General features: G+C 43.0%; 1 protein-coding gene across 1 annotated transcript; it reads left to right on the top strand.

The window, feature by feature from the left end:
* Positions 1-14,204: 14,204 nt before the first annotated feature.
* On the top strand, positions 14,205-38,840 carry zfpm1 (zinc finger protein, FOG family member 1). Its single transcript, XM_068723248.1, has 6 exons — positions 14,205-14,819; positions 32,751-32,853; positions 33,725-33,976; positions 35,098-35,331; positions 35,490-35,732; positions 35,876-38,840. The coding sequence occupies exons 1-6, from the start codon at positions 14,649-14,651 to the stop codon at positions 38,485-38,487; spliced, it is 3,615 nt and encodes a 1,204-aa protein (XP_068579349.1). The 5' UTR covers positions 14,205-14,648; the 3' UTR covers positions 38,488-38,840.
* The last annotated feature ends 33,249 nt before the right edge of the window (positions 38,841-72,089 follow it).

The following is a 72,089-nucleotide window of genomic DNA, read 5'->3' on the forward strand; positions in this document are numbered from 1 at the left end:
GAAGTGGGAAGGTTGAGAAATAGAAGGATGAGGGAGATAGACTATGAAGAAATGACAGTCGGGCTAAAGTCCTCAAAGCAGGACTGTGTCTGGTCTGTGCTATATAAATACATTAACAATTCTATCAGCCTCTAATTCAAACTGCAAACGTCAATTCAGGATGTCAACATATTTATAAAGTGTAATTTATATCTGTTTTTTTTTTTTCAGCAGACTAATGTCACGTGACTCTCACGACAGGTCTGGACCAAGCAGCAATGCTTCATGTCTTAAAGCTGCATTCTCTCTAATGACCATCAGGGGGCGACTCCTCTGGTTGTATAGAAGTCTATGAGAAAATGACTCCACTTCTCTTTTGATTTATTCCCTCAGTAAACATTGTAAACGTGAGTTTATGGTCTCAATCTCTAGTTTACAGTCTTCTTCAATACAGCGTGATGTTCAGGGTCGCTTTAGGGCGGGGCTACAGTGATTGATGGGTCTCTTTACCAGTAACGTATACAGTCCAAACATGGTCAACTTTCTGTTCGTTGGTTATAAAAAGTCATGGTGGTGACGGCTAAAGTGCCGAACTATAGAGGCTTCAAAACGGGTGACGTCACAACAACTACGTCCACTTCTATACAGTCTATGGTCTGGACCACTACAATTGGACCACCAATACGAGGAAATGTGTAAATGCAGAGGCAAGTTCCCCTAAATCATTCAAACAGGCCACTTAAGAACCAATCTGTACCAATGAACGTTGAGAGCAACGAAAAACCGGAGTCAACTTCCTTGTATGCGTACGCAGACATGGCCAATACAGCTGATTCTTAGGTTTATAAGGTTAATGTACTAATTTGCAACAGCCAGTATATTTCTGACAATTTTGGAATGATGACCAAAACTACAGAATGAAGTGGATAAACAGGGGCAGGGTGAGTGAAAAGGGGTTGATATGGTGTCGGGTTAGGGTTACGATATGGCACGGTTAACAACATGAGAAGAATTCTAAATTTAAATTTGGTGACGCCGATTGTTCATCGGCCTCATCAAGCCCCTCATTTTCTAAATATATTGTTCCACGTCAACTGTGAGCCGCTTTAGAGCCGGGCTGACACACATCCACCCGTCGCTCACACACTTACACATGCTGTACTCACGCTCTTCTCTGTAACTTTCCTCCATATCTCCAGCCAGCAGACCGCCATGTCTCTCAGGAGGAGGGTGTCCCTGCAAGCACCCTGTCAATTCCACCCGTCAATCAAAGCGCTTTGGGATGATGATTGGTTGGCATGTGTCCAGAGGGCTTGTCATGTCAGCGAGGCTGTGATACCTCAGAGTCTGCGGTTTGAAATGAGCTCGGTGGAGGCTTGTTTTTGTCCCATGAGCATGCAGTGGAAGGAAGAAAACTTTTGTATGTGGGTCAGCAGCTGGAATGCATGTTAGACTTAATGGATCGATCGGCAACTTCTGGTGCTGAGGAATGAAGCCAACGCAGAAGTTCCAAAAACTGCAGTTCAAGTGAGCCACCTGAGGCCCCAAAAGCCAGTCAATTCCCACTAGCCCCTCATGTTAAAATGACCAACTTTACAGCAGGTCTCTATATATAATATATCCCCGTTCATGAAATCTTTACATAACTCACCCGTTTCACTTACAGTCAGGCATAATTTAGGGCGTGGCCTCTCTTTTCAACTCCATTTTTAGAGTCAGGCCATGTCGTCAATGCTAAGTTGGCGACAGCCGGAGCTTCACAACGGCTCTTTTAGAAACCCTATGGGTGACATCACAGAGAATATGTCCATATTTTGCACAGCCAATGGTTAGTACCCAATCCCATCAATCACAATTCTCCCAGTAATCACACTGCTGACATCATACAGGTCCAGTGTAGAGTATATATATATATATGCATGCATATATTAGTGCTGGGCAACGATTACAATTTTTAATTGCGAATAATCTCATTGTTATGCGCTAAATTCAATAACGAATTCAAAACTAGTGTATTGCGCGCTTTTATTTTAGGAACAAAAATGCAATAACATTTGGTTTACAAACACTTTAAACAAATATGGTTCTTAACAGCAGTATTCCCTTTACAAAATGTCTGTCTTCTGTTTTCATGACAGTCAGAGCATGTGAATGCAGCTCCCACTGTTCATCAATATAATGCACTGTAACTCCGAGGTGATTCTGGTTACCCAGCGATGTCCAGTAGTCTCCAGTGAGAGCAACAGTTGGTGCTCGTTGTAACGCCGTCGCTTTTGTAGTCCTCTCCTTTTCATACAACTTGTGTATTCTTGTGACGGTGCGTCTTGAGAGAGGCTCATACGCGCCGTCATTCGTTGCGATCCTAAGAACGTTCCTCAGACCGACATCTTCCACAATACTAATGGTCATACCACTGTTGTAAGTAAAATCATTTTAAAGTATACTGTACCACAGAAACACATCTCTTTTCACCCTGCAGAGGTTGTGTTGCTCCCTTAATGTGCAATTCAAATTGCTAGCTTAATGCTTCGTTAGTTAGCGAAGTAGCCAGAGTGGCGAAGTAATCGTTGTTACAGATTAGAGCTGCAACTAACAATTCTTTTCCCTTGATTTCTTCTTTTTTTTTTAAATGAATTGATTAATCATTTGGTCTATGAAATGTTAGTAAATGTTACCACAGCCCAAGGTGCTTGTTTGTTTAATAGCTTTTTTCGAGTTCACAAACCAAAGATATTCATTTTAAAACTCTTGGAATAAGAATAAGACTATTTCACATTTCTGCTTGATTATGAACTTAAACAATTATTAGAAATTGAATAGTGATTTCAGCACTATTACAGATCAAATACAACTACTACCCTGTACCAGTTTCTTCTTTAACTGGTGTGAAGCTCAGTAGTAGTGGTAGCTAAACAGCGTGTAAATACATCCATTTGTTATTATGGAGTGCTTTATAGACATCTGGTTATATTTTAAAGCCCACTCATACCAGACTGTAAGTGCAATTCTACCTTTTGGAGCAAGAGTAGTGTTTAGCTGGTGTGGGGTCAGTTTTTCCAGTACTGTAATTGAGTCTTTGTAGTTGTAGTAAAACATCCAAGATTTTGTCTCATGAATAAATCAGTTTGGGTAATCAGCCTCGTTTACCGCAGCACAAAGTTGCTCATATAGTTTGTTGACAGCAACCTAAAAACAGTGAAAAGTTGTTACTTGAGTCCAGAAGCTGATGGAGGAGCACTCTGAGCCAGCATCGCCCTCTTCCTCCATCACCCACTCCTGATCTACTCCACATATTCTGACTGACACACACACACACACACACACACACACACACAATCTCCCCTTCCTCTACCATCTCCTCTCTCCAGCCTCTCTGATGTGTCACTCCCCTCCTCCATCCCCTGATGATTGATAGGCGCGAGGCCCTAATCTAAAGGAACATTTCTCGGTGCTGTCCGGCTGCTATCGGCACCAGCAGCTCCCTTAAACCCAACGAGTGAGCCCTTGGCAGGCCTGGCGCTGGTGGCGGGGACTGGACATTGCCACGCTGATTACCCAGCCTATCAGATTCTGCTCCACACACCCTTGCATACCTTCCTCTCACACAGTGATACACTTGAGCATGTGTGTATTTAACTTGTCGGTGTGCTCCATTGCCTACATCCATACACCAGCCCTTACCATGAGGGCAAACATGCACATGCATAGTCCGCCTGCTCTCTGGACAGGACAAAATGATGACGTGAGGACATTTTGGACAGACATGGATGCAGACTGCAGTTTCATTTGAAGATAAATGTTGGTTTGTCTGATGGTTCTGTTAAACCGTGATGAGCTCCATTAACCAGTAGCTGAGGTTGTTGGTAGAGGGACAACCGTCACAGCTTATTGTTATCGGTTAGGGCTGGGCCATGTGGGAGAAAATCAAATATCACCGGGGTTTTTTTTGGACTACCTACCTCAACGTTGATTTTGTGACGATATTGTAGAGTTGACTATTGGTGCTTTTACCAAATATTTACACAGTAATTGGGATATAACGACCAAGTGGGTCGTTATATATCCCAATTAGAACAGTCTAATAAGTTCATAAAATGACATCACTTTAAAACCAGAGCAAAACCACACTCGTGCTATATTACGTTATCCAAAATGTAAGACACTAGTCTCATAATACAACATCGATATAATATCGATATGTGATATGATGTCCTTTTCCTGCCAGCTGTGCACATTTTGGGGCTGTTCTTTGGATTGGTAAACATGTGCATACATGTGGGTTTTTTTTGCATCATCTACAACAATTTAAAGGTATTAAAGTTAAATATTAAAACCAGCCTTTGTACTATAAATTGTAGTGTTGGCATTAAAAAACGGCTTACTTTTGCTTTAACTAAACACTTAACTAAACATGTAATGATAATCCATTTAATCTAAGTGATAAATTCAAGACCTAACCCCAGACTGATCCATTGTAGCTGTTTGAACTTCTCACCGTTTTCTCATTTTTCTCTCCGACAGAACTCGGAAGAAGACATAACTAGCACATGAACACACTCATGTCTCCTACTTTCTGCTCATTTTCCCCCATCTTCATATCTCTCTCTCTTATCTCTCTCTCTCTCTTTCTCTCTCTCTCTCTCTCTTTCTCTGTGTCCTCTACAGTATCTCTCACTCACCAGTTTCCTTCCTCTAGTAGACAACAATCTCTTGTTTTCCCAAGTCTGAAGGGAGTGTGTGTGTGTGTGTGTGTGTGTGTGTGTGTGTGTCTGTCTCTACAGCAGCACTAGATGTCATTTTGGCTATAAAGTCAACTGTTAACAGCGTGCTCTATAGTAATACACACGTTTGTTTGTTTTTTTCAGCATTACAAACTGACTAGAAGTACTTAGATGGACAATAAGTAGAAACTAGTGGGTGACAGCAGGCGTGTAGGAAAAAAAGAAGCACAACTTATTTAAGCTATATTGCTTTTAGACGACTAATATATGCAATGTTTGGGAAAATGATTCAGAACAGCTCGGTACCATTTGGTCTACTTTCTAGAATTCGGCAGCGGGGAATATAAACGCTGCGTCTACTGGAATAGAAATGAAAGAAGCTAAATCCTAAAATCAGTTCCCTCATCAACGCTTTCTTCTGTTTCCCCTGTCAGTTGGTACCATCAAACAGATATTTCCCGGGAAGATGCTTCGGTGAACAGTATTTGTGTACTCGTTGTAGATATGGACACAGAAGAAGAATCTGTGCTGTACAGCCCCTCTCATGTTCCCTCTGTCTGCTCGCTGCTCTCTTCTTGCTCTTGTCTTTTTTTTTTAATTGATGAACCTCTAAATGACCCTGAGTGTGTGGAGCAAACCCTATCACTCTTTAACTTTTCTGTGTCTCCCTCCGCGGCCCAGCGCTGCCGATACCGGTCTGATTGAAATGTCCTTTTTTTTTTTTTTTTTTTTTCTTCTCCCCGCGGAAGCCAGAAGGAGTTGTTAAAGCAGACATGAATTAATGATTGAATTAATTATCGAAGTCACATACCGTACAATTAATTTTGTGGCTTTGCCTCAGTCTTTTTTCCCCTCTCCCCGTCTGTGCGTAGAGAATGTCAAGAAACATTTTCTAATTAATTTATGTGTGATTATCAGGGATAGTTTCTGGAAGGTCTCCACTTTCAATTTGTGACAGGCTACAGCAGAGGAGGGGGGGGGGGGGGGGTGCGCCCTCTCACACACATGCACTTAGATTTTCTTTTCCCTCAGACATACAGCTTCACATTGGGTCTCGCAAAGATAAGTTCAGACTTTTTCCAAGTCTACATTATGTGGCAACCCATGAGGCAAGATTCACATACAAACAGGAGACTCTGAAACAGAAAGTGTGCTTTAATTAAGAAGAGTTCAGGAAGAAAGGGTGCGGGTCAGACCGACCCTGGTCCACTGTCCTGTGGGGGAGAGCAGTTGGAGACCACTCTTGACCCCGGTGGTGAGGGACGGCCTTCTGTTCAGCCTCCTGGTGGACGTCTGAGTGGTGTTTCCTACAGTCTCTCTCTCACCTCCCCACCCCTGAGCATGGGGATCTCCCTCATGTCCTTGCTCCTTACCCTGGTTTGCCTCCCTTTAATGTAATACTCTTGCTATAGAGTCTGTTGAAAGTGTTATTAGTTGCTGCGATTGTTCTAGAAGTACGTTCTGCCCGCTGACAATTCGGCATGTTGCGTGTAGTTCATTGTGTATGTGCGAGCATCCGCCCCCAGGGCCCAATACCAAGCCGGGTCCCCGACGTCTGAATCTCCAGCCGCATCTTACCGTCGACGGTTGTTCGGCAATGCGAAAACGTCTGGAAGTTGAGCCGATCGATGGCTTTTTTTCCAACGGGTTGGTTGAACGGCCGATCGATCGGAGCTTTGTATGGGGACGCCGTCTTCCTACACGGTTATCTAGCTACAGTTCATGAATGGAAAAAGAAGCACGTCGTCGTTCTGGACGAAGTAACAAACTCTTATTTCAGCGTCTTTCTTGGATCATTGGGAAAAACATTGAATTAAATGCTCCAAGTAACCTTTACCATGTCTTCTCTTCCAAGTACAAATGGCATTGGTGATTTATCAGATATGTACTGATTGGTATGATTAGCTTATATAACGTTTTTGGGACTGTGCACAACCAAAGCACGATATCAACTCTTATGATAAAGGTCTGAAGGTGGGTTCTGCTTCTTTACCTAGTATTCTTGAGGTCAACATTTTGTTTTAAGATTTACATTTTTTGTGCTTAATGCTTAACATTTACACAATGTGTATTCAGATCATGACATTACAAATTTGTTAGCAACTATGTTAGCATTCAATAGAGTAGACTGATACCAGTGTCAGAAACATCTCTGATCCAGCCTAACATGCTCCATCGGGTATCAGCCAGTGTGTGAGTCTATTCACCGATCTGATATTACGTTATCATACCTATATATCTATATAAAAATATATGTTTTATCCTAAATAACAGAGCTGACGGTTAACGTTAGCAGAGGTTCCATTGAGTTTCGTTATAACGTCTTCATGCTCTATTCAGTAAAAACAAGCTAACTATCTTGATGTGTTCAAATGTCATTTTTTTAAACTTAGTTTTTGGTGAGAAACTTAATGAATGAATGAATTAATAAATACAGTTGTTTGAAGAAGGTGTTTTCACAGCAATATTAGAGAGGGAATTATGACCTGTTGGACCTGTTTTTTGTTTTTAAAGCACTGGATCGATACTCGAGCTCAGGTATCAGAATGGATATATTGAGGAATAGAAAACGGTATTGGAACATCTCTAACACTCACAAACAGTTTACATTACACACAGGGTGGGACTAATGGGGAGTTAACAGGGGCTCAGTAGCTCATTGGGCCCTCTGGGGGACCCCCGTGGGTAATCACACTACCAGCCATTCAGGGCTATGCTTGGGGGTCATTAAACATGAAATGGGTGTATCCTCTTGGGACAATGCTCAACACGTTTCATAAGCCTGTGCCCTACTGTGTTAGACCGTGAGATACTGTGTGTGTGTGTGTGTGTGAAGTGAACATTCTGACCTGAGGGGTGGCACATTTAGAACCACCTCTTAACACTGACTGGTGGATCTGGTTCACAGCGTTTTAAAGCAGTGTGTTGGATGCACGCACTTTCCCTCCATCTGTCTTGTGACTGGCTGGATAACGCTGGACTCGCATTTTCACACGCATGCATACAGAGGCACATTTTTTTTTTTTATCAGCAATAAATAAAACTCCCCACCAGCAGTCAGGTGATTGAACTGCAAAATGAAGATTTTGCATGTGAATGTCAGCATTCTTTGCATTTGTTTGTCTTCAGTGAGGAGGAGGAGGAGGAGGGTGGGGAGAGGTGGGGGGTGGGGGGAGCTCATCTCATCAACAGTAGCCCTGTCGCTTGTTCTGTTTTCACCCCCTTGGTCCTCTGAGCAGAAAAAAAAAATGCTTTTAGTTTTCTCCCCCTCATTTTTATCTTTCTTCGCATATTTGTGAATTTGCATGTTTGCTTCTTGCTCTTTTCTGGTGGTGTATGTATTTTGTAGATAAAAGTTCAGCAGTGCAGTTAAGAGAAATTAGTTGGGTAAACAGTGGTAAATGTCAATGATAAAGTTCTGTTGGAAGCTCATCTGATTAGCAGGGCTACGCAGGTGTCTTATCTTGCCTGTGCAACAGAGGGTAAAATGGAAATGATTGCGTGGTCCTGAGCAGAAGATGCCTATCCCAGAAATGTCTATCTGCCGCTGAACCGAGCCTGCCGGACTCCAGGGACCCATGGGTGCTGCGTGGAAGATCATGGAGAGAGAGAGAGAGAGAGAGAGAGAGCGAGAGAGAGAGAGAGAGAGAGAGAGAGGAGACGCAATCAGGTCTCGGCTGTTGTTAGATTGAGGCCTTTTATCAGCCTGCATTACAAACGAAGTGAATTAATGGGAAAAGCTGGCTAGGATTCCTAAATGCAAATTTTTGACTTTTACCAAAATGACAAAAAATAGGTGGTAGATTAATACATTTCTGATTGAACATTAATAATCAAGGTTGTTTCACGATACAATTAGCAGGATAACAAGGACAGCGCCAAATTAACTGTTTTGGGTAATGAGGTCTTAAGTAACTCTCAAATTCATAAATGAGTCTTTGCAGACTTTTCAATGATTTGCAGAAACTTGATAAACAAAACGCAGTGTCCGTCTTAACAGAGTCACATTGACAAACCAACCCCACCTTCTTCCAGTTGAGCTCCGCCCACTTCCAACCAGTGAGATGAGCACAGAAGGAAAGAAAAGAAATATAGAAATCAGTGACAACCAAACGAGCTTCGGTAGAAGATGTGTTCATGTAGAATCCCATCACTCACGGCAGGAAGCTGACGGAATAGGTTTCCATGGCTTTTAAAGGCACAGATCAATTTAAGGAAACGACAGAGAAGTCTGTGTACACAGATGATCCAAAATGTTACCTTTGCTACCTGTAATATTGAGTATATAAGTGTATATATAGTATACACTAGTAGTTTTACATTACAGAAGCAATTAAGACTAAATAGAAAACTGTCAGTCTTTCCCATACGTACTCTGTATATTTGGCAGATATAATTGGATTTGAACACAGATCCCTATGTTTCCTAACACTGAAAGAACTACAGTATTTGTCCTGTGTTTCCCATGAGGACCAGAGAGAGAACTGCAACTGGAGGATTTGTCATTCAGCAGAGGTTAAACCCCACCTATTAGTGTGGGGTCGGAGTAGCACGCAGATAAAGATTTCCTGTTGTGTGGTGTCAAAAAATCAATAGCTCCGCCGCGATGTGCTCATTTGATATCAACAATAGTCTTTTTAAAAATCAATTAGGCCGGATAGAGGAGAACATCAGTGTTGGGTTACACCTTTCTTTTTTCCCCCTTTATTCCTCACTGATATCCTTTGTTGAGGCAGCTTGTTCCTATTGGATGACCAGGTACGTTGCACTTATGCGTGGTTCCTGCATATGTGACCCCTTCCACACCAAGACCAGTTGGCCTTCACACGGTTGGACTTCAGTTCTAAGAATGACACACACAAAAAGTTAACAGACTCCAAAAATGAAAATGTGATCAATAAGAATATACTTCTAAATGGGGTACTTCTGTAGACAAACCAGATGTCCATCTGTAACACTTAAATAACTTAAGCCTGATTATTTATACTGTCGATGTCTTCCAATGATGTCAATTTGACAGTAAGACTCTCAGAGTAGATCACCCTTCATCTGTTGTGTAATATAGAACATAAAATGAAAGTGGACCCAAGCTACTACCATGTGGGACTCCACATGCTGTACCATATTTTCAAAAAAGTAATACCTGCGGTTCCTTTTTATACAATCAATATCTAATGCTGATAAACTTTTTCACACAGAGGGAGAGCGATGAGAGGGAGGGAGGCAAGGGAAACAGAAATGTTTCCTAAAATTAGAAAGAAATTGATTGGAAACAAACTTCTTGATAAGCACTGCCAATTTCATAACAAGCCCACAGTTACAGCCAGAAAGAAATCAGCTCCTCCATCTTTAGGTAAGGGTATCGTTTTGGATTCTTCCCAAAAGTTGTGGACAGTTTCCACCAAGTAAGCATTTATTAATAATATGACATATCAGTTAAGATAACGGCTCACCTGCAGGTTTAATTAGTTTCCCTTCCAAGTGAATATACCTGAACGCAAAAATGAATCTACCTGATTAAGTATAGAACAACACTTTAGGCCTTCATATTATTTCCAGTAGGGCTACATGTTAAGTAGACCTCTTAAATCATTGTTTTTTGTTGGTAAAATGTCCACATTTTGTTGGACATTTATGTGACTGTGTGAAATGTAACCATGTTTCATAACTTAAGAGTGGAGGTATCTTTCTGGTCGTCTGCTCGTTTGCAAAAGATGATCCTGTCCTTGTTATATTTAGGTTTTTATTCACACACACATTAACAAAGTAAGCCTCCGATAATGGATTTAAACTTCCATTGACGGGACTCATTAAACAAGAACATTTAATAAAGTGTCAAAACAAACGACTCAATGAAATGGTACCGAGCTAAAAGTCCTAGAACAATATCACCAGCGCTTGTCTGTCCCCCCCCCCCCCCCCTCTCTGTTACACACACACTCATCAGTTAATTGCGTTAGTCATTCCATTAATGGCGGACTGATTGTTTTATTGTGTTGGCTCGTCAAAGAGGCCTGGACGCCCCAGTGGCTGCTGAAGCGTCTGTATTGATAAGCCTTTGTGTGTGTATGTTTGTGTGTGTGTGTGTGTGTGTAGCTGGTGACAGGGGGTGTATATTGGTGTGATAGTGTGTACAGGGTGGATGTGTGTGGGCACAGTGTATATTTGGCTGCTCAGTGTCAACGTGTCACCTTGTGGACCTATATGTGTGTGTGTGTGTGTGTGTGTGTGTGTGTGTGTATTACTTATGCTGTGGACATAAATCTTTTTACGCACATTGTGCCTTCCTTTTGAGGACAAAATCCAAGTCCCCGTAACGTAAATAATCCCATTTTAGGGTGAGGACGTGGTTTAAGGTTTCTGGTACACTCAGGTTTAGGTTATGGTTATGGTTATGGTTCGGATAGATCTCCAGGAAATGACTGTGAGTCAATGTTACGTCGTCTAAAGTGCTGGAAACAGGACTGTATGTGTGTGTTGAGAGAGACACTGTGTGTGTTAGAGTTTGTGTTTTTGGGAATAGGTCTTCTAGCACTGACATGAAGACTGATGTGTGTGTGTGTGTGTGTGTGTGTAGCACAGTGATGGGTGTAGTATCATACAGAGCAGTGAGGATAGCAGCAGCCAGTGCAGCCATATCGATAAGGACGCGCTGGGTTATTATGCAGGTCTGCGGTTGGCGGGAGGTAATTAACAGGGATTAGGATTGCTGGAGGCCTCATGTGACCCCGGTGAACACCGCTAACCTGCTGGGATTAGCACGCAGCGTTCATTAGTGGAGGTGCAGACTCCCTGACATACTTGATCTTCAGTCATTGACGCTGCATATAATTAACTAGTTAAGCTCCATCTTTTGCATTTACATATATGTACATTTACACCAAATGATCAATAATAAATATGTGCTCATGATAACATGGACAAAATTGTATAATGTAGCCAGTAGGGCTGGCACGTTAATAACAGGAACACGACTAAGAGTCTACAGCCACGCTAGAGGCTGGGCAGCATGCTAACCGCAGCTTGCTAACCGCAGCGTAACCTCAGCGTGCTAACCGCAGCGTGCTAACCGCAGCGTGGTAACCGCAGCGTGGTAACCGCAGCGTAACCTCAGCGTGCTAACCGCAGCGTGCTAACCACAGCGTAACCTCAGCGTGCTAACCGCAGCGTGCTAACCGCAGCGTAACCTCAGCGTGCTAACCGCAGCGTGCTAACCACAGCGTAACCTCAGCGTGCTAACCGCAGCGTGCTAACCGCAGCGTAACCTCAGCGTGCTAACCGCAGCGTGCTAACATGCCAACAATGTTCACGATGTTAGTTAAATACAAAGTGCAGTTGAGGATGATCCAAATCATAAATATATGAATATTTGAATTGACACAGTTCCTTTCATATGTGGTGTCTGTACCGACGGGTGACTTCAGATTTGTTTGTGTGGTTTATGTTCAGTTGGCTTAGAGGCACATGTTACAGCCTCACCTTTACCCACGATGTTCCTGTCTACGGGGCTGAATCCAAAATCTCAGATGATTATCTGTTCAGCATTGCTCAATAATTTCCTCTGTTGGCATAAGCAAACAGCTGCCCAGTCATCAATAGATCACAGGGCAAGCACTGTGGAGCAGAGTGGCATTTTTACAAACATTTTCATTTCACCAACATTTCAAAAATGCACTTCAACTTGTGAAATAGAAATGTTTATCTTTAATCTAGAGGTCAGCTTCTCCTGCAGCAGAGGGTTTTAGTGTTGAGCCGGTCCATGTGTCCCTCAGAGGACTCATTTCGAGACATTTGGATATTGAGGTTGGCATCAACCCACAACAACAAGTGACCTGGATACGATGCAACAGGTCATGAAAGGAATATGATAAGCCTTAATATGTGACAAACTAATGCTCATGCTGGGCTTGTTTATAAGTTAATATCTATGTCGGCTCACTGAGGTCAAATCCTTGCTCCGTTTCAAAATGAGGGTCAATTGAGCTGGTCAGGCTGATAAGAGCACCATGTGGTGAAGATTGGCCAATGGTGCAGAGGCAGACTGGACATTGATGGAGTGCTGAGATAAGGAGGGTCAGAGGCCCCACGGGACAGGAGATAGCACACTGGCTGGACAGACGCTGGACTTCAGACTCTGTAGCTGGCAGGTCAGACTGTCTCAGGAGTCACGTTTGGGTTGGCGCTTGACCTGGGACTGAAACCTGACACAGAACCCAACAACCCAGATTCGTTCTCTTTAATTTGGTGTATTCTGACAAAGAAGTGAGACACGGTTGTCTTCTACATATTTGTGAAATCGAGCTCCACCCAAAACCTGAGACATTCGATACAAAATTCAGCCCGACCTGACCCGAGCACAGCGGGTCAGGTCGGCTCCTGTTGCATCTGGCATCAGTGTCATGCTCTCATGTGCAGCGGGGCGAGAGATTGAAAAAAAAGTAGGGCTGGTTACAGGGTCACGGTGACTGGTAGACAAAGTGTGACGGCACCTGTTTGACAATGTGATACTAGTGCGGACCCTAACTGGAGCAACATGAAGTCATTTGGTCTTGACTTGGTTTGGATCGGTGTTGATCCTGATATAAAAAAACCCAGATACCATCAGGTCAACTAGTCCCATAAAAAAGGTGATCCCTGTGTGGCCGGTGTGTCATTCATTATATTGTGCAGAGTGAGCTGTGAGTTAAGGGAACACACCACTTCCTGTGTGAGTTCACCACAACAGCGAAACAATGTTTTCAACTGCTATTTGGCTTTAAGGACCGGTGTTATTGAATTAATGTCTGCTCCTCGCTTGTCCCCTCCTACTTTCTCCCCTCAAACCACACTCCTTCCTGCTCCCTCCTCCCTTCCATAACCCCCCCCCACCGCCACCACGTCCTCCTCCTCCTCCTCCTCCGCCCCTCCACCGGCTGTGGGAAAGCCATTTTATCAGCGTCTGTCCGTTGTTCTCTGGTGGGGATAGATACAGAGAAGATAGATGAGTGTTTTGACATGGAGAGTGTTAGACAAACACTCTTATCAGGCCCGCCACTTTAGACCGACCCCCCGAAACAGTCGCCTGAACCGTGGGCGAGATGGGTGGGGGGGGGAGGAATGGCGGAGGGGAGGCAGATTTCGAATGCGTTTTTTGATCAGAGGGAGAGAGGTCGGCGGTCACAAGGAGAAAAGCCTCACACGGCGGACGCTCTCACTGCTGTTGCTCAAACTTGTTCATTTATCCTCAGATGTGCAGGAAGTTGTCTCAACTACAGACCGCCGCCGCTCCCGCTGCACTCAGAGCTGTCTTCAGTCTGTAAAGCAGATGGATCGGCCCTCCATGCCTCCCAGCCAACTGGCTCTATCTGGGCTGCGGCAGGCTCAGACCACAGCCGTCACTGCCATCCTTCTGCAGTTATCAATTTGAGGAAGCACACAAGAAGTTTCCCCCTGTTTGAACCAGGCCGGGGACAGAAAGTGCTCAGCTCGTGTCAGAAACTCCCCCTGCTGTTGAGTCCGGTGACAGTTTCTGCTGTATGCTCTGAACTGCTGCAAGGGTTCAGGTCGAGTTCAAGCCACATGCTGCTTCTGCTGTGTGTGTGTGTGTGTGTGTGTGTGTGTGTGTGTGTGTGTGTGTGTGTGTGTGTGTTTTTTTTCTTCCTCTTGAGCCCGTCACGTGGGCTCTGCTAAATGTCATGTTTTAACCAGCCGAGAGGTTCGATTTCTACCCATGTGTAGTATTTTATAATCTTATAATCTTATAATTAGTATGTCGATGTGATAAGCATTCCCAAAATGGCAAAACATCAAAACTCTTCTTAAAAGTAAGTTCTGACGAAATATAAATAAAAGATTGCTTAAAAAAAGATTTTTTGGGGGGGGGGGGCACTAATGCTACCAGAAGCTTAAGGATGAGGTCAATATCACTTTTCTCTACATTAACATGTTTGTATATTTCACGCTTCCCTGATGTTAACCGCTCCTCTCTTCTCTGCTTCCTCCCTAGACGACCTGGAGTTCGGTGAAGAGGGCGGGGACAGCAGGGTGGTAGCTGGCCGGGACCTCCATCCAGACACAACTTGGGGCCCCTACCCAGGAATCCTCCAATCAGAGGGCGGCACAGACGATCAGGAGACAGAGGTAAGAGCTGTGATGCCGTCACCGTCCAGTGAGCAGCGGCCAAGATGCTGTAATGATGATACACATCATTCTAAAGCAACACCTGTGTATGATTTTAAAAAAAAAAACATTGTAAAATAAAAAAAAGTTAGAATTACAATCTTACATTTTTAATATAAAGTAATTAGGCTACAAGCCATTTTTATGATTTTGGTGGCCTTTTGTTGTATCGCAATTCATGTCAGTATGACATGAAAACCCACTAGAAGATTACAAATATTCTAAAGTCATTTACATGATTCTGCATTATGAACCCAGTATGTGTTGAGTTGACATTAATACAAGCTTGAAGTTCAGTGCAGAAGTCTCATTATCTCTATTAACAACAGTTGATACAATACATTAGAACAATGTTAAAAAAATGTAATAATAATTGATTAGAAAATGAATTGGTCAGAATTGTGATGCTTTATTATTCATTTATAACAACAATAATTATTACAACTTCACAAACACACTGAATTGGGTAAAATATTAGCTTGCCTTCTCAATAAGTCGAGTTGCAAAAAATTTGCCAATATTGCAAAATGTCAAACTTGGCTCCTGGGAATTTATTGGTATTTCCACATTTTTCTTCGATTTTATAGAGTAAACTAAATGTGATTGACCAAAAATAGTTGTCAAATGACATATCATTCTTCATCATTTTTATTTGAACTTATTTCTTATTCATTATTACATGCCGCCCGAAAGTAAGACACCAATGAATGCTTTAAATAATGTATCTATTAATACACATCTGGCATATATTGTAAACCATGTTGTTGAAGAGAGACCTCCAGCTGGACAGGTCAGGGGTCAGGGGTCAAGAGAGACAATGAATAAACACCTTATCACCTACGTGTGTGATAGTAGATGGAAATGAACAGCTCTGTGTGTGTGTGTGTGTGTGTGTGTGTGTGTGTGTGTGTGTGTGTTGGTTGGGAACAGTGTGTGGGACCGGATGGAGCTCTATCAGAGGCTGGGTTTTGTGCATCATGTGCAAGTCCATCTAATCATATGATACTGATGCTGGGAGAGGCTTCCTGGCATGGAGCACGGATTCGGACAAACACACGCGCACACACACACACACACACACACACACACACACACACACACACACACACACACACACACAGGGCCATTCATGCCCATCATGATCCCTACCAATTTTGTATTGATCTGCCTTGCTATAACTCGCTTGCTTCTTGCATCTCCAATTGTTTTCATTTTTTTGGCTCCAAATGCCTCATCCCAGTTTAACCAGTTCACTTCAGGGTTCAAACCAGATGGAGTTTAGAACACACACCTACCCTATTAGACTCCTCTTCTCTCTTCTCCTCTTCTCTCCTCCCTTCTCCCTTCCCCTCCCATCCTCTCCTCTCCTCTCCCCTCCTGTCCTCTCTTCTCCTCCTCCCTCCCGTCCTCTCCTCTCTCTTCTCTCCTCCCGTCCTCTCCTCTCCCCTCCTGTCCTCTCTTCTCCTCCTCCCTCCCGTCCTCTCCTCTCCCCTTCCCTCTTGTCCTCTCCTCTCCTCCCAGCCCTCCCCAGACGTCCGCCTGTCTTTTATCTTCACATGGCGCCATCCTCCTGGACAACAAACCCCAGTGATTGATTCCTGCTTGATAGGCTCTCATTTCTAAGATTTCGTTTATTATCAGTGAGGTTCTGAGTGTACAGATATATGTGTGTGTGTGTGTGTGTGTGTGTGTGTGTGTGTGTGTGTGTGTGACTCACCACACACACACACACACACACACACACACACACACACACACACACACACACACACACACTCACCCATCACCTTTTGTTCTTCCCCTCCCTTCCGCTGCCCATACCGTCCTATTCCTCCTCTAAACTGTAAAGTCAGTTTCTGTTCTTTTGAGGGCTTTGCATTCATATGGAAAGCATCTCGTTCTGACTCTTAATACCCATTTTCTCTTTTCTTCCTCATTTTCTCCCCCCCCCCCCCCTTTCATATCTGTGGACTGGAGAAGTGAGGAGACGGACCTTCAGTATCTGCTGGAGATAGTGGCCGTAATCTCACATTCCTCCTGTGTTTCTCCCCCTGTCACTCCACATCCTCCCCCTCCTCCATCCATCCCTCCATCCCCTCCCTCCCTGCCTCCCTCCCTTGTGGGTCAGCAGGGGTCAGGGCTCTCCTCCTCCGCTAAAGCCCGAGCCATCACACTGCATTCCTTGATTGGCCATTTGAAAGGTTTTATTTCAGGAACAACGAGAGGATGAACTAAACATTTTTTTTTTTTATAAATGCAGGAATAATATTCAATGTCAAAAGGTACTGTTTTCATCTAAAATATGACGATGAATCCAATAGTCCAGTACTTCAGCCAAAGAGACATTTAGCGTTACGCCTTTAAACTATGCATCGCTCTACTGGCAACTGTCAGCGTTTACTTTTAGTCTTGAATGGGACACAATCAGCGGTCTCCTGGACCAATGTCCTGTGTTGGATTGACCCATCCACCTCCACCTCCACCAGCCCTGTGGGACTACCTTGCACATCATACTACATCAGTTGCTCTCAATGTGTGTAATAAGGATATGAGTGTGTTTTTAAATTGGAGTTAGCAGTTAGCCTGGTGCATTGCATACGGACGTTTAAGAGGGCCTCCGCGCGTTGGTGTCGGACTCTTTTAGTTCTGATTGCTGACATCAGCCAATACAATAATAAAAACAAAAGGTCATAATTCTCTCTCTAATATCTATTTAATGCTGCAGGGAAGAGATCTCCTTCAAACAACTGTATTTACTCAAGTTTCCCGCAAAAAAAACCCATCACATTTGAGCACATGGTGATGACGTTACGATTTTCCTTTGACTAATACTCACTTTTACTGAATGGAGCTTGAACTCCTCATAATGTAACTCAATGCAACCTCTGTTAATGTTTGCTGGCAGCTCCGCAGGACTGTGCTGCAACCAGCTGCTAACAGCTAATGTTAACCAGCTCTCCTCCTGCTGCTCTCAACACAGGTTCGTTGTTCACTTTCTATCTAGCGAGAGTGTTCAACCACAAGTTGGGCGTCCTAGTTTGCACATGTGCAGTACAAATCGAGCAGGGTGCACAGATGGGGTAGAGAGTGACATGTTTTTGTTGTTGTTCCTGTGTAATGTGTTCTTAGATGATATCATTTACGTGATATTGGATCGGTCGGATATATATCGGAGGTATCTCTGACACTAACATCTGTATCCTAACAGCTCTACCGACACTGGTGCTGTGATGCTTATGGAATGGTTCTAATTATGGTTCATAAAAAAAAAACAAATTTCAATTGCTGGTGTGGAATGGGACAATGGGTCTCAAAAGTCCATTTGACAAATGAGTAGTTAAGAATTTTTTTCAAATGGATAAACTGAATGTAAACCGGAGCGTAGCATCAATGTATATGCATAATGAGTATATGTGTGTGTGTGTGTGTGTGTGTGTGTGTGTGTGTGTGTGTGTGTGTGTAGACAGTAAGCATATAGGGGTAAAATGATGGGAGCTCTGGAGCTCATGAGTCCAGCAGTCTTAAGGCCCGTGATGTGAAGCTCTGGTGATCAGGTCCAGATGCTGAAGATACGTTTCAGCAGCTAGAGCATCCGACCAGCAGGATGGAACAAAAAAAAAAAAATGGAAGTGAACTTTGAACTAGCTCAACACTGAACCTATAAACAGTGTATGATACATTACGTCCTGCATCTGCACTACACGTTGGCGTTAGATGCAAAGGGTCCATTATGGACATTTTGTCTTTGGATGCAGGGCTAGATCTTCATAGTTAGTATTAATGCTAAAGCATGTTGTGGGAGACTATTGCACATCAACAGCACAGGTTTTATTTAGTATTCATACTGATTCCTATTGTAACTTTTCCAGTGGTAACACGCTACATACTCATAACCTGCTCTCTGTAGTATGGATTTGGACAACATGACATCCCACCAGTCTGGAGATCAGACCAACAACTCTCTGATCACAAGTCCTTTTTTTTTTTCTCCACCATTTTCTGCCACATCAATGTTGTTTTTTTTAATATTCCCGTTGTGTGTGTGTGTAGATTGTAAATGAAAACGGATGGCTAGAAACCCACTGAAGGAAAGCATTGCCCAACATCATGTTTTATGAGAAATGGTTTAAAATGTGCTTTCTTGTTCCTCATCAGGTGTTTAGCATATTAAATTGCAAGTTCATTGTGGGGCAGACGGTGCATTTAAGTAAGTGAGGGTAACTGTTTGTATCTTATCTGAGTAGAAAGATGTTTCTCTCTGGCCGTACTTCGCTCTATCACTCATCCCCCTGCTTTGGACGTGCTCTCACCATCTGCTCACCTCTCTCTCTCTCTCTCTCTCTCTCTCTCTCTCTCTCTTTCTCTCTCTCTATATATATATATATATATATATATATATATATATATATATATATATATATATGGGAGCTTTTCCCCCCGCCAGATCTTTCTCAGTTGTCCATCCTTCCTCACTTCTATCTTACTTATACCACCTGTCTTCCTCAGTCTTCGTCCTTGTCCTCGCCGGGCTCTGTGAAGCCCCCAGGCTTCCCCCCCCCCCCCCCGTCTCTGGGTGAGATTGGCATGGCCCACTCGGTGGTCCTGCCCCTTCCAGCATCGCCCTCTCTCTCTCTCTCTCTCTCTCTCTCTCTCTCTCTTTCAACTTCTCTCTCGACAAATTTGCTTCTTATTGGGCCCTCGACAGATAAGCTATCGGTTCGATACGAAGCCTACCGAGCAACGCACAACCACACCGGGAAGCATTCACACTTGAGTAACGCGTAGACGCAAAGAGACATATTATGTGCAATGACTTTATTTCCTTTATCTGAAACAATGTGAATTTAAATACCTCTGATGTTGTCTGTGTGTGTGTGTGTGTGTGTGTGTGTGTGTGTGTGTGTGTGTGTGTGTGTGTGTTATCCTATGGGTGGGGGTGAGTTTGTTACTTCTGAGAAATCAGGGTGGAGCAGAGAGAGCGAGAGGGAGACGGGCAAAGAGAGGCAAATGAGATCCAGCCCTCGCTCTCCCTCCAACAGATCTCCTTCATTAGATTGGTGGCGTGTTAACTGGTCTGTGTCATATGGAAATCCTGCCATTTGCATCTCTTGAGAAAGAGGCATGAAACCATTTATCTATTTAAATATATTCTGGCTGATATGGCTGTTGGACTTTAGAACAGGGTATAATAATGTTTACTGATCAACTGATCAGCTGTGCCGCCGATTCCTCGCTGTCTTCGGTTGAGTGAACAACCGGGTCCTCCTCGGCGAGCCTCCCCTGGCAACCCGGGGAGCGAGCGCACCACTTCGGCTGTTTCCGATTGGATCGCACACGACAAAATCTGATATTATATCTCCTCTCCTCCTGATTGGACCCTGCTTTAATTAACTGATAAGTGCGAGTGCATGCGATTGGACCGAAGTTGCAGGATTGTTGGGACATTTTCAGCTGAGAGCGAAGGAGTGACGGCGCTAACGTGTGCGCCGACGCTAGAGTCGGCTGCATCGGTGGCATCCTCCCGAAAGGACAGATGTCCGACGTGAAGTCTTCTCAGGAAAGACTCCACTTCCAACACTCCCCTATTGTTCTCCCTCCGTCAGCAGCGGCGCCCAGCAGCTCAACCCCACCCCAATCCTTGTCTTTCGTGGAAAAAGGCAGCCTGAAGGCACGATCCTGGAAGGAGCAGAGTAGGGGAGTTCAAAGCGTTATCACGCGCCGAACGTCTTTTCATCATGTTTTAGAAACAAGCGTTCGCACTAATCCCCCAATAATCTCTCCAGGAGAACTGGGGCGATAAGGCGCGCCACCCACGGCTTTTCAAACACTTTTTGGGTAGTCTCTTCTCACTCCCTATCTCTCCTCCCCTCTACCTCCTCTACTCTCCTCTTCCCTTCCTCCTTCCCTCGCTTCCCTGGAAGGACGAGTGAAGGTGATCACCGTCTCCTCCTTATTCTCTCTGGAGCTGTTTTCTTCTTTCCTTTTTTTTTTTTTTTTGCGTTGACTCCGAGCTGGTTTGTTTACATCCAGATTTTGATCTTTTTTTATCTGGACTCATCAACAGTGTTTCTCTGCCTGTGTTTCTCTCTCTCTCCTCCGCCCATCAAATTAGAATGTTAATTAAAATGGTGCTCCTTCAGAAGATGACAAATCAATGATTACGGCGAGTGTTGAGATACCTTCTGCGGTGCCCCCCCAGAAGAACGCAATACGTAAGGAGCGTTCTTAAAAGGAACCCGAGAGCAGGGCAAGCGTTTCGATCTTTAAAGGCACAGTACAATAAAACAAAAAGACATCCATACACTGTCCCTGTGTTACGGAGTATTCTAAATATTATGAATGAAATCCTGTAAAATGATGAGAACTTCTCTCATCATATCAAACCACTCTCATCTTTGTTGGCTCATGGTTGTAATAGCTAGCAGAGCAGTAACATGTTAAATGCTAAATGGACTTGTACTTGTGTAGATCTTTTCTAGTCTTCTGACCACTCAAAGCACTTTAACACTACATGTCATCATTCACCCATTCACACCCATTCATTCACTGAGGACAGGTGCTACCATGCGAGGTCTATGGAATACTATGGGTTGCAGGTGTTTGTCTGAATATCATTTGGCAAAAGTTTACACTGCTTAAAGTGTGCGTTTTGGAATTGAATGTATGCACACGTTCCTCAAAGACATTCCTGGTGTTCATACTCGTAAGCTGGCTCGTTGTCACACTGCGTTGACTTACTGGGACATTGGAATAGAATGGAACCATTGGTATTGTTTCCTACTACGACAAGCTAGCATGTCTGCTGTGAAAAAAAAGCCCATTGCTCAGGCTTGCACTCATGAGCTCGGTAGTCCTTCAGCCGTCACTGTTGACTGACTGAATGCAAGCCCAAAATATCGACTATTTAGTCTCACAACAAAATGCCAAACTGGACAAGACGCCATCTTCTCTCTGCGCCCACAAAGTGAATCCTGGGATGCGTCATATTTCCTACTACCATTGTGGATCACTGCAGCTCATTGGCCATGGTCGTGATTTAATGATTTCAACTGTTGTTTGCCTTCATATCTGTAATGATGATATGATGGAACACTTTTGAATTAGTAAGATGGTGTCCCACATAGTGGAGCCAATAAAGCGACATCCTTATTATATATAAATAGAACTTGTGTTATTTCACTGTATCCACTGTCAATGACCCTAAACTAGACAATGTTGACACCATCCGCTCCCAGCTAGCTGCTATAGTAGTGAAAGGGTGGGACACTAGGACCTGGAGGAGATTCTAGCAGTGGGGCACTATAGGCCAATGTCTAAAGAAGGTAGCCAGACTCCTGTGTGCTGCTGTAGAATGTAGTTTAGCTTCAAAATGATGCTCCTCTTAGCGTGTTTTTAGCTAGCTCCCCACTATTGAGCGCATGGCTAGCCGTGGCCCTTGATCACACAGATAACGCGTAAAGAGCTGCTCAAGTGGAGCTATTTCTGACTATATCTGTTCATGATGGACGTAGCGATTTTTGAACAATTACCCTATAAATAGAATTTGAAGATGTCACATTACAGACGTTTAGGATGCTACCCACATCACCCCTTGAGTGATGGACGTATTGCCTCAGAACGTTGACCCTGTGCATCACGGCCTTGAGGAGAGCTAGCTTCTATCTGTGGCGATGTGAATCAGTGTGCTCCGCATAGGCTACCTGTCGTATGACTTGCCCACATCATGACAGCAGCTGTCTGTGTCTCAGTCCATCAACCAGGCCTTGACAGAAGAGCCTATCACCCCGAGAGAGGGGGAGAGAGAAGGAGAGAGAGGAGGGATGATTGGAGAGAGAGAGAGGAGAGAAAACCGCCAAATAAGATAAAATACTGATAGACAGAAATGCAGCCAGCCAAGCCAGGGAGGAAGAGGAACAAAAGAGGCCCAAAGAGAAAGGCGGGAAAGGTCCGTCGACTAAAACAAAAACACGAGAGACAAAAGGAAATATGAGAGAAAAAGAGACCTGGAAGAGAGGCGAGGCGAATGTGGAAGAGGAGAGTTAAATGAGACGGAGGGAGGAGGTGTTCATCACTCAGAGGCAATGACTGGCTGGTATCTGCATCTCCCTGTCATCTGCACCGGCTTCTGCAGGGTGGAGGAGGAAGGAAAGAGGAGGAGGAGGAGGAGGAGGAGGAGGAGGTGTAAGAGACGAGAAGAGGAGAGGGAAAACCTCTATCCTCTCTATCTCTGAGCCTCATCTCCGGCAGTTCAGGAGCCTGCTTTCCAAGAGTGCCTCATTTTCAAATCTCTTATCTCGGCCCCCGTTTTAAGTATCGCAGTTTTATATTTTTACATGTCATTTGCATGCAGCTCATCAAACCTGGCTCCCTCTATTTTTTTTTCTTTTTTCCTCTCCTTCTTTTTCTGCTTCTCGGGAGGTGTGCGCTGACATGAGCACACGGGGAAAAAAAAGGCTCGCATTCCGCTGCTGAGAGCCACAGCCGTGTACTGTAAAGACGATATTTGTACCCCGTGAGAGGAATATACAGTGTAAAAAAAGTATCCTGTGTCTCTGTTGAATGTTTGAGAAATGCTATGCGTGAGTGCAACGGAGGTACCGTGTGTGTGTGTGTGTGTGTGTGTGTTTGTATGAGAAAGGCAGGATGAGAGTAGGTTTCTGATTTGTATCTGCCTTCCTTTTCTTCTTTGTATTTTTGGAGGATTCACACAGTGACCTCTTTGTTTGGGACAGTGAGTACAACCCTCCAACCCCCTGGATCGGGAAAGAAACCATTTCCTGTAGCCGAGAAATAGAACGAGAGACGGAGAGAGAGAGAGAGAGAGAGAGAGAGAGAGAGAGAAAGAGAAAAGAGGGAGAGATAGGACGGAGGGAAGGAGGGGGTCCGGGGCAGACAGAAGGGTAGGAATGAGAGTTGGGGGGGAGAGAGGAAGAGAATCAGAGATTAAAGAAAGAAAGGAAGAGGTGTGTAAAAAAAAAAAAAAGAAGGAAGGAGGCAGTGCAGGAGGGACAGTGAAAGAGGAGAAGGGAGGAAGAAGGTGAATTGGATGATTGAATGAATGGTTTTGTGAGAGGAGTGAATGAATGAACGGTGGTTGAAAAGGTCAAGGGGGGGGGGGCTTCTTAAATTCCAGAGGAAACAAACACTTTTTTTGGGACGTGCCGTGAACTGTAAAGTCTCTGTGCCGTAGTTATGTTTTCACTGTTCAGATGTTACTGTGAGTACTGTCACTGTATCAGTCCTATATCAGCCCCTTACAGTTGCAGCCATGCTACACAGTGGTGGGAGAGGGCTTTCCTACTATTCATCCATCTTATTATGTTTTGGGCATGTATCGAACATTATTCCGAAACTCAGACATATTCAGTTTGTTGCGAAATCATTTGCTGTTAATCGACTAGTGGCCCGGCTGATACATCATTCATTTGTATTCTACCGTATATATACTCTGGTCAGTCATTGTCCCGACAAAAAGAAGATCCAAGCTCTTGTAGCGCCGAACTCTCTCTTGGTTGTAGACTTTGGAGCGATACACCTACAATCAAAAGTGGATGTGAAGATACAGTGTAGTGGTTGCTATGGTACTGTGTGTGTTAGCCATCAGGTAACAAGAATCAGATAAAAAAATGTTTTTATCTCAAAAGTATTGATTTCGATCAACCTAAAAAAAATGTAGTATCAGTTGAGTGAACTAACTTTCTTGGTACCAACTGACTGGACTGTGTCTGAGTATTAAAGTACTGAAAGTTGGCATTAAATGTCCGGTCTGGTTTGTAATCATATCCTTTGATCAGATCGTGATTTAAGTCAATTTCAGCTGCATGGGTTAAGACAACATGTAATATTTGAGAAATGGGTCTTTATTTTTTAGGGGTTATGGAGGCAAACTTTATTCAGACAAGAAAAAATGGTTTATTTCTTCTAATAAGATTTGGAGAAAAATATAGTTTTGGTCATAAGACACTCAATGCTTTAGTGTCCCTGCTATCACTGACCTGGTAACAGGGCTGGTAAGGCATTTAAACCTCTGCCAGTGTGTGAATGGGTGAATGCCGGTTTGTGTAGTAAAGCGCTTTGAGTGGTTGCTGAGACTAGAGAAGGCGATATATATATCTATATATATAGCTATATATATATATATATATAAACCAGGCCTAATCTTCTGATAGAAGGCCTAACTGTCGTATCAGTCATAAGCCCGCACTAACATGGACTATTGACTTTACATTTAATGACCGCAAGACTGTCCTGTTCAGGCTGTAACAGAGCAGTGTAATCCATAATGTGAAACAGTGCACACCTCTGAGACAAAGATGTGCTTCATGTACCAGTTATGATTTGCATATACAAACACACTTATTCCCCGGTGGCAGCAGTAAAACTGGCCGTTGACAGCTGTGCGGAGAAATCTTAATCTGCTCTTCTGCAGGGTAGTGTGGTGGTGGTGGTGGTGGGGGGGACTCAGTATATATACAGTGTATATATATACACTGTATATATACTGAGTATTTACATATATATAATGTTCTCTCCCCTTTAATTCAAGTCCGTTTATAGCACAAGGCGATGTGAGATGGGGTTAGACGTTGGGGTTAGTTCAAGGAAAGTTCTCTGCTTCCCGTCCCCATCACTGCCATCATCATCATCATCATCATCATCCTCACTCCCGAGAGAGAGAGAGAGGGAGAGAGAGAGAGAGAGAGAGAGAGAGAGAGAGAGAGAGAGAGAGAGAGAGAGCGAAGAGCCAGTCTGATACTGAACGAGGGAATGGAGGAAGAAAATGAAGAAATGAAATCAGCCTGGCATCATTTGCATTCAAGTTTTATCGGTGTTGAGGAGGGCGTTTTTGGGCCTGATAAGCAGAGGGCGTCGCAGGCTGCGCTGGAGGTGGAGGGCGGGGGGTTGGTAGAGAGGTGTGTGTGTGTGTGTGTGTGTGTGTGTGTGTGTGTGTGTGTGTGAATGGTGTATGAATGTTTTAAAATGTGAACTGACTTTGGCAAAAGAAGATGGCTCTGGAGTTCAGTCAGTGTCTGTTTGCACTAGAGCACACATGCGCGGATGTTACAGCATGTATAGTGAGGACAGGGCATTATGTGTGTGTGTGTGTGTGTGTGTGTGTGTGTGTGTGGGGAGGGGGGGGGGGTTAATATCAGACCAAATAATTAGATTCGCTATCGTCTCGGCGGCAGCAGTGCGGGGATCAGGCAGATTAAAGCCGGGCTCGGGGCTGGTTAATATTCATGAGGGGACCGGGGTCCGGGCGAGGGGCTTAGACTGCTGCTCAAAGACTCTCCTCCGGCTGATGGGGCTTAAGGCGGCACTCTCAACTGAGATGGAGCTCTGCCGGGGGAGGCCTGACAGCCCGCTGATAGATGGAGGGGTTGGGTGGATAGTTAGGGTGAGACAAGAGGGAGAGAGGGTGACAAGGCCTTGGGTCTACGTGGATCGGAAGATCTTTAATTGATCACGTTGTTTTTTGTTTTTTTATGAAATGCCAGGAATCTGACAGCTCTGGTCAATCCCTCCGGTCCTCCATCTTTCTTTTTTTTCTTTTTTTTTTTTTTTTTTTTCATCCTCTCCAAACTGTCCCTGCTCACTCCATACAGTCCTGACACTTCCAGTATAGTCTGCAAGCAGCGCTCGTCTTCTCCTATTTGTAAAGAGGAAACACTCACACGACATGAATCCATGACTTCAAAACGATACCTGACTTTTCTGACGCCTAATTTGCGTCATACTAAAAAAAAAAATCCTCTTTTAAAGCTCCCGGGCAAACTGTGTCTCAGAAGGTGGAGCGGGTCGTCCCTCAATCAGAGGATCGGCGGTTCGACCCGCGGCTCCTCCGGTCCATGTCCCGTCTGTCCTAGGGGCGAGACACTTCACCCCTAATTGCTTCCCGAGAGCTGTGCCTGTGGTGTGTGAATGAATGGGTGTGAATGGGTGAACGACATGGAGGCGTAAAAGCGCTTTGAGTGGGCGAGAGACTAGAAGGGTTCTGTACAAGTACAAGTACCATTCGCCAAACTACTGCTCAAAGCATCAGTGATGAATATAGAGCTATACTCGGTATATAGACTTGCATTTACACAAAACCCTCACTAGTCTTCTGATCGCTCAAAGTGCTTTGACACACGCCCATTAACACACACACACACACATTCACACACTGATGGCAGACGTGTCCATACAAGGTCCCAGCAGGAAGTAGACCGGGGATCGAACCGCCGACCTTTGGACGACTCGCTCTGCTGTTCCTCTTGAGCCGTAGGGTGGCCGGTCACAGCAGTGAATACAACTCACGATTGAATCAATGCGCTTGAGTCGCTTGAGCCTCTTGTTTGTAGTGTCTTTGATAGTGCGCACGGGTTCGGCTCTTTGTGGGTCCTCGGGTGACTGCCGGCCATCCGGTCAATGAGATCGGCGTCAGACCAGGAGAAGTGAAAAGGGGTTCCGATACCATCCGATAACCCCCCCCACACACACACACACATACACACACACACACACACACACTCAAAGTGTGATCTGGCCCTGTGCCTCTCTGATTCTCATGATCTCATTTGTAGCTGTGTGTGTGTGTGTGTGTGTGTGTGTGTGTGTGTGTGTGTGTGTGTGTGTGTGTGTGTGTGTGTGTGTGTGTGTGTGTGTGTGTGGCACTCTATTCTTGTTGCAGGTTGACGTTGAAGATGATCTAATATTGTAATCGGGGGTTATGTTGCCATTTACAACCTCTAGCATCGGATTGACAGCTGATCAGTGTCTCCTTGAAGTCCAGCTTTGGTCACATTGAAGACCTGCTGTTTGAGTGTCCAATAGGTTTCCAGCATGTATATGTAGCTGCTTACTGTAGATTTGCATTCTACTGTTGTTCCTGCTCTGTTTCCTGAATCCCAGAGAGTCCACAGGCAGGTCCCTCCAAATACGTTGCCTCGGTCCTCCAGGCTTCCTGTCCCTCATGTGATCCCGATGGACTCTTGGCTGGTCTTGTTTATGAGACGGGATTAGAAAGGTGTCTGGACCGCAGTTAAGATCATTTTGAATGTCGACAGTTTTGTTATTCTCAAGATAAAACATTTAGCTGCCACATCTCGCTGCGGTGATTTCTCTGTTCAGACATGAAGAAAAAAAAAACCAGAACATTCATGTTACATAACTGCGGATCAATAACTTTCCCAAACATACCGGGGATTATGTTTCTGTTGTCCGAGATGACATCTGACTCCACCATATTAAAAATGTAGCTGAGGTCAGAAGGGAGTGGACGACGTTGACTTTTAATAAAAGTGTTATTAATTGTCAAATAAGAAAATATGGATCACACTCAGTGAGTAGTTCATATTTTTTCAAGAACAAGGCTGTGGGTGAGTGTTTCTCATTCCTCTTGCTTAGTATATGTTTGTGTGTGTGTGTGTGTGTGTGTGTGTGTGTGTTTTCCACTGCTGAGCTCTCCCCATTGCCCTATCATGGCGAATTCCAAAGCCGTGGCCGTGATGAATTAGTCTGAAACAAATTAGCAGTACTTACAGCTCAGACGGCTCCAGCATTGGGTTACAAATTAAAACAAAAGAAGCAGTATCTCCACATCAGCGCTAGTTCCCCATGAAATCCAATACGCTCTGCCTCCATCTACAGACTGAGAGGCTTCCTTCGTTCTGTCCTTCCCCTCTCGCTGCTGAGCTCTCCCCGAGCCGTCCCGCAGACGGCGTCCATCCTCTGCAGGTATTTAGAGACTTAACTCGGGCCGTAAAGTAGCGTCGGTCTGATCTTCCGAGGGGAGATTTCATCCCAGGTAAACGGGCAGAGCGTCGTCACGTGATAGAATGTGTTTGCTCTTATTTTTAATGGAATGTGTGGAGAGCTTTGGCTGCTTCGGGACCACACCAATGGGTTTTCCACTTTTCCAACAGTTTTGTTTTTGTTGAAATTTTTATAGCCGACAAATGGGAACTAAGCAGCTCGACACACCTTGTGAGCGATGTTCCCCTTTTAAAGCCGTTTGATTTGAATATGTTTTTAGAGTCCCGAAGAGGTAAAACACTTCAGTTTTCAATTGTTTGAAAAGATTTGAGAAAAGCCAGAAAAAAAAAAAAAATGTGTTTGTCTTCCTTCCCGAAGCTGAAATTGGGAAACACACCGTTACACCACATTTAATACAAATCACGTAATCTTTCATCCCAGGTCCTTTTATTTGTTTAGTTTTAAAACATGCTATCCAGGCAGCAATTGGTTATAATTATAATTATAATTTTCCATTTAATTCATTAAAAAAATCAATAATACAGTAGTGATACAGAGTCTACTAATAGATCTTCATATTATACAAAATGAATGGAAACCAATGGCTGCTACAATCATATAAATCCCCCAAAAATCTGAAACGCTGCTGTGCGTTTGAATGACGTCCTGCAGCCACAAGCCACTGCTTACACTTCTGCACCTGTATCTAATGTACATACACTCCTATTAATAACCTGAATATAGAGGAGTGCATGCATTCTCGGAGTGCCTTGTAGTTCTCTGATGAAGGGCATTTCAGGAAGACGTGGCTGGGAGGGGAAGCAGGTTTTTGGTGCTTAATTAGGAATAAGAATAGAGGTCAGATACATGTTCAATGAGGATACTCGTCAGTCTGGGTAATCCTTTTTTTTTTTTTTTTTTTTGGGCCAAATGCATGAAATGTGCCAGACTTCCTGTTTAGTCCCTCACTGGCTTTCCACCTTATCATGCTGTCCACTGCTGTGCTGTCCTCCCAGGACGCCGTGATAAATCCCCTTTGGAGATCACTCAGAGGTCCATTTTCACACTCATTTTTTTAATACCGCAGTTTTGACGACACAAAGGAGTAATAATCACTGGTGAATTGCTTCCACATAACAGGGGAATTAGGATTTGATTCATAAACATCTGAACTAATAGATATCACCATGAAACTCGATTACTTACATTGAGCCAATTCTTTTTTGCAGAAGTTTTCTGAAAATGTTTAAATTAGAAAATGATGCCTTATCTTATTAAATATGTGCTAGGTTCAAATAAATCTTGCTTTTACAGAGGGGATTTTTGATATCTCTTATATATCACTATAAAAATCTATTTTCCCTTTTTTAGTAATTTCTTAGTAATATAATGTTATTACCTACTGAAGTGGAGATTCATCATCAGAGTCTGAGAACAAACTCATTGAGAGAAAGAGACGTTTTGTTCAATTATTTGTTAAATTGAAGACACTGCAGGTGAATAGATATCACCATGAAACGTCACCATTTGATTGTATTGCAAGTTTTCCGAAATGTGATGTTTAAATATGCAAATGATGCATTATGTAATGGTAACGTTTGGTGAATTGAGGAGAAATCTATAGACGCAAACAGACAAAGGAGTAAAACAAACACCTAAATGAGTATTTTGGATGTTTTCTTTCCACTAGTCTGACAGAATATGTGTTATGGAAGAAAAAAACCCTTAGAAGTTTAAAAAAATGCTCCCATTTGTCATATCATTGCTAGAATATTTAATTCAGAGACTTTTTTGTTTCCAGACGTTGTCCAGATATCAGCTTAAATAAAGTGTAGAAACCAGAATAACACAATCTGTAATATTCTGACCCTTTTGGGGAAAGAAAGGACTCTTGTCTTCACCATTGAAACTCATGAAGAAGTCATGTAGTGTAGCACCAGGGCCACAGTGGGACAGCAGGAGCAGGACGCACCGTCGTGTCAACTGTGACCCCGACAGCCTGGGAGTGCTCAGCCGGTCCGGGTTTGAGGACTCTCAGGTCCAGTACTGAGGGGATGCTTCCTCCTGGTGGAGACTGATGAGTACTGCATCACAGACTGATGAGTAGCACTGCACTGCCCTCACGCAGCAGGTGTGAATCAAACCTATTCACCAGGGACAGATCACATTAATCAACGTTTCACTTGCCTCCTCAATGTAAATGTGCCAGAGTTTTGTCTGTAGTCTCTGGGCACGTTGTTACAATTTAGTGGCCTAGATACTGTAAGTACAATTTAACATTAAACACCATAGTACAACACTGTACAACACAATAAAATAATACATTTCAAAAGTAGCAGATTTGTAAGAACAGTGGGATTACTTGTGATTGCAGTGATGTTAGCATGAGCTTACGTTCACCTGTATTCGTGTTTCTCCCATAATACCATGCAACCCGAAACATGACACCAGTTCACTGAGAAACTGTGCGAATGAAGACACTGCTGGACTAGTGGCTGTCTTCTGGCGTTTGTTGAGTATGATGAGACATTTAAAGTTCAGAGGAGGGACGGACGGAGGGCGCACATCCGGGCAAATATACTCTTATACGCTTAACTGTAGGGCGCGGCGGAGGGGGCAACTTTTTTTGCCCTAGTGACATTTAAAGTTGACATTTAAAGCAATTTGCAGTAAAAAAAAAAAAAAAAAAAACCTTGACAGTGGCAGAAAAGTGTATCAGTGCGTGTGTGTTTCATGGAGACATGGGATAAGCCTGTGTCCTGGGAGTGGTTGTCAGAGGGAATGCTCCTGGAGCCTCACATGGACAAAGACAAGATTGTGCTGCGGACACACAGGTGTGTGTGTGTGTGTGTGTGTGTGTGTGTGTTTGACGTGTTCTCCCTCCCTCTCTCTCTCATACCTCCACACATGCAGGCTCTAGATGTTGACTCTCCACTCTTTGTCCAGCGTATTCACCGTGGATCTAATTATGGCGGTCGTCTGAATAGCGGCCCGTCGACCTCATCAGATCTTCTTTCTCTTCCTTTTCTTCTCCCGCTCTCTCCCGGGGTCTCTCTTCCTCTTTTATTCCTTTTCTTCTCTCTTCTCCTTTCTTTCCCATGTGGCTTTGTTCAGCTCGTGCTCCCCTCATTTCCTCATTTCCTTCTTGGGTCGTAATCATCCTCCTCCGCTGGCTGGCGTTCTTCTTTTCTTTTTTTGAAATGTATTTATAAATGGCTGTTTACTACTGGCCACACACTGGACAGTACCGGCTGACTGTGTGTTCCCAATTGACTGCAATTAATGCTTGGAGTTCTGTGATTATCTCATGGTCTGCATACCGTACAGCAGCGCGGTTAAAGAAGAGAATGAACACTTGGAAGTGACAATGGCGTGTACTTTAAGAGTATCTCTCTGGTTTCATCTGATTTGTTTCCCTTTGAAACCATTTTTAAAGATAGAAACAAGTGAAGCAATCAACACTGCATAAAGTCCCACCGGTGGGATGATAGCACTGCACAGTGTGCGCTGTGATGCTAGTATAGTTACATGAATGAACATGTAATGTATCATCAGGATGGATTCATGTCTTTTTGACCACTGTGGTTATTTTCAATGAAAAGCGTTTTTTTTTTTCTTCGATACAATGCGAGACAGAATATCATTTGTTAAAAGCTCATTTGCTTAAATGCAGGTATGGCGGGTTGTAAAGATTAAAAATCTATTCAATGTCAAGAAACAGTGAAACATACCATCACAGTTCCCAGAGTGAAAGGGGGCACCTACTAGTCCACTACATTTACATTTTTGCTCGTAAAAAATGACAAAATGTTGTTTTAATTGACTAATTCATTCATTAACTAATTGTTTCAGCAGTAAAGGTCACGAACGAGACCTACATTGCTGGAATATTTGAAATTATTATAAAAAACCCTCATTGACAATGAAAGTAAAAGGTGTTCTTAAATTGTTCTATATTGTGTGTATATATATATATATATATATATATATATATATATATATATATATATATATATATATATATATACTCTATAATTCAGCAGTGGCTGTGATGAGTCTGACCAATGACCGATGGTTATGTTTGTTCCTCATCTCCTCTCTGTGTGTGTGTGTGTGTGTGTGTGTGTGTGTGTGTGTGTGTGTGTGTGCGTGCAGAACTCCAGGTCGACTCTGGTGTGTGAAGATCCAGACTGTTGGATCAGTCTGCTCCCGCTGACCTCTGACGTCTCCGCTGCCAACTGCGCCATCTACAGCCAAGGTGACCACAGCTCAAGCGTCACGTCCCCCTGAACGTCACACAGTATATTCGCGTGAACCAGTCATAATGCGTGCTGACCGCCTTGATTCGAATCTATAAGCAGTACCAGTGCATTGCCCTTTTTTGGAAACGTGTGTCACGTTCAGAGAGGGCCAATAGCTCGGCCTCCGGACGGGCCACTCGTTGCCCGTAGACTCCGTGGAAGTGAAGAGGGGTTTGGTTGTAAAGCTATATGCAGCAGCAGCAAAGCAGCAGAAGTGAACTGCATATATAAAGGCCCTCTGTGGACGCCATTGCTCGACTCAGTCGACGTAGCCCAGAAGCCCCGCCCCCCACAGAAATTCAACGAAACCGCACCTCCCGGGGTCCCAAGCAAAATACTCTCCAAGTATGAAGTGGATCGGATGGGCGGTTCTTAAGATATGTGAAGGACTTACAGACAACATATACATTGAATACATGTATTTGTAGCACACTTCAATGTATTTGTATGCAAATATAAGTCTTATACACTGATTAATATGCAATGCTAAAGTAAAATGACTTCCCTCATTACTAACCAGTAAGCGTCTACTGAATAGTCCTTTTTCAGGGTTAATCGATCACAAATAATGGCTCCATTCCATTCAGGTGTGTCACTTCCAGGGTTTGGCTATTGTGGACATACTGGGACCCTTAAATGTAACGGAGCCATCATCAGTAATATTAGCTCCGCCTGTGCGTTTCCTGCTGCTACAAGTCAAAATGTCCCCAGTCTCTAAGCAACCACCACCCAGAAATATCTCAATTCACTGTATTACCCGGTATGACAACAAAATGTTCACTGTTCCATGTCACGTTCCGATTGTGACCTGAGCTGTTGTGTTTTCAGGCGAGGAGTTGTTCTGTAAGGTGACCAGAGAGCTCACGGCTGGCGAAAGGCTCCTGGCTTCCCTGTCGCCTCCTCCGGGCTCCTCCCCTTCCTCACCGCTGACCCAGCTCTCTCCTCCGCTCAGCCTCGTCACCCAGAAACAACCTGCGGTGAAGGAGGAGTCGCTGTACTCGCCGGCGCTGCGCTCCGAAATCCAGCTCCTCCCACAGCAAGCCGGCATGGCCGCCATCTTGGCTACTGCCATTGTCAATAGTGAGTGTTGTATTTAAGGCATTTGTTTGCAGTATTACTGCTTTTTCATTTATGCAATAGAGTGGATGTTATATATGTGTATGCATGTGGCTCAGTGGTAGAGCAGGGTCGTCCTTTAATCGGCGGTTCGATCCCCGGCTCCGCTAGTGCAGGTCGATGGTTTGGCATTTTAATCATCTATATGGTACAAAGTGGTATTAAAGATACTAAAAAACACAAGCAATGTAGTAGAAACACAAAGAAGGAGATATGTTCTAACAATATATATATATTTAAAATGTATAAGAAACATGAAATGTATGACCTTTAAAGTATTACGTCCACTACAGTTTCCCCTTCTAATCATTTATGCTTTAGATGTTTTGTTTTGTCAGCCTTTACATATTTTAGGCATTGTTATTCTGATCACTGCAATGTAAGCCGGTGCCTGCAGGCCATTATTTAGCGCAGGTCTTTAAAGTTGCAATGATTTCTTTGGCCACAAGATGACACTGCAGCTCTTTAACTCTTCTGCCAGGGTTGTTGACTATTGTCCATGCGCTGTGCTAATGACTGTTGCTGATGTCCAAACACACACACACACACACACACACACACACACACACACACACACACACACACACACACACACACACACTCTCACACACACACAGTCAAACACACACAAACACATTTGCTATGGTAATCATCCTAGATCTAGTAACACTGCAGCAAACTATTTTGACATTTTTAAAAATAACCCAGATGATAAAATGTATGATAAATACTGTTCCAATGTTGCCTAGGTTACTTATAGCAATGTAATGTGTGTGTGTGTGTGTGTGTGTGTGTGTGTGTGTGTGTGTGTGGGTGTGTGTGTGTGCTTGAGTCAATACGTTGTGAAAAATGGTTTCTGTAATAGGCACATATTTTTGTTACATTCCCATCTTCGTAATGAGGGTGAAGACTACTGATTAAACTTAGACCTACATTTAGCACTTGGTTTACTTAAAGTTATACATCCACACCTTGTCAAACCGGTCTCTATTTGATCAGTTGTGCTCGTCATCAAGTCGCCATTGTACGGATTTGTGTTTCTGTTCAGTCAACTAACTCTAAATGTTTGTTCTGTTGTCTATCAGAGGACATTTTCCCATGCAAGGACTGTGGAATCTGGTACCGCAGCGAGAGGAATCTACAGGCCCACCTTATGTACTACTGCGCCAGCCGTCAGAAGCAGCCGGCAGCAGCCTCGTCCCCGCCACAAGACAAACCCAAGGAGTCCTACCCCAATGAACGCATCTGCCCCTTTCCACAGTGCAACAAGAGCTGCCCCAGTGCCAGCTCACTGGAGATCCACATGCGCACACACAGTGGTGAGAGCAAGACTTTGCTGTATATACGTATGCCACTGGCATACAGGGTCAGAACACCGAGGCCTAACCTGTTGATGCTTGACCATTCATCAACCAGTCCAGTTCTGGAGCTCACTGTGTGCCCCTCTAACTTCTTGTCCCTCTCGGTCCTTCCACAGGTGAACGTCCATTTGTCTGTCTCATCTGTCTGTCGGCCTTCACCACTAAAGCGAACTGTGAGCGCCACCTTAAAGTCCACACGGACACACTGAACGGAGTGTGTCATGGCTGTGGCTTCGTCTCCACCACAAGAGACATCCTCTACAGCCATCTGGTCACCAGCCACATGGTGTGCCAGCCTGGATCTCGCAGTGAGGTCTATTCCCCAGGGCCAGGCCTTCCCAAGCTGCCCCTGTCCACTGGTAAGACATACCATCATTGTGACAGCTGATTTTCAAGTCTGTGGATAAACCTGAATCAGACTCATTGTTTGGAATCTTGCCATTTTAAATTCATTCACATGTAAGCTACAAGATTGTTCACTAATCTTGACTCTCTTCTTCAGGTCTCAGTCCAGGAGACTCTGGCGTGGTGTTAAAGTGTCAAGTGTGTGGCCACAACTCTGACTCCCCTGCCCAGCTTCAGCATCATGTGCGAACCCACCTAGAGGTTAGGATCCCAGCCGAAAGGAGCCCCACTCCCCGCCAAAGTACCCCATCGTCAGTTGACCACCCTCAGCTGTCTCCCAAGGAGAGGGAGCCCCTTGCCTGTGTCCCTACGCCGGACTCATCTAGCCCTGGTGCAAACGGTGGCTCAGCCACGCCTCGAGACTACAGTCCTCAGGATGCCCCAACCACTGACCTGAAGATCAAAGAGGAGCCTCATTCAGACTCAGAGACAGAAGAGCAGCAAATGGAGATTATGGAGGATGGAGAGAAAGAGGAGCTTGGTGGAGAGGAGGGACATCAAGAAGTAAGAATCAAGTCCAAGGAGAAGCAAATCACTACATCCTCCTGCCCGACATCAACCTCTCCGAAGAGTCCAGCCACCGCAACTGTGAAGGCAGAACCAACTAGTCCCACCCCTGGTTCTAGCCCTGCGCATGTGGGAGGCACAGGGTCAGTTCTTCCTGGAGGAGCAATGTTCTTGCCTCAGTACATGTTTAATCCTGAGGCAGCCATTTTGCCTCAGGCCTCAGAGATACTGGCTAAAATGTCAGAGATGGTCCACAGCCGACTGAAACAGGGCCAGGCAGTTCCTCAGAACAACCCAGCGGCCTTCTTCCCCTCTGGACCGACTACACCTACGGCGGAAGCCACTCCCCCTCACAAAGGAGCCACCTGCTTTGAGTGTGATATCACTTTCAACAACATCAACAACTTCTATGCACACAAGAGGCTGTACTGCTCCAGTAGGCACCACGGAGAAGGTGCAGCCTCAGCTTCAGGCCCTGGATCGACAAGGGAAGCAGCCCCAGCAACGATGCCTTCCAGTGGTGCGCATGGCTCGTCCGCATCTCCTCAGGGTGGAGCGGCAAGTAGAGCAGCCTCTGCTTCTCCTACTGACTCTGACCCTCTTGCAGGGAGTGGAGCAACAGAACCCAAGAGGGTGGTGGAAATAAAGACAGAAACCCCCAGAGAGGGAATATCATCCTCTTCTGAAGGGGAAGGTGGAGTTGGAAGTGTAGGAGCAGGGGGTGGAGGAGGAAGAGCAAGCGAAGGCAGCCAGAGTCCTGCTAGTGGTTCCGCGGAGGACCAAGAAGACGATCCCAATAGAACCTTCTGCCAGGCCTGCAACATTCGCTTTAGTCGTCACGAAAACTACACTGTGCACAAACGCTTCTACTGCGCTTCACGCCATGACCCATCGAACCACCGATCCGTACACATGGCCAAGGCAACCACAGCAGCAGCCTTCCTTCCCCAGCCCATCCGCAAACGCAAGAGGAAGAAGATGTACGAGATTCATATGGCCAGAACTGAAGCCTTAGCCAACGCTGCTGCCGCTGCTGCTGCCACTGCTGCTGCCTCTGCACCATCTCCCTCTGTTCTGGGCTTGGCAGTGAAGCAAGAGGTTTCTCCCAGCGGGGCAGGCAGCTCCAGCCCCGAAGGAGATGGCCCGATTGACCTCAGCAAGAGGCCCCGTTTGAGAGAGGTTCCACGTCATAGCAGTGGCAGTATTCTCCCTGCCCTGCCCCTTACAGACTACCACAAGTGCACCGCCTGCAGTATCAGCTTCAACAGCATTGAGAACTACCTGGCTCATAAAACCTACTATTGCCCTGCTACCACCCTCCAGCCCCATACCTTGGAGCAGCTTCACAGGCTCAAGAGTTCGGCCTCTACCTCTCCCAAAAGCAGGCCTCAGCAGGAGCGCCCAGATCATCTGCACCCTATGGAGGCTAAAGCTCTGCCTGCTGAGTGGGTTGCCCAGGCTCAAGGCACATCATCCAGTCCTCACCCCTCTGCCTTACCTGCCTCCGATGCCACGTCTCCTCCCCATACAACCACCACACTTGCAGCCACCCCAGGGGCTGGAGCCAAAGGCGCAGGCTCCAGTTCCTCTCAGGTGGTCTGCCCATACTGCCCTAACAGGCTCATTACCTGTGACCTGATGGAGCACTTCAAGACTACCCACGGCCTTGTTGTAACCATTCAGCCACCCCAGCCAGGCAGTGCAGTCAGCCGCAGCCCCAGCCTTAGTCCCAGGGATGGACCTGCTGCAACCACCTCCACCACCCCAACCGGCCAGCCCAGGTTGGTCTCTCGAATTCACAGAGACAGCATCAACGGGCAGGCAAGGAGCAGTACGACTTCTCCCGTCTCCCCACTGGTAAACGGCAGCCCTTCAGCTGGGGGTGGATCACCTTTGGCTGGCTCACCTCTGCCCGTGTCTCCCCCAAGGGCTTCCTCTCTGACTTTGTCACCTGTGCCTGAGGTCCTGAGGGAGACTGTGGGTTCATCCCCAGACAAGGCTGTCCCGACCATGGCCTCCCATCCCGTCGCCACGATCCAGCCCGCCCCCATCACCGGCCCCAAATCCACAGTGATTTCCCCCGTCCTGAACGGTAACTCCCGCTTCTGTCGGCTCTGCAACATCAAGTTCAGCAGCCTCTCCACATTCATAGCTCACAAGAAATACTACTGCTCTTCCCACAGTGCCGAACATGTCAAGTGAGCTCAGTATTTCTCGTCCTCCTCTTCCCATTCCTTTGTCTTTCTGAGTGGAGGCTTTCCTTCACTAGGTTCCAAGAAGCTCAGTTGTCCCTCCTCCCTCTGCCAGTCCTCCCACATGGGGGGCCAAAATGGCGCTCGGCTGGCATGACCATGAATGACGATAAATGACTGTTACTCACCTAGCAGGGCCTGATGTCCAACTGCTCCAGAGCAGAATTTGCAGGTAGTGTTACTAACATACATTAACTGACTGATATTGTCCTGCGATGGGTCAAAGTCTGTAGCACACTAAGAGCTGAGACAGATGCTACCTGCACACACTGGTGTGTCCTCGTCCCCTAAATCACTCTCTGTCTTCGCCCCCCCCCCCCCCCCCCCCCTCCTCAACATCTACCACTCCCAGGCCTCACATTATGTTGCATTATGGGACGTTAAAAACATTGAAGTCAACAGCCTGTTTTCCGTCTCTCTGTTGAACAGTGTCAGTAATTAGATTCTGACTGATGGAGGCATTTCTGGCTGATGATGACACAGTAATGGTGATGCTGATTATGATGGATCTCCAGTCTTTTCCTGAGCTCTTAATGTCCCAGACCGAAACAGAGGAATCGTTTTTTCCCTGTGTGGAAAAGACTCGATCATTGTTAATGTTTTTAATATCTGTGCATAGTGTATGATGTCTGAAAAAAATAATTCTATAATGCTTTTGGTTTCAACACTGGCTCTTTTTTGCTTACTAGAGAAGCTAAAGTAATTTAGCTGAAAAACAAATATGTGGTATCACAATGTTACTAATTACTGAAGGATAACATTTCAAAATGGACAATTCTGTTCTTTTCTTTCATACACACAAATTTTAATTTTTTTCTTTAAAATGCAAGGGTTGAAAAAAAAAATGTGAAATATTTATCTTTTAGTCCTCACTGATTTCATGTCAACAGAAAACTACCTAGCGTCTGAGAGTACTTGTATTTTTTATTTGTATATTTTTCATACTGTTGGAAGGAACTGTTTGGATCTGGGTGTGTTGAAGTGTATTTTCTAAGTGTAGATATGTAATATCTCCTCGCAGTAATCACTGGGATCACACTGAACCTTGTTGTCGCGTTAGCATTTGGTGTTCTGTTTTATGCCGTCTTTAACCAGCGCTGGTTATTTTTAGCCCCTCTTGATGAGCAACGCGATTAGATCAGAGCAGCTTCCTCACAAGAGAAAGTTGTTCGGAGCGCTGCTCACACTGTTGTGTTCACACTTTGGTGATAATGATGTAGCCTCACACAATTTTTTAGGGTATACAAAATCTTGAATCAAAATTGTATCTTTATGACCATTACGGACACACAGCTTTTGTTGACCTGCCATTTCATACGTTTACTGGGATACACATAACATAAATGCTTCATTGTCTAATACACATCTTCAAAGATGTTATGTTTCTTTTAAATGATTGTGTTTCTGTCCGGGGATGAAGGCATAGCAGGGAACAGACGCATCGTACTACAACGCCTCACACAGTAGAGTAAGCACATATTCAATAGCCACTCACTGTGGCCCATGTGTGTGTGTGTGTGTCACTTTATTGCTCTCTCACTCATGCACACATACTCGCCATGTTCCCATGCTGCTGTAGCAGCTGCAATACAGTGTTAGTTAGAACTGTGAAAGGCTTTTTTTTTATTTTTTCAAATATTGATGCAAACTTCTAAAGGGTCATCTTAAGGTTTTTTTTTTTTGAGGGCCAGACTTTTTTTTTTTGCCAATAGATAATATTGCATCCAGATGCTGAGGTTGTTACAGATTTTCATCTTTTTTTTCACCCCCAATTTCTAAAGAATAAGCATTTTCCCCAGGATTTAACTCTTGTTAATGTACAACAGACTCTAAGACACAATTGGGCCTTTATGGTACACTAGAAATACAGAGTTGGGAAAATAGTATTAGGGGATAGCATTTTTCTGGTCAGTAGGGGAGCACACAAACCAGCTGTTAGACATTTCTTTCTCAAATACTAACATCAGTCAAACTGTAAACTTACCAACACAGCCTGTGTTGGCTGCTATCGACCCGTCTCTTCAGTAGTGAACATGCACCTAATCAAAGTTGTCACTCTTTTGTCAGCGGTTGAGAGAAATATTGTTGTACGTCTTTTTTCCGATCGCTCATTTGGGACAACAGAACAAGCTGTAAACAACATTTACATAACGTCGCGGCAGAAAGTTGTTACGGTGAATGTGGCGATGTGAGCTCCTCGTTAATTAACTGATGATCGCCCCATCTGTTCGTTCCCGAAGCTGGAAAAAAAAACATCTTTAACATAATTCAAAAATTCCTGGTTGATTTTCTGCTCTGTGCCGGTCTGAAGCAGCGCTGTACCAGACCCAACTCGCTGCTAAGCGTTTACAGTTGTGCTGGTCTGTCTCTATCAGTCCCAGTTGACAGAGAAAAAGCAGAAGAAAGTCACAGAGTCAACGTCAACTTGTCACAAATTGAGTAACGGAGTGCTGGAAAAATCATTCTTTGAACTTAACCCCTTTTAATTGCACTGTGTTGTATAAAGATGTGCTGAATGTTTTAGTTTTAGGGACTTTTTTTTTGTATTGTATTTATGTTATACTGAACTTTTCCCCGTCCAAAGTGCGTCACCTTGAAGGACTTTCTGAAAGAGTTTACCCTTCACCTAAAACCCTTTTTTTTTCTTTTTTTTTCTCGTTGTAAACATGTTTTTGTTAATGATTCCTCTGATGTCCATAATGGAGAAAATCACAATGAATGTCAAAACTTTTATTTCCATATTTTCATTTCAGTTCCATTACATTCTTGTCCAAACTATGCATGGGAAATAAAAAAAAAAAAAAAAAGTTCTGAGAGACACTGATGGGGGATGTGACTGTACTTCTTTCTAGTGGCTTCATTCTTTGTCGCGTGAACGCCTACGCAGCAGCAACAACAACGACTCTCGTCATGAACCCGAGTGGGAGTCCGTGACTTCTGTAGGTGCTGTGTGTAGTCGCTCATAAATCACTTCCTTTCAGAAGAAAAGTTCCCAGTGCACTGTCTCTGCTCGACTTGAATACAGTCGGAGTGAATCATCAGCTTTCCTTTCAAAATAAAGTGCATGAGCAATAGCAGGAAGAAAAAGTGTGCTCATTCAGAGCTCAAGGCTGCTCCAATCAATGGCAAAGTGCACTTCTAGAAACACTGGTACCTTTTAGATAGACCGAATGAATTGATGCATATTTTCATCTGACTTTCTGACCTTGTGTTTATCCTTCAATTATGGGATGTGAATTAACGTCTCCCATGTTGTATTCAGTTACTGTGCACAACCTTGTGATCTGGCGCAGTTCAACACGTTACGAGTCTCATGTTGGCTTCAATGAAACGCTTGACGAGAGACGCTGAAATAACCATAAACCAGCAGACTCTTCATTTCATTTCACCCGACTGAACATTACCTGGAATGCTGCGCAGCACTGAGAGATGCTGCTCAATGGCACAGATTATGCACTTGCCTCTTTTTTTTTTTGTATTAAAAGCAAACTTCAAATGAGTAGCATGAACCTGATAAACTGTTGAAGTACTGTAACAAGCTGCTGCAATATACATGTGAACTTAACCCACTCATAGACTGATGTAAGCTATTGTTCCTTTTCCAAAAATTGTAAATAGATTTGTGTATATTCTCTTCTTCCCTCAAAGCGCTCTCACACTAGATGTCATTCAGGGGCCACTCTGCCCATTAGTTAATTAGTGCCACCTTTCATTTTTCGGCCATTTTTTTTTCTCTCATATATTTTTTAAATAGATCGAATACACTGGCTGCTGGCTGACTGGGTGGTGTCACCTCGATGACTCTCCTCACTAACCCTGATTTCCCTTCCTTCACGCTCACTTTCCCTTCTCCTGGTCTCCTCGTGCCTTCTTTCCTTGATTTTTGAAGTTCCATAACTTCAGTTGGGGAACAAAGAACACACCTCATTTCCTCATCAAGCCTCATCTGTCCAAGCCTACATACATGTGTCTAACCCTTTTCTCCCTCTTTCAGCACAAGCTGTCTTTAGTGATAGTAAGATTGCTCCTGCCAACCAACCAATTTGTTTTGGTCTCCTCTCCATGGCAGTAGGCACACATTCATACTTCTTTCTCCGATCGATTTGAGCACCCCTGTGCAGCACAGCAAAGCATGGCGGAGGGACAACGCGGAGGAAAGGGCACCGACAGAGTGTGTGTGTGTGTGTGTGTGTGTGTGTGTGCGTGCGTGCGTGCGTGCGTGCGTGCGTGCGTGCATGTGTGTGTGTGCTCCCTCTGCTGCCTGAATTCCCCATTCGTGACGAGAGGTTGGAGCCTTGATGTCAAAAACACATTTTGCAGTCACATAATAATCAATTCCACATGAGTTGTCTGACTGAACTGAACTGTTGTTTGTGTATAACACTGAAAAGAAAAAGGTCATTCAACATCATTCACCTCCAGTTATTGTGGCTGTCAGGGAGGACCCTTCTCCAGAAAAGAGGCCAATATCAGTCAAATATCAATCTAACGCCGGATCACCGTTTTTTTTTTTTCGAGGCAAGAAAGACGTTTTTAGCCGTTGTGAGTGTGTGGCTGTACTCCGCCACCGTGCTGAGGAGTGTATTCTGCTCTCAGACGTCCCCTGCTTTAATGGTGCTCCGTTAGCAGCATGGGAACCTGTTTCGCTTGTGTCAGTGTGATTCATGGATTTCTTGGTAACATGTGTTTCCCCCCCCATCTACCTGCAGACAGCTGGAGTCCTGTAACGACTCACAGGGACTATGAAAGCTACCACTTAAGAGAACATTGAGAGAATCAAAGTTCCAGCCAGCAGTTCATTTTTTTTGGAATAACCCACACCGGGTGGTCTGATTTAAAGGCAGGGTTGGTAATCTTGAGAAATAGCAAGAGTACCGTATATTGTAAAAAAAAAAAAAAAAAAAAATCATCCAACTGAAAACCCAGTCCAGTGTCGTCAACTCTTTTACAATGAGAGGAGCTAGCAGCGCTGTCGTGGGAAAAGAAGTTCAGACCGAGCCAGGTGATGAAGTCTAAACCACTGATCCACAACTCTATTCTTATTCTATACTCAACACCTATTGGAGTCCTGATGATCTTTGAAGAACGCACTGGAGTCAGACAGAGTTCGATGCAATAAAGTTTATTCTTCAAGCAAAGAACACGACCCGAGTCATTCTCCGCACAACGACCGACTCGTTCTGTTCTTTATGTCGTCTTACACAGTGTGGCTCACATCGCCTTCGCCCTTTTAAGCTCTGCCTCCTTTTCCTTTGATACGTCAATCTTTTTTTAATTAAACCCAGTAAATCACAGAATGTGACACTTTCCCTGTCGTGTGTGTGTGAGTTATGTTCATATGGGTTTCTAATGTGTGTATTGCATGTACCAATTTGTCATAGTCAGCTTTATCTTCCTAGTGGGAGTTGAAAGACTTTACCTGATGCAGCTCAGCTCAGCTCCACTCTTTTAATCACAGTCCTGGCGGAATGCCCTCGACTTTCCCCATGACAGCCTAACCTCACACCTGCTCTGCCTCTTTAGTAGTTTAGACACTTTGATCCTCACTAAATCAAACAGGATGTACGTTAACCCACTCAGCACACACTGTGTTCACACTAGTTCTCAATATGCAGATGTGAGTTTCTAACGTTTAGACATAATTAAACAAACAGATACAATCGATGGTGCGATTATGATCAATCAAACTTCAACAGCGCTAGCTAAATGTAACAAGAAAGTCGCCAAGTTGGCAACAGTGACAGTCCGTCCCTCCAAAGCCACTCCCAAAATTATCATTATGAGCGTAAACATATCATAATGAGCGTAAACATGGCTATTGTTTGCACTCACAGCTGTTGAGCTAGCAGCTTGTGGAAGACTCTGGAGAAGAGCAATGAGTGCACACAGGCAGGAGCTCGTCCAATCAATACAGTCGGGCCAAATTAAATAATAATAATAATAATATTATAATATATTTATTTATATAGCACCTTTTCAAAACAAAGTTACAGAGTGCTTCACAATAAAACATGAAAGCAAATAAGAAACACAATCAAACGGTAAAATTAAATGAAAATAAATTAATAAAATCTGTCGGATGTAAAAATAAGCCACACGGTAAAAATTGAGTCTTCAGAAGAGATTTTAAAAAGGATAATGAACTTGCCTGCTTACCAGGAAGGTAGCTCCACAGCTTAGGGGCCCGGACGGCAAAGACCCGGTCACCTTTAGTGACCAGTCATGAATTTGGAACGGTTAGTAAGGCCCTGCCCAAAGATCTCAGCCAGCGGTCAGGCTCACACGGAATCAGCAGATCACAGAGGAAAGAGCCAGGTCGTTCAAGGCTTTAAGAAGGAGCAGTGAAATGATTGGACAGGCTTATTACAGTCGTGCGACAGCCACAGATACAGGAATGTTTTCTTGTCTTTGTCAGAGCGTTTGAGAATTTCAACAAAGATATAAAAAAAGTTTTTGAAGAAGATTACCAACCCTACCGATAAAGACGGAACGTACGAAATGCCAATGATGCACAGGTTCGATCATAAAACAACAGCATTGAAAACGATGGGATGATTTTTGATGTGGCTGCAGTTGTGCAAGAATAAATATCTGTGTGTAGATGTCTGTTTTTAAATCTACATGGCGACAGGCTGGTGGTCTTCAAAGAGGTGATCTTCAAGGGCGTTTCTAGGGTTTTCGTGCACACTGTGGCCTTTTCAACCTCTATTTCATCTCTCCATTTCATCTCTCCGATGGGCGAGCATTTATCTGCTCCAAGTCTCTGCACACAGTGTTCTCTTCACTACAGTATGTCTCTCGTGGAGTAATAAAAATGAATTAGGAGAAGGAACACAAGGTCAGGAGAGGCCACAGTCACACAGATTACCACTTTCAAATCTGAACCTACAGTTCAGGAGGAGAACACAAGAAAAGCTCACACACACACACACACACACACACACACACACACACACACACACACACACACACACGACAATACGCTGTCATAGAATTTGGCAGATGTGATACAGCGAGCGAGGTGTGACTATTGGGGGTATCACATCTACTAATGTGATAGATGACAGCTCTCTCTCTCTCTCTCTCTCTCTCTCTCTCTCTCTCTCTCTCTCTCTCTCTCTCTCTCTCTCTCTCTCTCTGTCTGTCTGTGTCTCAGCTACTCCCTGGGAGCTCCATTTCTGATGGCCCCATCTTGTCCTCAGATACCACATCAGAGTTTAGGAACATTGTCATCTTCAGGTTGTTGTTACATTTCGTTCTCTCGTCCAGCTGAGTGACGGCCCCAACACACTGTGATGATCAGAGTACGACTCAAGCGCAGGGATCACAGACCAGAGAATGAAGTCGCAAAAATCTAAGTTAAAAAAAAACAAGGCAGGACAGGCATCAAGCGGAATTCACACGCAATATAAATGGTCAAAAACAAAAAGCCTGATAATATAACACACTACAAACTAAAGAGGCAATGGGCGGAATTCACACGCAATATAAATGGTCAATAACAAAAAGCTTAATAGCACTACAAACTATGACACAGGAGATCTCATCTAAAGAAATGACTGAGACAATCTGGCACTTGGTTGGTGAACAGCTGGGGTTTAAGTGCTGGGGAGGTCTGATGATCAAATGAAACAGGTGCGGAACAAAACAAACGGGAAACTAAACAAAAACAGGAAGTAAAGTAACCGATGAAGCATGGGTAGGTATACCATGCTTCATTGGCTACTTTACTTCCTGTTTTACTAAATAAAACAGGAAGTGAAATCAACAAGAGGTCATACGAGTCGTCACAGTGCAGGTGCATGGATTACATTGAATGGAAGAGCGAGCTAGCAAGCTAATGTGGATGTCTGGAATGTTTGGAGGCTGTAATCCAACACACTGACTGTGTGCAACAACTAGGGTCTCTACCACTCGACTACCGCAACGGGCTCCGATTCTGGAGCCCACAGTAATTAATAGCCTACAGCTTCTGTGACTTATCTCTGTGTCTGGGTTTTTGGTATCGGGCTACCTGACCACCACAGCAGCTAGCCATAGCAGCTAGTGTCTGAGCCCTACCAGTCAGCGGCTGCTCCTCTCCGTAATTACTGTCCACATACAAAGAAAAGACTTAACTTCACTTCTTATACAGATTTAAACAAGCTGGTTGGAAAATTCAATCAAATTTGCAAAACTACACTGTTGCCCCACTTACAACTAAAACAAGAAAAAAAGGTGAATTTTCTCTTATGGCTGAATAAGGGCATTATTAAAGGGCTTGCAGAAGAACATTAAGCAAATGGAGGACAACAACACTCCAGCTCTACTACCTACAAATGAAAGATCATATACAATCATATACAATCAAAAAGTAAAAGAGGCTAGAGACTAATATTTCTCTGAGTTAATAACCACCAATCAGCACAAATGTTTATTCACAACCATTAATCAGCTTGTCAAACCTCCCACTTCAAGTCCCTCAGCTTCATCTGCTGCTGACTGTGAGGAATTCTTATCCTTATTTCTCAACAAAATTCACCAGCGTCTACCATGATTGTTCCTTGTCCATGTCTCAATTTTCTGGATAGCTTTCAGCCAGTTGATATGGAAACTCTGACCGACACTGTGTCCCATATGAAACCCACATACAGTCATCTGAATATCTTTCTGGCAGAACTGTTCAGAGAAGTGTTGGGGGAAATAGGCTCTACTCTGCTCCAAATTTTAAACGGCTACATTTGCTCTGGATGTGTCCCAGATTATTTTAAAATCGTCTGTATTCAGCCGCTGCTAAAAGGACCTGGTCTTGATCCATCAGTTTAAAAAATGTTTAGACCAATTTAAAAATTGCCCTACATTAAACAAACTTCTTGAAAAACTGGTTTTAGGACAACTTCTGGAAACACTAAATAACAACAACATTTTTGAGAAATCTCAATTGGTATTTCACAAGCTACATAGTACCGAAACAGCTCTTCTAGGGGTTACAAATGATCTACTAATGGCTGCAGACTCTGGACACTGAGTACTGGTACTGCTTGACCTTAGCTCAGCGTTCGACACCATCGAGCACGCTATTAAAAAGACTTAAGGATTAGGTTGGCATTTCTGGAACAGTTCTGGAGTGGTTCTCCTCCTCCAACATTTTCTGTCTCAATTGATTCATTCATCTCCTCAACTGTACAGACAACATGTGGCATACCTCAATGGTCTATTCTTGGACCACTTCTTTTCTCTCTGTATATGCTTCCTTTAGGTCTTATTACTGAGCACCATAACATCTCATTTCACTGTTATTTTATTGTATTGTATATATTGTGCATTTTCCTTACTTAATATTTTTTATTTTACTGTGTAACTTCGTTTGCTGCTGCTACAGACAAATTTCCCCCTGGGGATGAATAAAGTATATATATATCCATCTCTATCGATCTTCACTGTTATGCAGATGATTCACAGTTATATCTCTCCATTAAACCCTCTGAATACAACAAACTAGCCAAACTACAGAGCTGCATCATTTGATGTGACATTGATGTCACAAAACACTTTTTGCAGTTGAACTCTGACAAAAGAGAAGTGCTTATCATCGACTCTGAGCACCTCCGTAACCAAGTGCAGCCACTGCTTGGTCCCCTTACTTAAAATATTAAGGGCACTGCTAAGAACCTGGGTGTTACTTTCAACAGTGAGCTAAGCTTTTGGACATAACACAAACAAATTGGGACAATCATGTTTCTACCAACTCAGGAACATCTCTAAAATCAGAGAAATGCTATCTTTTAGCAATACAGAGAACATTATATATGCTTTTATTTCCTAACGACTGGACTTTTGTAATGCCTTGTTTACCTACCTCAGTGCCCGAGATGTAGCTAAACTTCAGACTGTGCAGAACTCTGCAGCCAGACTGCTGACAAAGACAAATCAGTTTTAACTCCCTATTGTAAATGGCCTGCACTTGTAGAGCACTTTTCTAGTCTTTCCGACCACTCAGACTGCCTATCAGACAAACTCATTCACACGCCGTAGTAGCTGCTACAAGAGCAATTTTGGGGTTAAGTGTCTTTGCTCTAGGACATTCGACTAGTGGAGCCAGGGATCTAACCGGGAATCCTCTAATTGAAGGACGACCCTGCTCTCCACTTAGCCACAGTTGCCACCCCAGTCACCCCACAAGTGTCCAAAAAAGCCACTCAGGGTTAGGTCTGCTAGCTTTTCCAGAGTCCGGGATAAGAGGGTTTGCTGTACTGGCACATCAGTTCTGGAACAGTCTTCCAGTTAGTATCTGATCTGCTGACACTGTTTCTGCTTTTAAATCCTGTCTTAAGACACATTTTTACCGACTTGCCTTTTCACCTGACACTAATTTTATTTATTTATTTATTTTTTAAAGATAGCTCTGATGTGCAACCACTTGATTTTAAGTATATTTTAATAGTTTCACCTGTCCTACCTTATATGCTTTGGGATGATTCATCTATAAATATATTTTTTTATATGGTCTTTTAATTGTGCTTTTATTTTGTTGTTTTCATTCCTTGATATTGTGTATTGGTAATGATCTGCTGTCTATGGAAAGCACTTTGTGCTCCCAGCTTGAAAAGTGCTATACAAATACAATTATTATTTTTATTATTATTATTATTATTGTTATTTTGTTTAGCTCAAACAAACCAAAATTGAGGCTGTCAACACAAGCAGGGAGTGTTTTCCATGTATGACAAGTGATGTAGGGTAAGGGACCCGGACAAACTCAAACCACTAGAGAGATTGGCAATAAATTCTCCACAAAGGGTTTTATCTGTCAGACAGAGCTTTGTCCGAGTGCTAAGAGGATTCTCTCTCTGGAAGGCACCACTCAGACTTTCTCATTAGGGAATTCTTACTTTTGCTTCAAGCCATGGCTGATGACACGTCGATTTTCACCTTGGTCTCACTTGAATTACTATGTGAAGTCATATTCATATATATGTGTGTGTGTGTGTGTGTGTATGTATATATATATATATATATGTGTATGCTTTTTAACAGCAGTATTCCCTTTACACAGTAGCAGTTATATTTTTTCACTATCTGTGCTCAGTGTGCTGACTTTATTTGAAACGTTCTACTGCTGTGCAACATGAATAAAATGTTCCGCGCATGTTTCATCAAAATGTCAGTCTTCTGTTTTCATGACAGTCAGAGCATGTGAATGCAGCTCCCACTGTTCATCAATATAATGCCCTGTAACTCCGTGGTGATTATGGTTACCCAGCGATGTCCAGTAGTCTCCAGTGAGAGAAACAGCTGGTGCACGTTGTAACGCCGTCTCTTTTGTAGTCCTCTCCTTTTCATACAACTCGTATATTCTTCTTGTGACGCTGCGTCTTGAGGGAGGCTCATACGCGCCGTCATTGGTTGATCCTAAGAACGTTCCTCAGAGCGACATCTTCCACAATTCTAAACGGCCTGCAGTTTGTATCTATCCACTTCTCTGTGGCATTTGTTAGCTTATCTTTGTTTATCTATACTTCTCCCACACGCTGCATCCAACGTAGTCTGCTGAAGCCTCCCTCCACCGTTTGTTTGGGTGATTTGCTGGCATCAACAGTGTGTCTTGCATAAAAACAAAACTGTGTTAATGTGCGATAAAAATAATTGTCGGCGTTAATTAATTAATGCGTTAACGCGATAATAACGCGTTAAGTTGCCCAGCCCTAATAATTGTATGAATGGTTGCAATAGTGATGTTGCAACAATGTTAATCAGTATGTAATGTAAGTGTAAGCGTTTGTTGATTATAAGTATTTTCCTAGAATATGGACCCCAGGAAGAACAAAAAGTCTTCAGAACACATGGGAGGAGTTTGCCTTGCCTTGCTTGGCGGAAATCTCCTGATGTTTAGGATACAAACCTACCTAGTTAGATTTAGGTAAAGATGTTGTTGCAGTTCGGAAAGTAGAGAAAGTACCTAGGAGAGCGAGTATTTATGAGAGCTGGGACCAGCAGCAGCCAAGTTGATTTGAGTTCAGTATGCAGTTTAATTGTACTGAGCTATTTCAGCAGCAAGCATGTACAGGACAGCTGGTAAAGCCCGAGGGAAAACAAGCAAATCCCCACCTTCACTGCCACAAGCTAAACTTTGTCACACACTACCGAGTGACTTGGTAACATTATTTATGGTTTTAGGTCCAGGTGTATGCTAAGAGTAAAACAGCTTCAGTAAAGAAGTAAGGGGGGTGGTATGGATGGTCATTTCCTTTTTGTGGGGCTGAAAAGTGCCACATGTTGAAATGGAAATTTCAACAATTTTTATCTTAGTAAATGCATAAAATACTTGTGTTGTCAAAGTGGTGTGAAGCAAAAGAGAATAAATAAGTGATCATTAGGCACATCACAAATGTAAATGCAGAAATGCATTTATAAGGTATCCATAAGGTATATTTGGACCATAGCATTAATGAGTATGACCAAATATAATTACAAAACATGCTTGGTGATAAGCGCTGGCATTGAACATGCAATAAAACAATTAAAAAGTGGACATGCAAGATTAAAAAATAACCCCCCAAGCTTTGGTTAAGAAGGGGTCCTGTGGACCAGTGGCAATGACTTTGATGCAGAGAGTTTTGATATTTAAAAAAAAAAAGAAGAACTTGAGCAGATACTTTGATATTTAGAAGAAAAACTTTATTTCATTAGGGTCAGTGTATGGGGTTGGAGATTGTCTTAATGTAAGTAATCAACTGGGGAAATTCCATGGTGATATCTATTAGTGTACTCTCCGTCTGAGTTCATATACACTCATTTGTCCACAACAACATATATGACATTTCATTCCTAAAATGGATTGTACTGTTGACAGTATTTTCTGATGGAGTGATACAAAACAGTTAAATGTTCGACATTAGTCATTTACTGGTGTGCCCACATATTACAAAGTGTTCCTATACTTGCTGCTCTCAAATGTTTTAAATCTAATTTAAGTTAATTTGATACCTCTAAGCTCTAATACAGTGCATGTCCTAAGTGCCCACTTACAATAGTATGATGTTCTGTGTGAATAAGTATGGATCAAACAGGCAGAAACTGTCAAATATTAGTTCCTGTTCTTGTTTGGTGATTAAAGTTCAACTAGTTGTCCCACTGATCAATTACAGGTCATTCCATGTAATTCAAAGGGTCTGGAGAAGAACATATAATACCTAGTAGTTTTAGTGTTTCAATGTATCACAAGTACATTTCTAATCAAGGTACGGAACTCAAGGGAAGGAGGTCTTGGTGAACAAACACAGGACTTTCACCCAGGAGATTATGTTACAAACATACTTAATTTAAGCCAAACCACGATCTTTTCCTAAACATAACCAAGTAGTTTGGTTGCGTTTTTGTTTTGCTTTGTGTCAATTCACAGCTCTGACCGCATGTTTAATCTGGGAGAAAATGTTTCCCTTGAAATACAATTGAGAATGTAGTTGAGCTGTAATTTTTAGGAGACAGGTTTGAAAATATAGATCCACTCTTCTCAAAAACTCCAAAGTGCTACTGAGGTTCACTGTCTGAAGGCTTACTTAATAATACTTTGACCCCTTTGAAATGTCATAGAAGCTCTTGCCCACTGAGACCTGTAAAATGAGCCTGGAGTGTCTGGTAGTCATGAAATTAAAGCAGCATACTGTAATAATTCCTCTTGGGCTAAAGATATCAGAGTCTCTGATGACTCCAAATGGAAATGACTGCATGCCTCCCCACTATAACCCCATACAGGATTTAATGAAAAGTTGTTGTTTTTTGTATTATCTTTGTATCTCTCGTTCTCTCCTCTTCAACACGGCTGATTAGGGATGCAGTGTGTGTGGACAGGGTTAGGATAGGCCATGCCTGCTGTTCAGGAAGAACCCGGCAGATAGTTGTACTGATTGTTTCCTGATTAACTCATCTTCAGTGGAAGTGTGCAGAATGAAACAAAAAAAAAAATGAAGGAGGACCTCTGTCATTGTCAGATATGGCCTATGAATGAGAAACACATTTTAATAAGTCTCCATCAGACGAATGCTATGCAGACAGAGACACTTCCACACTTGATTAGAGAGCCGGATTCATAGTGAAGGCGTCCTTTTTCTCGAAGCTCCAGGGCTGAGATAAAAGTTTTGTCTGGTTTTTTTTACAGTGTACACACAACAGCTGCACATTGCTCGCTTGTCCTGAAGTAGGTTCACATTTTAAGAAGATTACATAAAGATTTCTAGTGTCTAAATAGCTCTGCATTAAGACAATACAGCCTGCATCACAGCTTTCTTTTTGGAAGTTTTAAGTACAAGTTTACTTGTCATTTCATTTAAGAAAAAGAAAACTGAAATAAAATGTCTTTTTTTCAGGAATAGGACATAAAAACTGATGAAACATCAGACAAAAGAAATGTCAGTCGATCTCCAAATTCCTTTGGATTTATCCTTTGGGGACAGTGTACATATTCAAAGCAGATTTCCTGAGATTTTGTCTACCCTCCTTAGGCCAATCAAGTACGCATTAAAGGCTGAACAAGTTGCTAGATCACTTGTGGTTGGTCCTCATGGCATGTTCTGAGTGCACAGCTGCCAGTGAGAAAGTAGAATCTGATTGACCGCAAGTTGTTAAGCACAAATGTGAAATGACAGAGAAAATTGTGTAGCTAAAAGGAGATAAAGCATTATGAAGGAGAGTGGAGCAGACTCTTACCACGATACTGCTGATGCTTGAACCTCAAAGTGCACATCCACACACTTTCAATTCAATTCCAATACATCAACTGAGTCCATCAGATGTTGGTGGATGGAGTGGATATAAAAAAAAGGGCAAAATATATCAAATAAAGTCGTGTGTCATCTTCCATTAAATCGCTGTAGCGTTCACGTCTGCTGCCGAAGCCTTCTGTAAGTGGTACTGTAAATACCGGTTATTATTACAGCGTCCCTGTCCTGTTCTCAACCTAGTGGCTAGTGGGGAGACACGAGTGTGTTTGAGAGAGATGAGGCAGGAGTCCAAACTCAGAATGCAGAGTCGTGCAAAATCAGAGTGATTTCTTTTTTTTTTTTTTTTACATGTCTCTTTGTGTGGCTGAAGCTCTACAAAGAGAGAACAAAATGATTAACAATAAATCAAACATCTAGAAATAAGGAATTTTGAGATTTAGGGCTGTCCCACTGTCACATCATGAAGGGCTTGAGGGCTTTCCCTTTGTGCACACTTTCATGTAAGTCTACATTTCTGCAGACTTCGTCTGAGGGAAGTCTGCAGTTAAACACCAGGAAGCCCGCAGTTATAAAAGAACAAAACAACCCAAAGAGGACGGCACATTCAATTTACATCAAGGATTTAAGATAGTAGCTACATAAAAGACATCAAATCAGAGCAATGCAAGCAGAGACTATATCACACACCTGGTTTACTCATCAACCGTTTTTGAAAATGTTGCATATTGAAGCTGTTTTCACAAAAAATAAACATAAAAAAATGGATTATTTGACCTCTGGTTTCTCACAGTTGTGCATACCATGTTTCGGTGTCATCGTGGTAATGTGACATGTCTCCGCAGAGTGCTGTCCCATCTGTGCTTTGTACTATTTCACGCCCTCACATCCTCTCACACTCCACCATTGATCACCATTGGTGATGACAGTTAAGTCCCCAAGGGTTCAGGACGTTGGGATTGGGCCATGGCCTCTGATTAAGGTGAAGTGATTGCATCTGAGGGGGGGGGGGGGGGGACATGTCCTTTCCCAGGCAGGAGTGTTTGTTCCCTCCTCGTGGCCTCAGGTTTGATCATGTGAATGCTCTACGGGGGTCTTCGACCGTCCCTAAGCAATGAATCCTGGAGAATCTGCTTGCTCAACATCTCTAGAACCGTATCTACTAGTGATATTATCAAAATGCTCGGTGTTAATGTACAGAGTTGTGTCGACGTTCCACCACGGAATGAGTGTCATCTTAGCAGCTTTCATTATCGCATTATTTGCTACGAAGTAGAAGTTTCAGGAATGATTCCGCCGTGTGCTGACTGCTGCTTTGAAACCAGCTTTCCAAAGACCTCCCTTCGCTGCCTCCCTCAGATCTTTCTCCCTCCGTCGCCTCTTTGAAAAGTGTGACGAGCAACACTCAATATGAACATACGAACAAATGAATGATCAGCCCATGTATCACGGGCAGTTTGAGAAATAATCACAGAATGCGATCTGTTGGTTTTGTGTACAGGGACACGAATAAGTCGCTCACGAAGCAAATAATGCCGATGGAAAGACAATTAGGAGCCTTACTTGTGGTGGACACCTAAATGAAATGCATCCACGAGACTAAGCAACAGTCAGAGCAAGTGACGCACTTCATACTATCTGAAAAGAGGACTGTTGGTTGGTGGGAGGGGAGCTGGATGTGTCCAACAAACAGGATTCAACCATAAGACCTTGTGGTTTTATTGGAGAGGTTTTGTTGCCCAAAGCTAACATTCGTTTTTAACCTAATGTCCCTAAAAAAAAATAGTTTGGAGTGACACAACAAACACAGACAATGTCTTTCCTTGTATACTAAACAAATAGATTGCTTTTTTCGACTATTTAACGAACTGCCATAGTACCGTGTCAGAATGATTGGCCTTTGGTATTGCTGCTTGGAGCAACATAAGAGAGATAGTAGAGGAGAAATGGCTGAGCGTGCATATTTTTTACATCACAGTTCATGATTCATCTGGAAAGTGAACAACTGTTTTTGAGATACACATTTACACATTCACTTTTTTCACTGATTGAGACTTTGCATGTCAATAAGGTGCCAGAGTTTAAAAAACCAAAAAAGAGCTTGTTTGTAAAAACTAATAAAACTAACGACATCACTCTCAGAATCAGAATCAGAACCGTTTATTGGCGAGGTATGTATACAAGGAATTTGTCATGACGGGCGGTGCATAACATTAAACAATCAACACAGTGCAAAAAGTAGAAACATATTACAATGAACAGTAAAATATAAAATAAAAGTGCAATATAAAATAAAGTGCAATATAAAATAAAGTGCACAAATGAACAGATAACAGGACTATAAACAAGTGAGATGTAAGTGAGATGTAAGTGTAGTGTCATGTCTGTGGGTCAGAAGTTTCCAGAAGCTACAGTATATTTAGCTTCAGACACTTTAGTAAGAGACTTATTTTAACGTATTCTTATATTGTTTGTTGATCATATTCTATTGTGAATTTTCATGTTTTTATCTTTAATTATGTCTTATACTATTGCACTGTGTTACACCAAGCCAAATTCCTTGTATATGCCCCCCCCCCCCCACACACACACACACACACACACCCACACACACACACACACACACAGATTACCACTGGTTTGCATAGGCTCAAAGTGGCTTGTTCACTTACTGATCTGTGTCTAAATCGAATACATAAAGTGTCACAGCTCCGCCCCTTTTCTCCTGTCACTCTTTCTCTCACTCGCCTAATCAGCTCATTCAGTGCACCTGTTAGTCACACCCTCCTCATCAGCTCATCACTCTCACCTGCTCTCTCTGCTGCACCTACTGTTTAGACCCCAGTCTCACACACACACACACACACACACACACACACACACACACACACACACTGCCAGATTCCCCGTTACCGACCCTGCCTGTCTTGGACTTCCCCGCCTTGCCTCTGCCCCGGTAATTCACTCCGCCTTCTGTCCCCACCCCCGAGAGCCTGCCGCTGTATTCCTGTGAAGATTCCACCTGTTGTGTGTTCTGAAGAGAATAAAGCTTCGATTCAAATCACCCCTGGTGTTTGTCGTGCTGCTCCTGGGTCCTTACTATGCCCGTTACATAAAGTAGCAAAAATTAATTTTATTTAAACAAAACTGTTGCTTTAACTTTTAAAAGCTCTGACTTTTTACACTTCAAGTAGTGAAGAACAAAAGACTAATTACCCACAGTGACTGAACGGGCGGGCTGAAACATACTGGCACTTTCATGTTTTGCACCGAGTCAGCTTTGGCGAAAGCTTTTTGTTTTCACTCTGAAGGCTGGCTTTGACGTTTCCTTCCCAGTGGGCTTATTTTTTTTCTACCTAAGAGTCTCGTCTTTAGTGAGAGTGCTTTTTATTTATCGAACTAAACAAATGGATGTCACTCTCCGCCTTGCTGGGTGAACAAAGGCGTGCACGATAGTGAACGTCTCCCAGACAATAAGAGCAAAAGTTTAAAGAGAGAATGAAAGAAGAACATGAAGAAATGCCGATATTTTCAGTACAAATGACAAGCAATGTCTTTGGGGATGGTATAAAACCATTTTTTGCAGCGCTCTAGTTGAAAGACTCCAGCAAACATATATTGTCTGGGATTTCATTTCATTCATTTTCTTCTTTATACCCAATGTAAAGAAGACCGACATCTACATACACCCTAAACCTATACACCAAACTTCATACTTGATGCTTGAACAGAAAAGTGGAAGATGAAGTTCTTCTAAATGAAGTGCATCTCATTTAATTGCAAGATTACATTTCATTTATTTTTTTCTTGGGTATAAACTCGTCAGCCGCACAGTGTTTGATCACATCAGGCATCATAGCAAAGCCTCTGCGGCTATAAACCAGACAAAACCTCAAAGAACCTTCACAACTGTAAACCCAAGCCCACACATTCTGTGAGTTAATCACCGCCACCCACCACAGCTGACTAATAGAGACTCCTCCTCAGCTTCTCTCGTCAAGTCCTAACCCCAAACCAAACCAGAATAATAGCATATCTGTAACTCATATGACTTTGGATTGCTCAGGTCACTTTACATGGATTTCCCCGAAGATAATTTCTGTCATTGTGGGTATAGTTGTTATGACGCTGTTCAACGTATGTTCAAATGGTACTTTTTGTTTTCTCATCTCTCATCTTCAACCTCTTATCCGGGATCGGGTCACGGGGGCAACAGCTCCAGCAGGGGGACCCCAAACTTCCCTTTCCCGGTGCCACATCAGCCAGCTCTGACTGGGGGGCTCCCAGGACCAGTTTGGAGATATAGTCCCTCCACCTGGTCCTGGGCCTCCCTCGGGGTCTCCTCCCAGCTGGCCGTGCCTGGAACACCTTCCTAGGGAGGCGCCCAGGTGGCATCCTTACCAGATGCCCGAACCACTTTTTGTTTTCAGTTGGTAATTCTTTATTTGATATATTACATTACATTACATTACAGTCATTTAGCAGACGCTTTTATCCAAAACGACTTACAATAAGTGCATTCAACATTGGTAATCAAAAGAACCACTAGTCACCAGAAGTCATAAGTACATCTCCTTTTCCAAACAAGCATCTAAGAGCATGAAGCAGAGCATAACTCAGAGCCAAAGTACAGTGCAGAAACAAGAAAAACAGTTAGTGCTATAAGTAATACGAAAACAATAAGTGCAACAAGCTAGCATGAAAACAATAAGTGCTGAGTGGAAGGCTCAGGGTAGCACTTCCTGAAGAGGTGGGTTTTCAGCCTGATGAAAGATGGGCAGCGACTCCGCTGTCCTGATGTCAGTGGGGAGTTCATTCCACCACTGTGGGGCCAGGACAGAAAACAGACGTGACCGGGTCGATCGGCCGCAGGGACCTCTGAGCGACGGGGCGACCGATCGCCCCGAGGCAGCAGAGCGACGTGGTCGGGCGGAGGTGTGAGGCTTGACCGTGTCCTGGAGATAGGAAGGAGCTGTTCCTTTCACTGCCCTGTATTCTAGCACCAGAGTCTTAAACTGGATGAGCTCTTACAGGTAGCCAGTGTAGAGAACGGAGAAAGGAAGTTGTGTGGGAAAAAGAGGTGTGGCTTTTGCATGATATAAATAAATGATTGACAGCTGCTCTCAAAACAAACTGATGCACCACAGGAGCAATGACTTGCGCAGTTTCTGAAAGGAGAAAAACATTTTGTTTTTTACCAAACTGTTGCAGCAGTTCATAGCGATTCTCTGAGGGATACAGATGTAATGACCAGTGGGGTTTTAATATTGTGCTTGAAAGATGAAATGCATTGGAGATTACCATGAAACGACTATAGTCGAAGAAAAGACTGCAAAGAGGAATTGCAGTGTCGTATCAAATCTTAGCTAACCAGGTGTTTGTCATGAACATGTTCAGAATGATCTAATATCTAAAAAGTACATGTTACTTGAGCATTTGATTTAGTTTTGTTTTGGGGGGGTTTTATTGCCAAAGAGCTGAAAAGAAGAAAAGTTATTCTTTCCATCTGTTTTGCAATATTAACTTAAATAGTTAAGCCCATACTACATCTGATTATTTGAATGTAATATAGGTCCTCTATGACAAAATTAAAGCCAATGTAATACAAGGCCAGCAGACTTGTCATTATGAATTATTGTTACTGCTTTGGTTGAAGCTAATTTTCAGCAAATGGTTACTATTAGTAACCATGTTGACCCAAAACTATATTCACTCAAATTATAAATGTCACATTCAAAACGTTTAATACATATACTAATACTAAGACAAAATTACAACATCCCATCAGATTTTTATGTACTAATAATATATGCTTTATAAACATGTATTAAAACTGCAATTCATGATTAATGTATGATTAATTCAGGTAGTTACTAGTATTTTGTGTGACCTCATCTAAAGTGTGGACTATCTATGCCTTACAACGCATTTATAAATGACATTGAAAGGCCATCAGTGCATCAAAACCCATCATTTTTCAACAGAAAAGACAAATGGACACAACACAAAGTGATCAAGAACATATCAGTATTTATTGCAAGATGCAAACAATATGCTCTTAAATACAAACCCCTCAGGCATTCATTCATGTAAAAAAAACAAAGACATTCTCCTTGAGGAGAACATGGCTGGATATAAAACATTTGTAAATGTACGCCTGGAGTTAACCAGGAGCTTTGCATATTAGTTTACATTTACTTATTTCATTATTCTTTTTAAACAAGCAGGATCAGGAAAACGCAAAACATTAGAACAATCCCAGAAATGGGCCTTTTGGCCTCCATGCAGAGAACACAGAGTTATCCAGACGTATAAAGGCGTTCGATGGAGCCATTCTCAGTGAAGGCATTTGGCTTCATTTGTTATTGTCCAATAATCTACTACTCCTCTGGAAGCATTCTACTTTGAGTGAAACAAACATTTTAATATCAGTAACAGTACCTCCATCTGAAAAGGAAGTTGGACACATATAATTGCAAAAAAAAGATGACAATTATGAGTTGTTAATGAAATGTTAATGTCTTTAATTACTGTACCTGTGGCTCAGAGGGAGAGCGGGTCGTCCTCTTATCTATGGAACATCTGTGGCTGAATCCTCGGCATGTTGAGTTAAAAGCACAAAGCACAACCCCAAACGATGCTAATGTGGCTCCGTGTCTGCTGGGTGTGTAAACAGGCAACTGTTTGCTAACCGTGATAATATGTCAATCTTTGTGTTTACAGCTCGTTCAGCTGTCCCCAACTGTTAACATTTTTTTAAAATTTGATATCAAGCAATCTGTGGAGCAATTGCATCATGTCTGCTGATCATAGAGGACCATGTGAAAATGTCACACACAGAATGAAGTATTTACCGTATTTTTCGGACTATAAAGCGCACCGGATTATAAGGCGCACTGTGAATTAACGTGTCTATGTTCACACATAAACCGCACCGGATTATAAGACGCATTAAGCAAAACAACACAGTCCGGTAAATCAAACTTTATTCAACTCAGTTGTAACAACAAATACCGGTACAGAAAAATACACTCACTTATCGATTCATTCCTCTTCCACAAATCCATCGAATTCTTCATCTTCAGTGTCTGAGTGAAACAGCTGTGCGATTTCGGCATCAAGAATGCCCGAATCCCTCTCGTCATTTTCCGAGTCAGTCTTGTTGCCGTTATCGGTACTTGGCTGTTCAGTGATGATTCCAGCTTTGGTGAAAGCTCGGACGACGGTTGCCTCCGATGGTTACTTGTTGTGCTTATTGATCGATTTTAACTTTTAGTTTAGACATTACATTCCTGTTACGGGGCGATCAGGTAGTGACACAGCGTACCGTAATGCTCCGAATATCCATTGAGCGGAGCGGCTTCGTTGCTTACCAAAGTCGTACTTACATATTTCGGCAGATTTTTGAGCGCATTGTACCACATAAAATCGATCAATAAGCACAACCATACATACTGTGACCATACATATGGCGCGCTGGATTATAAGGCGCACTGTCAATTTTTGAGAAAATTTAAGGATTTTAAGTGCGCCTTATAGTCCGAAAAATACGGTAACAATCATGAACAATTGCAGAAATGGGCCCATGCCCGTGTCCGTAGTGATCCCAAAGATCCAGTACAGTGAATGATGTCGATGGAGCCATTCTCAGTAACGTCATGTGACTTTACTTCAGGGACATTATGTTGTAACATTCAATTTGTCGACGTATTTTTTGATTGTGATATCACGATTTTTTTATTGTGTTTGAATTAATAAATTGACACATATTCACAGCGGGGATTCAAACATCTCTCAAACAAGATGGTGACGACTACATGTCAACGTAACTATCCATGACAACGTGTAATGAAGGGACTTAGTGTAAGCGCGATGTGTTCAGTGAAGCATGTATAGTTCCCGGGTGTTAATTTACCCATCACAGAGTTCCCAGTCAGCCAATGACCTCTTTTAAATCCCCCCCCCCCCCCCCCCCCGCACACACACACACACACTTTCACTTAGTTGCCATGGAGAACATTAATAAGTTACTGTTAAAGCTCAACACATTTATTTCCCTGCTCTGGTTTCTGATGTCTTTTTTCATACTCTTTGAGCTAACATGATATATAATCAGCAGTGTCTCAGCTCCCTGGTGCTTCCACCCCATGCAGAGACAGATAAACGTGTTCCTCAATGTCATGTGGCCATGCCAGCAGAGGCTCACTGATGCTTCCAAATGTCAAACCCATCAACGCCCACATTGCATGTCTCATACCCACGCAAGGGAGATAATGAACAATGAAGTTATTTTTCAAAGGAAATAAATGAGAACAATAATTTAGTTTTGCAGCTCCTCTTCTATTACATCTAAATTAATCACTTGGTATTCGTGTAAATAAAGGATTTTCTTTCATGCCTTCCCAATCAGCAAATGAGCCACAATCTGTTTTTTTTTTTTTTTTGTTTTTTTTTACTCAATTCTTCATATGTTGCGTCAAAAAAACGTGTGGAAAACACCAGCCGTGCCACTTTCATCTTTTCATCCAAGGTGCTTGTAAGGTTGCAGTCCTGTCGCTCCTTCCGTCACTAGGCAACCAAAAACCTGTGCACTGCGATGGCGATGGTAATGAAGTTACGGAAATTTAGCGGTAAGCCTCACTGAGTAAACAAAACTATTTGAAATAAGGATTTCCAGCACTGTAAATCCCTCACAGTGATTTACTGCTTGACTTGACTTTGTCTACTTGGCTGACCTTTCAACCCGATGTGATGTTCTTGTGGGGTGAAGTAAGTAAAACAGTCTGCGGGACAGAACCTAAAGCTCTGGGTAACCTCACCATATATTTAAAAAATTGAGTGAGAAAATAAAAATCAAACTCTAAAAATTTGATGGTTATTATACACTGTGACTTCTCCATTGTATACAATTTTGTATTGATTGACAGGAATTACAAAAAAAAAACATTTTCATCCATCATTAACAGAGGAATTTCAGATTTTACCTGGTCAGCTTGTTTCTGCTTACCTTATGTTACCTTTGAAAAATGTTAATAAATGACAATTGCATATTTCACACAGTGTATGCGCATCATTTAAATCAGCTGGAATAAGTGTTAATACAAGCACATACACAATATACTGTGACAAAGTCATACATATTTTTTAAAGTGACTTCGAAGAAAATATTCGACCTATAGAGCTGCAGACTTTGGCAGGTAATGTAAGCGCTTGAAAAAGATACCAAATCTAACGAGATGATTGTAAAGTCCCCGTCACACCACAAAGCGCTACAGCAAAGTTCATCTGCACATCTTCGCAAAATATGTGGCTGTCACAGCCTGGCTCATAACCTGAAACAAGAACGGGGAGACAACAAGCTAGCGGCCAAAAAAGAAACAATTTATTTGTCTCCCAAGCACAGGTAGTACAATGTTTCCCAGCAGGTTACGCCACGACAGCACCAACGGTCTGAGGCCGTCAACAGCAATCTTCCTTCCCCCCCTCGCTGCCAACTGAACAGGGTATTTGTGCACAGGTGCTGCTCATCCGGCTGACGAGCCTCCAATCACCACCTTCAACACAGGAAACACAACGCGGGCACCCAGTGCATGATAGGAGGAGGGTCGTCACACATAGGGTGAGTAAGTGAACTCTACTGTTGCACGCCATTGTTCTGATGGCCTATTATTCTGAAACCCCTATAGTCCAAAGAACGTCCCATTGGTCCCATTGGACCCAACGCCCATTACTCTCCGTGCAGTGAAAACAAGCACATGGCTAATTGTCAGACTGAATAGAAGTGGTATAAGCTATGATATCTTCCTCTGTTTTGAGTATTAGGTTCACTGTTCCCTCAAAGATCAGCACTGTTAAGACTGCATGCTATTGTTCAATTGCGCAACACCACATCTCAAATCTACATGAAAGAGTTCACAAATGCACTTTGCTTTTGTGAGTCTCCATCAATTGAACCTTCACCAAGCCCCAGCATCTGTCCAATCCTTCATTAACAACTGTAACTAGGCGCGGGAAGCCTATCAATCTTTCAGTGGTGTGTATAGAACCTGCATGTTGCCATCTTGTACACTGGCTGCAGGATTCTATTCATGTGAATGCGGCAGTTTATTTGGTGTTTTAATCAAATTTCCAAAATTGTACTTGTTAACTTTGAGAAATGATGGTCTCTCCTTTAGAGATGTGGAACTAATACACGGTTTTTACTCCTTTCCTTCAGTGTCCAGCCTGTTTACTTAGCTATTGGCTATCATCCATTATCTATCTGCTCTTTGTTTCTTACAGAGTCAGCTAGGAACAAGGAAAAGCCTACAAGCGGTAATGATGCCTTGGTTTAACAAGGTCTGGACAAACGAGCACCCTGACATTGTTTTATAGCACACTTTTAATGGCTGGTTGTCGTGCACACTTTTATGGATCGACATGCAGGCACACACACCTTCCTCGTGGCTGTGAGAAGGATGATGATGATTCTCGGTGGTTGTTTTCCACATGAGTTAAAGAAAATCGGTCTGGTCACAGAGCACATGGTAATACAGAAAAAAAGACAAAAAAAACATTGAAAACAATTAGTTTATACATGCACACAATATTCTGAAAAAGACAATACTCCTACTAAGCTGTTTCCGTGGCAAAAAAAAATGAATATTCCACTAATATTCCTGTTTATATGCAGCCGCGCATACTCAAATTAAATGACTTCCTCTTCTTTTCCACCTGTGGTCACGGTGCTCCTGTGGTGTGCCTTCGTTGTCAACGTTCTGCAAGTTTTGCAAAACTTTGTTCTTCAAGCTATTCCTGTTATGGCTATGCACGAGAACAACCCATGGATGTATAGCAATAGACTGGTTTCTTTATACAACGGTAGACTGTCTATCACCGTGATATCGCCCATTGGTTTTGAAGCCTGAAGTTTGGCATTTTGGCCATCGCCATTTTGTTTTTTGCCCGTTGTTTTTATGAAACCAGAGGTACGTACTTGAGTTTACGACAATGTTCTTTGTTATTATAAGCATAAGTGAATAAATATTGAAACACATGTAAACGTAGTCATTCTGATTTGTGCCTCTGTTCACAATCTTCAGATGTGACCATTGCCCTGCTCAAAACATATTTCCCCTTGCATAGTTTTGTTATCATTTCAATTAGTATTAATTACTGTATATATTAATTTTAAAAAGTGTTCTTCTATATGTCCTAACACGAGCAAACACCTTTTTTAGCATATATATATATATATATATATATATATATATATATATATATATATATATATATATAAACTTCACAAAAGAATATGACAATTTTCAGGAAACAACCTGAGATTTTTGCTCGTGTTAGGACATATAGAAGAATATATATATATATATATATATATATATATATATATATATATATATATATATATATATAGCAGTGTGTTTTATACCTGGGCCTTCAGTGCTGTCCTACTACAGTTGAGCCACCTCCTAATAACCTCATTATGACGCCAGCATGACGGGATGCTTTGTCATTAACGGGCAATGCATATAGTCATTAACACAATGACAAGAACAAACTCACAAGAACCAGTCATATATATTTACAACAAAGCTGGTAAAATAACATAAAACCCAAATAACACGATTCAACAGGCCTCTGCACATTACAGCAAACCTGCGGCAAAAATGAACACAGTAGTAATGCTACTGCAGATGTAAAGTTCACTGACCAAAGCTGCTGTTCACTATTTAAAGACAAAGTCCATCCTCCTTTCTTTGTTAATAAAGAGTTCAATGACACGGTTGTACAGAACATCGGTGTGGTTCAGTTCCAGTAAGAAATCTTTCTCGATTCATGGACGCCAGTGATGACAGTCGAGCCTCCCCAGTTCTATTTCTTGAATACGTTTTAATGCGTTTGAGGGCTGAAAATGTCCGCTCCACAGAGGCAGTAGATATTGGGATTGTCACCGCCAAACATGCCAAAACGCAAGAAATGTTATGTCACGTAAACACCTCTTGCATATCTTTAAACTGTAACTCTTACTACAAAGTTCTGCTAGTTAGTTTCACAACAGTCACTCTAGCCCACTGACCAATCAAGCCGCACGTTAATGCTGACGTACTTGTAGGCCAGCTAGAAGCTCTGACATGTCAAAGAATACGCCCAACATGTCAAACTAAAGATCTGATTGGTTGAAGACGATGACAATCAACAATATCGTCCCCATTTACTTAAACTGCAAATGGGTTCACTTGTAGTTCTGAAGGCCTCTGGGCAGATTTTTTTTACTTAGAGACAGCATAGGGGAGAAATCTGATTGGATAAAAGCTCTCCTTCAAACAAGCTGTGCTGGAAGCAGCGCTGCAGACTGGAAGCAGAGCAACTGAGGAAGACAATAGCTGTGCAATGAGATAATAAGCTAATGGGAAAAATAATTAGAATACATGTAGTGTATATATGAAAAATAATTAAATTAAAAAATAGCTATATCTTTGGGATTCTGTTTAGGCCAGCGGAGAAGGTTTGCTGGCCCTGACGGCCCACCACTGGTTAAGACAGTGACATTACTTTGAACACAAAAGGCTGCTATAAACAGAGTACTGTGCATCGAATGAAAGTAATAATGTACAGCCTTTTTTATCCATCCAGATGGGTGTGTAGCCAACTGAGACCCTTTCTAGCTGTATGGAGGACAATTATGAGATATGAGGCTACATCACAGCACCAGGATCCATGCACTGTTCCCTCATGATGTCCCCAGATGATAATGCCGACACACACACACACACACACACACACACACACACACACACACACACACATAACCTTTGTTGTCCCAGTAGGTGAAAACACCATTGACGAACAATGTGATATACTGTATGTAGTCACCCCTGAACTGTAGATTTTCCTTCTTAAGGAGAACTCTAGCTCTCCTTAAGGTCCCCTCAAAATTAGTTTCAAATAAAACAAAACTGCATTGTCAATTAAGTTTTGAGGGAAATGTAATTTCTGTTTGTTTTTGACTTATCACAAATACATTTCTTCTCATACTTCACATACTAAAGTCCACGTAAGGACAAGGTCTGGGTGGGTTGATGGCTCTATACAGGACTTTCACCCTAAGGACACTGTCCATGTCCTGTGTGAAACCAAAAGTCAATGTTTAGTTTATATACTTAAATAATGTAACAGATGCACTTATTTTAAGCCAAACCATGATGTTATAGTAAACATAACAAATTATTATCTATAAAAGCACTAAAACATAAAACAATGATATTAAGTGATTAGGAACAAATAAGTTGACAAAGTCATGAACAATTGGAACCTGTGAGAAATGACACAGCAGACTCTGCTCTGACAGCATAGGGTCCAAGTTATTCCTTTAACATGCTTCATATGCTGCTACGGTATGTGTTTCCACCATTTTGTCAACCTCCTGTTTCTAAACACAATACAATTAATTTGTCAAACTTCAAACTCTTTGGATGGATTGCTTCATTTTCTCAGTTGAGCACACAGCACATTATTACTGCAGTAAAGACAATTATGCTCATTGTCATGGGAGATTCAGCAGAGGGTTAGGTGAAACTCAGTGTTCACAGTGTTGCTGCTCTACTGCGGTTCATTAAACTGAGCTGTCATAGAGAAAAAATGCACCATGATACAAATTTCTGCTCCAGTAAAGGTAGCTGCAAGATAATTCTGTCACATCCAAGCCTCTGTCTGCTCTCTCTTTCTCACACGCCTTTGTGTCTCTTTTATCTGCGTCACACACATATGGCCACACATCTCAGTTCACTGAGCTATTTTGGTCCTGCTTTTTTGTTTTAGGGGGTGGAGGGGCACTCTCCTGCACATTAAGTGTGAAAGGCACTAGTTTGAAGGCATGTAATCCCTCATTAAGGAGACATTAAGTGTGTGTGTGTGTGTGTGTGTGTGTGTGTGTGTGTGTGTGTCTCTTCTTAAGCTTGATTCTCCATGTCTGAATCCCTGTCAGTCAGGCCAAATGCAATGTTAATTCTGACAAACAAAAAATATATTAACCTACTGTAAAAAATCTATTACCTGAAAAATATCTATGGGAAACAGAGAGACATTCAGTCACAAATGATTTCAAACAGTAAACCTGACGGGCCAGATGGTTTTGTTTACTAAGAATCATCCGAGAGCCGTCATTGGAAACTGTTTGGAAGGGCAGCTACTTTCAAAAGTACAGGTGAACAGGTGACAGGTGAAAGCAAACTCTTCCTAAAGCTCATTGGGAGAAGAGCAAAATTCATGCCAACTGATCAATAATGCTCTTGGAGCATCTTTAGGAGCCGCCATTGTTGTTTAGAATGAACAGTCGCCTCTGTGTGTCGTCCAGGCGGCAACCTCCGGTTCTGTCGAGTGAAGCCAATGAGGAAGTGTCTTAAAGCTGCATTCTTTCTAGTGTCCATCAGGGGGCGACTCCTCTGGTTGTATAGAAGTCTAGTCTAAAATGACTCTACTTCTCTCTTGATTTATTACCTCAGTAAACATTGAAAACATGAGTTTATGGTCTCAATCTCGAGTTTACAGTCTTCTTCAATACAGCATGATGTTCATTTAGTGAATTATGGTCTATTTAGAGTCAGACCATAAACCAGGGTATGCTTTAGGACAGGCTTAATGTGATTGACAGGTCACTGCCGCTGCCAGAGCCATATACGGTGTCTCCTCGTCACTCCTCCACATTCCAAATATGGTAACTTTTGTTCATTGGTTGTGAAAAAAAACAACATGGCGACGGTGAAATCGGCGAACACAAGGCTTGAAAAAGGGAGTCCAAAAACCAATAGGTGACGTCACAATGACTACGTCCACTTCTTATATACAGACTATGGTGTCGTCACACACACCTAAACCACACAGGACACTGATTGGTTTGGTCACAGACACAAGTGCGTTACTTGAATCCTAACAAATTCTCATCTGATCTTGTGATATTGCGAGAATACAGCTGCTTAAGGTAACAAAATTGCTTCGAGTAACAGAACATTTCCCTTCTTCACTGAGGCAGCAAAATGAGTGGTAATTGTCCTCCGATCTAGTTTGTCCGATAAAGATGTCAGACACTATTGGGAAGGAGAAACAAGATGTAAATAAAGAGAGAGACAAAATTAGGACACTAATACAGTTCTGATTGAATCACACAATGCTTACTCGCATATTACAGAATAAGCTATTCTCCCAAACAACAACATTAGTGGTCAGATGATCAGCCAGATTCTCAACAAGGAGACAGTTCAGTCAAACTTATTTGGAAGAGACGACAAGGGGGATGTGAAACGATTACCCAAACTGTAGATTGTAAACATCCATCACAGTTAACACACCACTTTCCTGCTTCAATTATGACCTACTGTTTGCTACAGTCTGCTTTTACACAAAAGTCAGTCTAAAATCAAACAAATCACAACTTTGGTTTCATGTACCTGATATTGGTCAAGCTGCCTCAATAAGATCAGATCCACCTATCTGTTTTTATACACATTTTCAATTTGTGCATAAAGAAACCTGAGGAAATGCCGTAAATTAGAAGAAAGCAAAAATATCCAATATAAGTTTTTATGTTTGGCTGAGGTCCAAAAGTTACTATTCATAAGTAAAGAAATTGACAAAATGCAATGAAAACAACAAATTAGCAAATACATCATGACATACAAAATGCATGTGTCTTAAATATTATAATATATCTAGATTGCACCAGGGTTATTTTGAACCGCTCTTAGTCTGGGCTTTCCCCTGAGATCTGTTTGCCTTGGGAGACCCTACCAGGGGCTACTGCCTTGGACAACATAGCTCCCAGGATCTGAGCCACTCAAACTCCTCCACCACGTTAAGGTGGCGATTCGCGGAGGAGTAATAACCCTGATGAAAAGCAGCCCACGGTCTTCATCCACCTTGCCCGGACCAGGGAAACCGGGGCACCCTCCCGGAGCCAGACGCAGGAGGGGAGCTCGTCGGCGAGCATCCAGTGGATGGGCCTTCGCCCATGGGGCCCGGTCGGGCTCAGCCCGAAGAAACAACATGGAGCAGCCACCCTGTGGACCCACCACCCGCAGGGACAAGCATCGGGGTTGGGTGCAATGCAGACCGGGGGCCTGGGCTCTAGGGACGTGGACCGTCGCCTCGGTAGCGGGGAAAGAGCCGGAACTGATGCAGGAGGTGGAGCAATACCAGCTAGATATAGTTGGACACACCTCCACACACAGCACTGGTTCTGGAACCAAGCGCATGGAGAGAGGTTGGACTTTGTCCTTTTCTGGAGTTGCCCAGGGTGAGAGGCGCCGGGCGGGAGTGTGTATACTCACGAGCCCCCGGCTGAGTGCAGCTATGTTGAAATTCTCCCTGGAGAACGAGAGGGTTGCCTCCATGTGCCTACGGGATGCGGGGAGCAAGGCTCTGACTGTTGTTTGTGCTTATGCACCAAAGTTCGGAGTATCCGGCCTTCTTGGAGTCGGTGGGAGGGGTCCTGGAAAGGACGCCGCCTGCCAACTTCATAGTTCTCCTAGGGGACTTCAACGTTCACGTGGGCAATGACGGAGAAACCTGGTGGGGGGGTGATTGGGAGGAACGGCTTGCCCGATCTGAACCCAAGTGGTGTCTCGCTATTGGACTTCTGTGCTTGCCACGGTTTGGCCACAACGAACACCATGTTCGAACATAAGGTGGCTCATAAGTGTACCTGGTACCAGAACACCTTAGGTCGGAGATCTATGATCGACTTTGTAATCGTATCATCTGATCTGCGGCCGTATGTCTTGGACACTCGGGTGAAGAGAGGAGCAGAGCTGTTAACGGATTCAGGCACATTCACTCCACTTACAGGCCTGGCCAGTGCTAATGCTATGTAAAACTGAGTCCAGTCAGACACATCGAAGAAATAATCATTTATAGCAAGTAGTTATTCAAATCAAACCACCATCCTATGATTAATGGGTTACCTTCTCCACCTCTTGAGCTTCAGCCACCCCACCAGTGCCGCCATGCATCATTCTCCTGGCTGGTCTCATCCAGCATTAGTAGCTATAGCTACGACAAAATAATGCGGCGTAATTTGTAGATATCCCACGAAATAATTTAGAATATTAGCCACGTAATCATGAACGAGGAAGTATGAAGACCGCAAAGGCCCATACAGGGCAGGAGGGATTGAGGTGGATGGGTCCTACAACCAGTGATCTTTCAGCCAGGATACAGCTGTTCCGTAGTTATCTTAACCCAAACTACGATATTTTACTAAACCTAACCAAGAAGTGTAGTTGCCTCAACCTAAGTTGTTTCATGAGGAAACAGAAGTTTATTTTTTAAAAAGTCTGCAAGCATAGAACAAACTTGACAAAACGCACAAAAAATGAGGAGTAACTTAACTTTCAACTGAACAATGAAACTAATCAACAAAAGGAAAATCTGATTTGATTGGGAGGAAAATAAGCATTTTAGAAGACTGCTGACCTTTGAAGGACAATTTTTAATTGGACTCCATGTGGCCCTCTCAGCACAGATTGAGAGCTACTGAAACACACACACACACACACACACACACACACACACACACACACACACACACACACACACACACAGGGCAACAAGCGCCGACTCTGTCTTTGTCATTAAAAATAACACAGTAAAGCCTTGCCGGACATAACAGTGGGTATTAAAGTCTTCCATCCCTCTTCCTTCCTCATAGATTTGCCTCCTACGCCATTCAGGGAATCTAGCTTGTTGCAATGCCTCAGCTGTGTCCATACAAATATGATTGCATACAGAGAAGCTGAAACACAAACATTTCAACATGCATTCATGTAACTGCTTCTTTGTTGTAATAAAATGCATTTTATTTATATTTTATATTTATTCCAAACCTCTGATCCTCTACATTTTTCTTCTTCTTCTTTTTATTTCATAATAATGAAGGTTATCAGACATTTATTTACACATGATTCCACTCAAACAAGCTGAAATTCTATTCTCATCATTACCCTCTCTCACTCACATACTGTTCATATTGCATACCAGCCAAAAGGAAAAGTAGCAGTATTTTATGCCACAGTCCTCAGTGCCATTTTGACAAAAAAACTGTTTGTCTTTGCTGTCTGGCTTTCAGATCGTCTCTCACTTTGTGTGTGTGTGTGTGTGTGTGTGTGTGTGTGTGTGTGTGTGTGTGTGTGTGCGTGATTGTAGGCGGGGAAACACGAGAGAGGAAGATTGGGATTGAACTCCAATTTGAGTGTGTGTGTTATGTTCACTCTGGTGGAATGAAGTCTGTAGAGAGGCAGATCTCAGTCCCTTTACAGCTCTTCTCTATTCCTAAAAAAAAACTGTCTCATGTGCTGCATTTTTTCCATCTGCGATTCAGTCTGTGAATGATATATAGCCATCAGAAAAGTATACCACCATGCATCTATCATGCTCTCTGTCATCCTCCATCATTTTAGCTGCAGCTGCTGAATATATGTCCTTTAACAAACTCAGTGAACTTGTTATTACTGAAAGGTTATTAAGAACAACATATTTTGAAAAATTTCTTTCAAGGGTATCTATATCCTCAAATCTGCAAAAAAAACTACATGGATTGTGATTGTTTGCCCTTCAAAACCAGATACATTTAATTATTGTTAAAAGAGGACTAACAAAAGAACACTAAAGCCTGAGAGATCAAAGAGGGAAAAGGTTTTTTATTAATACGCATCCCTGTTGAGTGGTACAAAACAAACATTTATATCTGTCCGAAATAGAATCTCAACAAATATTTTACAATTACATTGAGAAAATCTTGTGTAATCAAAATGTTCTCTCTCTCTCTCTCTCTCTCTCTCTCTCTCTCTCTTTCTTTCTTTCTTTCTTT

Source organism: Cebidichthys violaceus, unplaced genomic scaffold (genome assembly GCF_023349555.1).
Source record: "Cebidichthys violaceus isolate CVI_PGR_0920_01 unplaced genomic scaffold, fCebVio1.0.p SCAF_3, whole genome shotgun sequence".
Taxonomy (NCBI): domain Eukaryota; kingdom Metazoa; phylum Chordata; class Actinopteri; order Perciformes; family Stichaeidae; genus Cebidichthys; species Cebidichthys violaceus.

Coding starts and splice junctions, on each gene's coding strand:
- zfpm1 (XM_068723248.1), top strand. CDS start 14,649: ATGTTAACCGCTCCTCTCTTCTCTGCTTCCTCCCTAGACGACCTGGAG. Junction 14,820..32,750: donor CAGACGATCAGGAGACAGAG/GTAAGAGCTGTG, acceptor GTGTGCGTGCAG/AACTCCAGGTCGACTCTGGT. Junction 33,977..35,097: donor GGCTACTGCCATTGTCAATA/GTGAGTGTTGTA, acceptor GTTGTCTATCAG/AGGACATTTTCCCATGCAAG.